Genomic DNA, 72089 nt, shown 5'->3' with positions numbered 1-72089 from the left:
CCTCTCTACGAACTAATTAAACCTGATTTTAAACAAATCAATTGGACTCAAAAACACACAGAAAGTTTGAGATCACTGCAAACAGACATGTTAGCAAAAACAAAATTAGATACACGTGACAACACGATCGATCTTGTAATCCGAGTCATCCCAGGAAGATGCGGATTCACGTACCTGACCTCTAATGAGGGAGAAAAGGTACCAATTTCAATTAAATCTCACTTGTACACACAAGCAGAAAAAACATTCAGTCCCACAGAAAGAACTGTGAAAGCAGTGCAAATCGCATTAGCAAATGAACGAGAACTAGCACACGGCAAACGGATTAATATCCTTACAGCGGAATCCGCCTTCGAAGCGCTATTCAGCCCAGTAAACCTGCCTACAGTGTCACTGGATCCGAAATGGATACAGTGTGTAGATTCTCTAGGAGCGGAAGATGTGAAATACTATTTCGCCCCGCAATTTGAAGAACTGAATGATTTAGAGTATGAAGAAGAATATCCTCTGCCAATCGAAATTCTGCCTCTCCCACAATACGCCTGAATAATCTATACAGATAGCTTTGTACAGCATTTCAACATAGAGAGAAAATCCTACGATGCAGCATGTGCGATCAATAAAGGTTGTTGGCTGTGCGGTAAATTCAGACCGAAAGTAACAAAAACTGAATCTGTAAGAAACTGTTCGGTTCAAAGAACTGAAATCAGATGTTTAAAGATGGCGCTCGAAAATGCAGAACGTGAATTCCCGACACTTATCGTGTGTGATTCTCATTTTTGAGTCAACTCTTACAACAATAAACTGCAGAGGTGGATTGAAAACGACTACAAAGATGACACAGGTGCCACAATAAAGCATAAATTGCTCTGGAAACAGGTAGCTCTTTTACACAAAGAACTACAAAAGACTCACGTGATTCACGCACAGAGTCTTCAACGTGATGGCGTTCACGTTGCAGGGAATTCATTGGCTAATACAGCCACAGCGGAAGCAACTAAACCGGCTTCCGTAGCCACAAAAAAGCGTACAGATAAATACATAGACGGGGAAACCATGCTGGCAGTAAAAACGACCGTAAAAGGCGACTGTGCAGCACTACCCGTAAACTATCCACTCAATTATGCATACGTAATAGATGCAAGCTCCGTTCCTTTTGCTCGAATCCCTGGAGTGGGGGACAGAGTAATTCCAAACAGGAGCAGGAGGGGCTTCCTCTTACTGGAAGCACACATGGGGTTGGGTCTGAGACACCAAACAATTAAGGTTTCTCTGAAAGAATTACAATCAGAGTACTGGTGGCCAGGAATGAGCATAGTTATTCAATGTTTTGCTCAAAATTGTGAAAACTGCAACAGAGATCGCAGTAATGAACAGGCCAGTGTAGTTTCAGGATCCCTGCTAGACAGCATAAGGCGGTCTATCTGCGCAATCAAAGAAGAGAAGCGCGTCCCATTGTACACAGTTAAGGCTAAACACACTTAAAAAATGAGGCCTCGAGCGCTCGGCTGACGCTAGAACGGTTATAAAAGATTTGCGAGTCTTTATTCGCACATACGCAATTACCACGTTCCATTCTGACCAGGGTCCTGCTTTCAGCTCTCGAGCTTATAAGGAGGCCATGGCCAGCATGGGAATTGGGTTGCGGTATTCTTGTCCGTCGCACCCCGAAGGGAATAGTGTGGTAGAAAGAAAAACCGGGACATAAAGCGATCTATAACAGCGAAGGTATTAGGTTCAGGCGCTGGGTGGGTCAAACATTTAATAAGTGTCCAGACTAGTCTTAATAATTTGCCAAGAAATTCTCTAAAAGGTTTCAGCCCATACGAACTATTGTTCGGAATTAGAATGCGTATTCAGGACCTCGATAGTCAGATGTCAGTGGTACAAGAAGAAACAACGTACTTTGATGTAAAGGATCGTTTGGCTGTTTTACAGGAACTGAATGAAACCAGAAAATCCTTAAGCAACATAAAGTTAAAGCAACAGCCAACTACCACTGACGAGGCACCACAAGCAACAGCCCCAGCAAGGCCTGTCTGGATTCCAAAGATTGGGGATCTAGTCAGAGAAAAGATCACGGTGAAGAAGGAATTTGGGCCTTCTTACAGAAAAGCAGTACCTGTCTTGGCAGTCACCGGAACAAGATAAGTTGTGCTACCGCCCCTTGCTGGTAAAAAGGAGAACAGAGTCGTGTCCATCGACCTGGTAAAACCACACGCATGTGGCCTATAATCAACAGTAGGCCCAGTGGACTCCCAAGAAACAACAGAATACCCAAACTTGCAACAATCCAAGAGGTTCAAACTGAAAGACTAATCACATTCGATCAGCCTGCAGTGCACAATGAAGGACTATGCAATAATGCCATGGAACTCGTGCCTCTTGAAACACAGATTGAAACAGTTCATCAAGAAACAACACCAGTCTCCAATGATGTGGCATCAGAAAGTGCTACCGACAGACAGATTGAAAGAACAATCCCATCAATTGACAGAACTGCCTCTGGTTATTTCATCAACTTCGACAACTTCTCTGAAGATCAAAACGACCCCGAAGTGATGCCAGAAACAAAAAAGACTTTTAAAGAAAAAGCAACGGAACTCTTTCATCAACTGAAGGAAATCTACCTTATTTCCCCTTGGTTAGAGTTCTGGTTCGGTCTAGGTGTGTTTTTCCTCCTGCTTTGGCTCATCATGGTACTTTGTTTGGGAAAATTCATTGAGGGAAAATATATTACAATGGACACAGCAAGTCAGAACATCAACCTAGTCCTGAAACCACACAGATCATCCCATGTGAAGAAAAGAGAACTGTCAACAGTAAATGTCACAGCAATTCCAATACCTGGTGGGGTAGTATGGGAGAAAACTGACTATGAGATATATGGTCCGGTCGAAATCCTGAAGTATCCTCATCAACTGAAGGTTTCCTTAAGTGACTTTGTAAAACCTAGTACATTCTCTGATGATTGGGACTTTAACAGTATTAATGACATGATGTCTGATTTAGTAATGTCAGCTAGATTCACAGATCATGATTATTTACAAGGTTCATCTAGTTATGAGCAGTTATTCTGTTACACACACTATGGTGATCATTACTTGCATAAATCTGCACAGCCTAGAAATGTTTTTATGTATAATCAATGGGAACATTGTGCTACACCACCTAAAAGCAGTTCTAAAGCTTTTTTTGAGAAATTCTAATACTTTTCAGGGTTTAACACCAGTGATGCAGAAACGTTTTATTACAAACTGTTAGATAAAACAGGAATGAAAACAATGCTGACAAATTCTAAATTGATATATTCAGAAGCATTTTATGACAAAATGATGACATTTGGTTTTGATTATTGGAAAAATAACATTGAAACGAAAACAATTTGGGGTACAAAAGATTGACAGGTACAGGGCATTGAAGCACTATTCAGAACCTGCATGATACCAGAACAAATGTTGTTTTTAAATGACACAATACACCAAACATCCTGTCTTGGCCTAGCTAAGATCAAAGACCTTAAAACACCGTCTATACCAAAGCCAATACCGGAGAATACAACTACAGATATTGAGTTAGACGTGTCACAAATTTTACATTTTAACAGATCACATCCTGATTGGAAAAAGTGGTTAATCTGGCCTACTGACACAAACAGCTGTCAAGATAGATTCCTGAATATAACACAGGGGTTAAAAATGACCAGATTAGACCCTAGATACTCCCAGAGACAACATCCAGGGATAATAACAACATACAGTGTAGGGAAACTCTGCCTTGAATGGCTAACATCATCCACACTGGCTGAAATTAAGCAACACTTGTCTTTACTAAAAGATGGTGCTGATTTGCGCGATTTCATTCTTGGACCACGCAAACAGCGTCAAAAGCGTTTCATAGCGACTAGTATCTATGCTGCGTACAACGAGGCTTGGAAAGTCAAACAAATTGAAACAGCTGAAAAAATACGAGAAATTGATCGTATTAATTTGGAGAAATCACTTTCTGTAGTAGACAATGGGTTATTGACTCTGTCTTCCAGAATATATTCGTTGGACAATATTGTATCCTCTGCCTTTGATGTGATAGATAGAGACTTGCTAATGTTACAACATGGCCAATCTCAATTACGTTCTATTATAGAATTAGGCTGGACGCTGCAAAATCTTCGTTCAGGCTATGTGCCTTGGCGTTTAATGAACACAACGTCATTATTTTCCATTTTTAACCTTACTGATAAACAGATCAGTTTGGCACAGAAAGGAGCAGACTATACAATCCTGAGCATCGAAAAACTTGAGAGATTACCATTGACAATGTCAGAGAGTCCTGTCATTGAATGGATAATACACAGAATTATCACTATTCTGATAACAACTTTCCGATTTAAAAAGTGCCTTGAGTACATACCTACTGGCCAGTATGAACAATTGGGTAAAGGATATGTAAAATCTGAATGGAAATTACCATACACACATTCTTGCTATAGTGACAGCGACAAAAATGTATTTCTTAGTGGTGAAAATTGTAAACATTCACTAAGCGGTATACTTTTGTGTCAGGGTATTAATTTACACGGAGCATGTGATGGAAATTCTAACAACCTTTCATGCCACCAGCTAGTCACACCTGCAACTCAGATAGAGCCCTTCTTTATGCAACTTGCAAACGGGAGTTACATTCTTAGAACGGATCACAGATGTTGTGGCCTTGTGCCAGGGAAAAGTTATCTAGTAAGCGTAACATCCATGGTCAAATGCTGTATGCAAGCATTGTTCCCGAGTGGGCCTGCATGCACAGTGACTCCCATCTGGCCTCGTCTGAATCTCTATTCTATACGAATTGATACTTTAAGCAAAATGAAATCTGTACTTTTACAGACAACAGTGCCTATAACGTCATCAAAAGAGACGTATGATCTTCTAGTTGCAAGGACAGCTACTGAAGTTCATGAACTTTTATCAACAAATTGCCCCGTGCATTTCTTAAAAAATGCTCAGCCAACTCCTTAACATGTCTAGTGCCACAAGCATCCCAGGCATATTTAAGACAGTCTTTACGGGACTGCTAACACCTTTTCAGGCAATTTTGGGAATCGTTCCTAATTTTGTACACTCTGTTTTTGGCGGAATACCATTATTTTTGGGACTTGTAGCAGGGATTTTATTTTTGACCCTCCTGCTTCGTTATGGCAAGCCAAAACTCAGACATAGCTCCCATGGGAATGGAAGAGACAATCCTAGCAATGCGCTACCGGGACAGGATAACTAACGTCCTTGGATTAGCCAGGCTGAGAGATCTAAACATGACCTGGTTCCTTTCATTCAGACCTATATGGCAGAACTGTATCTTACCGGTACTAAGATGTATGCTTTGCGGCGATGAATGCGTGTTGGACATCTGTCTTTCACTTCCATCAGCAGTACCAATGGACGTCGATACTTTGCTCAGTGTAATAACGGCTCACGCATTGTGTTGTCCCCAGTGGCTACCAATCCTGATGACGGCATTCGTGGAGACACCTGTACTACGACTAGGTGGTAACAGTGGAGCGAGTGACAAAAGCAACATCACCCAGGTACGACCTTCTGTGAGCATTGCTGCTCCTGACTACGATGACAGCAATCATTCTCACACCTGCCAAGTTACAGCGCTATCTAATTTGGTTGAACTGTCACCTGATTTTGTAGACCAATTCTTTGAGAGCCTGTCTGATACGATGTTCTCACCCGTACAGAAACAATAACTTTGGAGAAGCTTTCCGACACACAGCGTTCCTATGAACTCTGAATTCGGCCTTCAGTTTTGATCAACAAAAACTGCTAAATGCGTTGGAACTCTATTTCCCCGTTCAAGCATTAATTCTTTTGAATTGGACATTTTTAATATTGACCTTTTTTTGGCACGAACAATTCTTTGCTTAAGGTAAAAACTATTCTTAGAGAACAGAAGCTTCACACTTCTATTTCTAAACACATCTAGAGACATAACAAACTTACATCAGCCTCTAGCACATTTATTGCAATGCATTTATATGTGATGATTTATCTCGCCCTTCTTCTGTCAGAGATACTTCATGTGTAATTCTTTTTGCATAATCGTTCATTGATTTCATATGCAATAATTTTTGAATGATTTCTATGCTTCAAAAACGTACAGTACCTAAATTTCACGTATTACAATATACGCCTATTTCGAATGCATTTATGTATTTTGGGGTGGGCAATGTTACACATGCATCCAATTGCTCTAGTTTTAGTAATTTGATGGACATGAAAACATGGAGTGGGTGTTGCGTGTTTATCTAGGTTCCTGATCGATACTGCGACCTTATGCCCCTATTCGGCTATAAATCCATTTATTCCCTATATTGGCATAACCGTTCAAGTGCGATATTCAGAAAGTCATCTCTGGCCTCACACGAACAGAGCCACATTCCAGCATAGTTCTCTGCCACTTCCTTTGCAACCAATTAGTGCAATGACAGAGCAGAAGTCACTATCTGATATTCCTAGATTAACACTCCGAGTTCTTCAACAAGATAAAAACTCAGCAAACCTGGAAATCCCCGCTTGCTGTGTGTTGATTAGTAATGGAACTCTAATGAGCAACTGATAGCTATCACTTCCTAGTGACATCTTTAATTGACGTCTTATGTCCAGCAAACTTGCGTCAAACCCGGCACCTGTCAGGTATAAATACTACCAACGTTGCCTTAAGCAATTGCTGTCGTGCACCCTGTTGTGCATCCCATTGCTGTTGTATGCTGCATGCAGTACGCTGCTGCTGCTGTCCCCTTGGTGGTGAAGCTACTGATACCATTATCGCTGCTAAAGCACGAACGATGGTGTGGTAAGCTTAGGAGCTGAACAGCCGTCCCTCTGCGAAGAGCCCAGCAGATTCCAGCTGCCGCGGACGCTGTCCCCCTCCTCCTCCTCCCGACGCGCTGAGAAGAGAGCCGCTGCCTTTCTCCTGCAGAGAAATCCAGCTCCAGCATTTCCGGTCTGCCCTCGCGGGTGACTGGGATATTGAGTGCCCCCTGAAGGAAATACCAGACTTCCATCATTCTATTCAGAGGTATGGTGTTGACTAAACCCTTAGACGAGAATTCTTGAAGCAAACCTTGGCAAAACCAACTTAACTTAAAGCTACTTACTTACTCCCCTTCCACGTGTTAGGCTTAGGTCAGGCACACTGGGGTAGGCGTAGTTAGAAGCACCAGTTGAGTATTTTAGCCTAATGTATATATGACTGTATATATATGTTTTATTACTTTTAACCATTGTATGGCTAAGAAACCATATCAATGCTTTTACAGTATTATTTCGCAATACTTATCTTACTGTACGTACTTTTTATAATAACAAGTCTTGCAATTGTGGCAATACATTTCTCTTGTACGAGAAGAAAGACTGTTCAATAAATGTTAACCCTTTATTGACAAACGCCCGTCTCTCTATTCTCTACATCTCGTGAAAGTAAACTGCACTAACCTGACTGAGTGAAATACATGTCTATTGTTTCACACGACCCTAGAGATTGACTCTTGATCTGAGGAGCAAAGTTGTCATGTTGCACGGTTGTTGGAAAGCTGAATCCCTTCTTGTCTGTGCCAGGGAAGCTGATCACTTCCCATGCAGAGAAGAAAGTTTCCAGTGACCTCTGAGCTAGTTGGTAACAAACCCAATTAAGTTTAGCATAGTCAGTGGAGGCCTGGAATATGCGCAGTTCCACGTCGATACTACTGTTTATGTTATTCCAATGCGCAGGGCCTAGTGGGAAACTAGGAACTACACTACAAGAATATTTGATTTTTTTTTTTGTAATGTTATATATATTTTTTTATTATAGGTTGTGTTTATCGATACTAAAAATACTGCATGATGCCAACAAAGGACCAAAAGAGAAAGCAATGAAATAAAAGTATGTATTTGAACAGAACTCACCACGAAGATTTACATGAAGAGAGATGTCTTAACAAACAAAAAGAAAGTCCTGGTAAGAGCAGGAGCACTTTTTTAAGAAAAATACTAAAGACTAAGGGGCATATGCATCAAAGCTTTTTGCGAATGCAAACGGTGCGAATCGCAGAAAAACGGCTGTTTGGTATCGCAAAATCAGCTTTGGTATGCATGAAGGGTGAAGGCCCTCACAATTTGAGAATTCGCAAATATTTGCGAATTCTCAAATTGCGATTGCATTTAAGGAATCGCATTTTGCGATTTCTTAAATGCAATGCATGAAACTTTAAAAAATAGCGACTTCGCACTTAGGGGGAGCAAATTAACATGAGATTGAACGTCATGATAATTTGCGAAAACTTTGAAAATGCACTTTTGTGCATTTTTCAAAGTTTCATGTTGTGCACACACATGCCCATAGGGCATGTGTGTGCACAACATATGTGCACAGATTGATTGCAGGGGCGCAACAGGGTGTCCTTTGGACACCCCTGCACCCTTGAAATCACATTCTCAATTTGCGATTCGAGAATTGCTAATCGCAAATTGAGAATGTCTTCCTATTCATCCCTATGGGCCTTTAGGCCCATAGGAATGAATGGGGAGGTATTACTTAATTCCGATTCACAATTTGCGAGTCCCAATTAAGGAATTTTAAGAAATCACTAATTTTTCAGCGATTTCTTCATGCATAGGCTTTTGCGAATTTTTGATTGCGATTCCTTAAAAATCACAATTAAGAAATCGCAAAAGCCAATAATGATGCATGTGCTTGTAAGAGTAGTGTTCAGAAACAGAAAAATGTCTTTAGTGTATCAGCAACAAAAAAAAAACTACTAATAAAGAAAAGAATAATGCAAAATCAAGTGTAGACAAAACTGTGTATAGTACAAGGAGAAAAAAGTAATTCATGGAAATTAAGAAAAAAATGTTTTATAATAGATTGGTATCAAATTTAATGAAAGAAATTAAGGTATATAAGAAAAAAACAGTATTTTATAAGAAGAGGAAAGCTATAAAAAATGTAGTTGAGAAAGCTTTGGAAATAAAAAGAAAATTCTTTATTTTAATAATCAATAGAGTTAGATCTCTAGATAAGCGAATCCATTTAATGAAGACCAATTGACAGAAGTAATTTTTGTGAGTTTTTTTGGGTGAATGGAAACATAGTTCAGGTTCTGAGCCTTTTTTTAATGAAGAAACTTATCTTCAGAGTAATGATGTGTTGCATGCAATTGACACCAGTGGTCATGCTTTTGAGGTTAAAAATGGTTGTCCTATTGAGAAAGAAAAAATTGTTCCTAGAAATGCAGAAGAGGTGTTAGCTGATGAAGTTTTAGGAAGACGTCCTAAAGCTCCAGTGGACGCTTGGAATTGTAGTAGTATTTGCAATGTGCGGGAAGAATCTATTGATTTTTTGCGCAATTTCTTACGTAATTATACCAAGAAAAGTGTTAAACAAAAGATTAAGATGTTACAAGGACTAGACCATTGCAGAGTGGGAGAAAATACTGGTTTGCAAGGTCATCCTCTGCCTTGTGTTTCTAAAAAAGTATGTCGAAGTGTTTTCCACCATTTCAGGAAATTAGCAGTCCATCATACTCAGATGAGGAAATTAGTCAGAACATTGTATTACGCGAAAAGTCCAGCACTAATGTTAAAAAAGTTGAACATCGCTCTTTTGCGTGGATCTGTATCAGATGTAAAAAATGTTTGTGATGAAATTGAGATTAGTTACTTTGGTCCTCAGGAAGACAGTGCAGAAATTGAGAGATTATTAGAAGAAAATGTGGAAGAGAATGTAGGACAGTGCAGTGTAGAAAATTTTGAGCAAGAAATTATACAGTTTAAGGTGATTTCAGGTGAAAGGCCACATTATTTTTGTATCTGTTGTCGACGAATTCATTATAAAAATCAGACCAGGAGTGTTGATCTGTACTTAAAAAGTGAAAAGGAAAATAATAATGAGTGGAAGGATTTTGCAACTTATTTGTTGGTAGCGAATTGTTTTGATTTGGGTTCTGATCAGCGTATTTGTAAATATTGTTATAACAAATTAGAAGAGAACAAAATGCCTGCTAGAGCTCTGCATAATAATCTTGAGTTGGTAAATATTCCTTCTGAAATGATGGATTTAAATACCTATGAGTCTATTCTTATTCAATGTGTGCATTCATTTCAGGCTATTGTTAGTATGGAGCCTAAGACAGGAAAATTGCCCCCTTCTGATTTACAAAGAGGATTAAAGGGAAGAGTTGTGTATTTGCCTCTAGATTTAAAGAAAAAAATTGAAAATATTGGTGTAGAAAATGTAGAGGATGAACCTTTAGTTATTCTTTTTAATGGCGTTCCTACTAAGAGTAAGAAAATGTGGCAAGAATTGGTGGCTGTTAGGAAAGTGAAAAAGGCAACATTGTATCTGGTAAAAAAAAATCAATATTACAAAAATGTGTATGTGAGAGAAGAAGAAATAACTGTGCAAGAAGATACTGACTTGCCATCTGGACAAATTGAAAAAGTGGGTGTGTCCAGAACAGAAGAAATCTACGAACATTACAGTGTTCATCCATTGTATTCCAAAGAAATGATGGGGAATACTATAGAGTTTTTTCAAATGAAAGAAGCAAAAGGAAGTCCCATTAGTGTATGGGAAAAAAGCTTGCAAGCTTGTTGTTTCCCTCAGTTGTTTCCTACAGGAAAAGGAGGACGATATGATGAACGACCTGTGCAGATTCCTGCATCTGAATACCGGACATCAAGATTATATGCAGAAGATGCAAGATTTCGACAATGTATTCCATATTTGTTTCATCTTTTGCTTGAGAGTGATTTGTGTGGACTTTGTTATGCAGTAAACCACATATTGAAAACAGGTGTACATCTGCAAAATGTTTCGGCAAAGGAATTTATAGATAAAGTACAGCAGAAAGATAATGTTTTAGAAACTCAGCTGATTAATCTGATGGCATTTCAGCGTGGTACTAATGAGTACTGGTACCGTCGTCATGGAGAACTTAAATTTATGCTAAGGAACTTAGGAACTCCTACATGGTTCCTTACTCTAAGCTGTGCTGAATATGTTTGGGATTATTTACTTCAATTTCTTCAAGAGGCAAATCCAAATATACCAAATATTGAATACAAGACACCTGGAGAATTGTGCTCTGTGGATCCTGTTAATGTATGCAGGTATTTCAATCATAGATTCGAAGCTATGATGTCTTTTATCACCAATAAAAAAAATCCTCCTCTTGGAGAGGTACTGGATTTCTTTTGGAGAAAGGAGTATCTAGGGTGAGGTGCTCCTCACATACATATGCTATTATGGATCAAAGATGCTCCCACATTTGGAACAGACTCAGATGATACTGTGTTGTCTTTTATTGAAGAATATGCTACATGTGAAGTACCCAAAAGTACATAATATAAGGACTTAAAACAACAAGTCTTACGATTCCAAAGCCATTGTTGTGGCAAATACTGTCGTCAAAAGTACAAATCTAAGGACAAATTCTACAGCAAATGCCGTTTTGCATTTCCTCGACCTGTAATATCGAAAGGAAGAGTGAACAGTTTTATGTCATCTTTGCGACATAATATCACAAGAAAGTCTCTAAAAAATACCTATAACTTAAGAAGAAATGAAGAGGCAAAATACATAAATGACTACAACCCAGTCATTTTGTCCATGTGGAATGCTAATATGGATAATCAATATGTTGCAGTCAATTCCATTGCTGTTGCTCGATATGTGATATTGTATATAACAAAGTCACAAAAGATGGAATTGAAGGAAATGTTGGAAGAGATTTCCCATGAGAAGAGAAAGCTATCCGTACTGCCCGTGCAGCCTTCTATGCTGATAAAATCAGCTCCAATCCTAATCCAGCTAAAATAATCTTCAAACTAGTCAAAGAGCTTCAGAGCCCTAGGTCGCCCTCTCCCAAAATTGCATCCACTGAACAATGTGAACAGCTTGCTACATATTTTGTAGAGAAAGTCCAGAATATCTACAAAACATTCTCCCAGCACCCTCTTCACCCCATTGAACCCACCAATCTCACCTCCAATCTAATCCCTCTCACCCAAATCCCTGATATTTCTGCCGTTGATCTAATCAAACTATGCAAAAAAGTGAAATCTGGCTCCCCTGCGGATCCTATGAGCCCTTCCCACTTCATGGACTCACTTGACTTCTTCCTACCCCCCATGATCGAAATACTTAATCTCTCCTTCTCATCCGCCACTGTTCCGGCAGCCTGGAAACAGGCATGGGTATCGCCCATTATCAAAAAACCCTCCCTGGATCCATCGAAACCGGAAAACTTCCGACCAATATCCTTACTCCCCTGGCTGCCTAAAATAGCAGAGGCCCACGTCAACGGCATCCTCTCCAAACATGTGGACCTTAGTGGCATCCTGGACCCATCCCAAAATGGTTTCAGACCGGGCCACAGCACGGAGTCTGCTCTATTGGCCACCACCGAATATCTCCAGACGATTTTAGACTCCGGTCAGAGTGCTGCGCTGATCCTTCTCGATCTCAGCGCAGCCTTTGATACGGTATCCCACGACATTCTTCTTAAACGTCTGGAGATGACCGGTGTGTCGGGCGCTGCTTTAGCCTGGTTCCGCTCCTTCCTCAAGGACAGATCCTTCCGGGTGTCAGCCCCCGCCTTTCTCTCCAAACCCCATCTCATAGCACAGGGAGTTCCTCAGGGATCAGCGTTGAGCCCTTCCCTCTTCAACCTATATGTGCAGCCTCTTGCGGAAGTGGCCAAAGAGTGGGGGCTGATGCTGGTATCGTATGCCGACGACACCCAGTTGGTCATCACCCTCACTGAAAGCCCCTCCATCGCGGCCTCCAGGTTCAGAAATGGCCTGGCAGCAGTGGCACAATGGATGACGGACAATTACCTACAACTGAACGCCGGGAAAACCGAGGTGCTCCTCCTTGGCAGAAACACCAGCCTTTGGAACGAGCACTGTTGGCCGTCATCCCTTGGTACCACCCCACTCCCTAAATCCAGTGTTAAAAACCTGGGAGTCTGGATGGACGCCACACTCAGCTTCCAGACACATACCAAAAAGGTGGCCGCCACCTGCATAGGTCTTTTGAGAAATCTCAGTTCCATACTTGGCTTTTTCGACCCAAAGGTCCGCCAGCTGATTGTCCAAGCGACTATCTTATCTCGCCTGGACTACACGAATGTCCTCCTCCTAGGCGCAAACAAAGCAGAAACGGCTAGATTTCAACGCGTGCAAAATGCGGCGGCAAGAACGCTGGTCGGCCTTCCCCGCAGATGCTCAGCCAGAGCCACCATCCGCAAACTGGATTTCTTTTGGAGAAAGGAGTATCTAGGGTGAGGTGCTCCTCACATACATATGCTATTATGGATCAAAGATGCTCCCACATTTGGAACAGACTCAGATGATACTGTGTTGTCTTTTATTGAAGAATATGCTACATGTGAAGTACCCAAAAGTACATAATATAAGGACTTAAAACAACAAGTCTTACGATTCCAAGCCATCGTTGTGGCAAATACTGTCGTCAAAAGTACAAATCTAAGGACAAATTCTACAGCAAATGCCGTTTTGCATTTCCTCGACCTGTAATATCGAAAGGAAGAGTGAACAGTTTTATGTCATCTTTGCGACATTATATCACAAGAAAGTCTCTAAAAAATACCTATAACTTAAAAAGAAATGAAGAGGCAAAATACATAAATGACTACAACCCAGTCATTTTGTCCATGTGGATTGCTAATATGGATAATCAATATGTTGCAGTCAATTCCATTGCTGTTGCTCGATATGTGATATTGTATATAACAAAGTCACAAAAGATTGAATTGAAGGAAATGTTGGAAGAGATTTCCCATGAGAAGAGTCTAAGTAAGAAATTATACAGTTACAGTTTGAAGATGTTATCTCATCGAGAAATTGGAGCGTATGAATGCTCGGATCGCTTATCATCTGCAAGTCTATACTCCAAATCTACAAGAATCATTTGGGTGAGTTTAGGTCTTGCTGCAAAAAGAAACCGAGTTCTTAAATCTGTACAAGAAATGTAATATTTAGCTGAAAAGAGCCAGAAAGTACTGATATTGTGAAAACAAATATGTTGGATACATATTATCCCAATAGAAGTCATCATCTTGTGAACATTTGTCTCTATGAAGTGCTGCAAAACTATATTTTTAAAGAGAATATTACCGAAAACATTAATATTGGTATATATGTCGTTATTGGTTCTGAAGGATGTCTGGTGAAACAAAGAAAAAGACATTTGATTAATCCCCGTAAACTGAGTTGCGAAACACCTGACAAAAGGGAATTTTACTATTTAGCTCTTTTGCAACTTTTCAAGCCATGGCCTTCAGAATTGGAATTACTTGGAGATTTTGACAGCTATGAAGATTCCTTCAATGCAACTAAAGGTGCTATAGAATGTCCTGTTTTTGCTAATTATGTCAAAATGTTGAATGACGAAATTGAGCAAGAAGCTAGAATTGCAGCTGAGATTGCTAGAGACAGTTCTCAAAACAGTCAAACTTGTGCTCCGTTGAGTCAGGACCCACTGGGAGAACCAATTGTTCTAAATGAAGCAGCAACTGCTATGGAAGAGGTAGAAACAGTAATGCATCAAGGTCAAGAGCATCTAACAAACTTAGGAAACGTGGAACAACAACTAAATCTTGAGCAGAAAGAAATATATGAGCAAGTGAGAGAACAGATTAACCATGGATTTCTTCATGAGAAGAAAGAGTGCTCTTGCTCATCATTTGAACCTATCCATATGTATGTGAGTGGACAAGCTGGAGCAGGAAAACGTTTTTTAATTAAAGTAATCACACGTTTTCTACAGAAAAGAACTGACTCGCATTTGTCTTGTGTTGTCACTGCTCCAACTGGGTTGGCGGCACACAATATTAAAGGAATTACTTTACATTGTTTATTAATGCTACCAGTAGAGCATGATAACAAGATACAATACCACAAGCTGTCTGGAGAAGCTTCTTATGAAGTTTCAAGATTGTTGAAGAAAATGAAGCTTCTCATTATTGATGAGGTAAGCAGGGTCTCAAACTTAATGGTTACCTTTGTGCATTTAAGAAAGCAGCAAATTCTTAAAACAGAGTATGACGTATTATTTGGAGGAATACAGGTCATAGTTTTTGGAGATCTTCTACAACTTACTCCTGTAAAAGGACAGCCAGTCTTTAAAACACTGGTACATGAAGATACTAGAAAGTTTTTGGGGAGTATTGGCATTGTAAACATTTGGTCATATTTTCAGTATAAGGAACTTAATACAAATATGCGACAAGCAAATGATGTTGATTATGGAACTATTCTTCAAGATATAAGAATTGGAAAAGTGACCGAACATGGCAAACAAGCTTTAAAGACAAATCTGTAATCTGCTTAATGCCAACACTGGGCGAATGTTCTATATTCAATGAAGAAATGTTAAAGTTGGAAAATGAAGAAATTATAAAATTGGAAGCAATTGATAAAATAGAACATGAAGGAATCAGTATTATTTTCATTGAAAACTTAAAGAGGAAATTGGATTCTTTAGAGAAATCGATAAGTAAAACTGCTGGTTTAGAAAAGAATTTGTATGCATGTGTAAATTGTAGGGTAATTTTGCGAAATAATTTGAATGTGCAAAAAGGTTTAGTAAATGGAGCAATGGGTTAAATTGTTGATTTTGTTAATTATGTTAGCAGAGCTGGCATTGAATTTTTCTAATTCAAATTTGATGAAATTGCTGAAGTACAACAAGTTAGTCATTGTACAGCTCGTTTTTTGATTGTAAAAGATTTGTATGTCTGCAGAAAACAGTTTCCTGTTTGTTTGGCATATGCGGTGACCATTCATAAATCTCAAGGTTTAAGTTTAGATTGTGCTTTAGTAAATATTGGAAGTACCGTGTTTAAAGAAGGTATGTCATATGTTGCTTTGTCTCGAGTCAAAACTTTATCTGGATTGTACTTGATTGATTTTGATGAAACAAAAGTTGCTGCAGATACAAACTGTGTGAAAGAGTATAACATCCTCCCAGGCTCCCACCCACCTAGCCGGACATACCCTAGACCCGGTCTTTACCAACATCCAAGAGGCAGTTACACAGGCGCCCACACCTATGGGATGGACGGACCATTACCTCATCAAACTGACCATCCTAGTCCCTGGACGTCTGCACAAAATCGAATCCAATCGCCGCCTTAAAAGACCATGACACAAACTATCCACCCCTGTTTTCCATGATACCCTAGGAGAATTCCATCGGGAAGCCAACCAAGACATTGATATGACCTACAACGCCTTTAATGACTGGATCACGGGTGGACTTGACACTCTTGTTCCAGCCAAACTGACCAAAGGACGTTCCGCACCTTCTAACCCTTGGTACAATGACACTCTTAAAACCTTGCGCAAGGAATGCAAAAGAGCCGAGCGTCATTGGAGAAAAGACTTTGACTGTCAGGATAAAATCAACTATTTGGCTAAACTTAAAACCTATCAAAAAGCTATCCGTACTGCCCGTGCAGCCTTCTATGCTGATAAAATCAGCTCCAATCCTAATCCAGCTAAAATAATCTTCAAACTAGTCAAAGAGCTTCAGAGCCCTAGGTCGCCCTCTCCCAAAATTGCATCCACTGAACAATGTGAACAGCTTGCTACATATTTTGTAGAGAAAGTCCAGAATATCTACAAAACTTTCACCCAGCACCCTCTTCACCCCATCGAACCCAGCAATCTCACCTCCAATCTAATCCCTCTCACCCAAATCCCTGATATTTCTGCTGTTGATCTAATCAAACTATGCAAAAAAGTGAAATCTGGCTCCCCTGCGGATCCTATGAGCCCTTCCCACTTCATGGACTCACTTGACTTCTTCCTACCCCCATGATCGAAATACTTAATCTCTCCTTCTCATCTGCCACCGTTCCGGCAGCCTGGAAACAGGCATGGGTATCGCCCATTATCAAAAAACCCTCCCTGGATCCATCGAAACCGGAAAACTTCCGACCAATATCCTTACTCCCCTGGCTGTCTAAAATAGCAGAGGCCCACATCAACGGCATCCTCTCCAAACATGTGGACCTTAGTGGCATCCTGGACCCATCCCAAAATGGTTTCAGACCGGGCCACAGCACGGAGTCTGCTCTTTTGGCCACCAACGAATATCTCCGGACGATTTTAGACTCCGGTCAGAGTGCTGCGCTGATCCTTCTCGATCTCAGCGCAGCCTTTGATATGGTATCCCACGACATTCTTCTTAAACGTCTGGAGATGACCGGTGTGTCGGGCGCTGCTTTAGCCTGGTTCCGCTCCTTCCTCAAGGATAGATCCTTCCGGGTGTCAGCCCCCGCCTTTCTCTCCAAACCCCATCTCATAGCACAGGGAGTTCCTCAGGGATCAGCGTTGAGCCCTTCCCTCTTCAACCTATATGTGCAGCCTCTTGCGGAAGTGGCCAAAGAGTGGGGGCTGACGCTGGTATCGTATGCCGGCGACACCCAGTTGGTCATCACCCTCACTGAAAGCCCCTCCATCGCGGCCTCCAGGTTCAGAAATGGCCTGGCAGCAGTGGCACAATGGATGACGGACAATTACCTACAACTGAACACCGGGAAAACCGAGGTGCTCCTCCTTGGCAGAAACACCAGCCTTTGGAACGAGCACTGTTGGCCGTCATCCCTTGGTACCACCCCACTCCCTAAATCCAGTGTCAAAAACCTGGGAGTCTGGATGGACACCACACTCAGCTTCCAGACACATACCAAAAAGGTGTCCGCCACCTGCATAGGTCTTTTGAGAAATCTCAGTTCCATACTTGGCTTTTTCGACCCAAAGGTCCGCCAGCTGATTGTCCAAGCGACTATCTAATCTCGCCTGGACTACGCGAATGTCCTCCTCCTAGGCGCAAACAAAGCAGAAACGGCTAGATTTCAACGCGTGCAAAATGCGGCGGCAAGAACGCTGGTCGGCCTTCCCCGCAGATGCTCAGCCAGAGCCACCATCCGCAAACTTCACTGGTTGCCCGTAGAATCCAGAGTCAAATTTAAAGCCCTCATTACGATCTTGAACATTTTCAAACCGGGAAGCCCCACTCTTCTACAAAACCTCATCAGCCCCTACGTACCTAGCCGTGAGCTGCGCTCCTCCAACCAACTCCTCTTGAGTGTACCTCGTGCAAAGCTTTACCGCACTGGAGGTCGCTCCTTCAGGGTCCTGGGACCCAAGCTGTGGAATGCTCTACCCCTTCACATCCGCTCCCTAGACAGCCTTTCTACCTTCCGAAAAGCAATCAAGACCCTCCTATTTCCATCCGGCTAGTTCTGTTCTTCTCTCCCCCCCTTCCCCTTCCTGGTAGGTTCTGTGACTTCTTTAGCGCCGGGACGCCCCATTGCTGGGGCAGCTGTCGCGCTTTACCAAACCCAGAATAGAATAGAATAGAATAGGTTAAGAAGAGAATATGCACCCAATTTAGGTCAATATCCAGTGATTGAAAAGCGTGTGAAAGGTAGAAAAAGAAGACTTGAGAGTGTCTGTTCTGAAACTGTAGAGAAAGAAATAAAACAAGATGAAGTTGCGCCTCCAAGCAAAAAGACAAAGGACATTGTTGAAGAGAATGTTGGTTATCGGTTTGAAAATACTTCTGGTGTCAACTGCTATGCTAATGTGGTTGTTAATGTTGTTTTTTTTCTTCAAAGTTTCCAACAGCAAATTGTAGAAAATCGGGACAAAAGATTCTGTTCATTGTTGAATTCTGTTTATGAGAAACAATAAAAGTAAAATACTAAGTGTTTCCGATATTCGAAACGTTTTGGACATATGTTCTGGTTCTAGTCAATTTACACAGAATATTCAGCAAGATTGCCAGGAATTTTTAATGTTTATGCTTGGTATACAGGAAGATGAAGGTATAGATGTTGAAAACCTTTTTGGCCTTTCTTATAAATGGCATCATGACTGTCGAAATTGTTTGTTTACATGTAGCACTGACATAGACACTGAGAGATTCAAATATTTGACTTTACCTAACTGTGAATCAGTGTCTTTGAACAATCTAATTAGAGGAGCAAGTCAAAACATGGAGTGTAGCCAATGTAAATCAGAAATGTCATCAACATTATTTATACATAGATATGGACAGTATGTTATTTTAATGCTGCAATGTTGTAGAACTGATGGAACAAAATTTAAAACTTTAATTAAAATTTTTGTAGCTGGTCAATGTTCAATATCAGGAAGAACTTTTAAAGCTGTTGCTATTAATTTTCAGTATGGACCTTCTACCACATCTGGACATTACATTGTTTATTTAAAATGTCTGAAAGGTTGGATACAGTGTAATGTTACCAAATTCTTACCTAATATTTTTAAAAGCAACATTGTAAGATCAAAACTATTTGCCCTTTAGGATTACTGCTGTTAAGGTACATTAGTCTGGTGTTTTAGAGTATTTTGTAAGTGAGGCTTAGGAGCTTGAAGATGATCCTTTTGTTGATACTGAGGCAGTGTAGGTGTATCAGGTGGTGAGTGATGTGGATGCAGCCAGGGACATTGATGACCAGTCACATAGTGGTCTTTTGGATTTGTTGTAGGTGTTTGGCTAGAATTCATGTGAAGAGAGTTTTACCACAATGTAGTCTGCTGCTGATGAGGGCCTGTGTCACTGTTCTCCTTCTTTTGGTTATGATCCACTTGTAAATGTGGTGGAGCATGTGGAGGGTGTTATAGCAGTACAAGGACATGGTGTAGACTTGCTTACACATGGAGAAAGAGCAGTTGAGGTTGAATCCAATGTTGTGCACATGGTTGGTAGGTGTTGGTGCTCTTTACACTGTATTAAGGTAGCAGGAGTTGTCTGAGGCTGATGGAGTGGGTCTGAGGATGAGTACCTTCATCTTCTTCCAGTTTGTATTTACAGTGCTGCTCTTTATGTACATAGTGACGTCCTTCATTGTGTCGTGGAGGTTGCTTTTGGTGGCATGTGGCTTCTTGGTAAGGAAGAGAATGAGCTGGGTGTTCTTTGTGTAGGAGATGTTGTTGAAGTTGTGATGGTGGCTACTTGTGTTAGGGTGGCATGTAGATGTTGAACAGCGTCGGACTGATGGATGAGTCCTGGGGGACCGGTAGATGATGTTGGAGGTTTTGGATCAGAAGGCTGGGATAGCGGACGCTCAGGATTACTATGAAACAACTTCCAAACAAAGGACTTGATGCATACCATTAAGGACTTTTTGCTGTGTATTTTGTCAGCATCTATTTGTAAGTAACATTATTTACAGTGTAAGAAAATGAATCAGAATGTATTGTTATTTTATGATTATTTGTGGTATGTTATATTTACGTAAGAAATTGCTTTTAGGAAACAACATTTAAGATATGTATTATTTCTATTTTTATATTGTTATTGAGAATGTTGACTGGGTTTTTTTAAGATATCCTTATGGATTGTCTTTTTTTTGCCTGCTGTTATGTGATGAGTACTATTGAACTCACTGTTTGTAGTGAAATTCAATATATTCTGAGAACGGCAAAAAAGGCAAATGAAATGTTTTACAAATTATTTTATGTTGTAAAATATATCTAGTAACTGTGTTTTTTTGTATCTTACACAGGTGACAATTTTATAATATATACTTTTTTTAATTTATTATCCTTAAGGTAAGTACAAGTAACTGACTCAGCCACGGCCTGTGGAGGGAGTTGTAGTGAGGTAGGCAAGTAGGTCGGGCAAGGGACAGGATGGGGGGTTATAAACAGCGGAATGTGGGTGATTGCAGGTAAGTAAACAATTACATTTATAAAATGAATTTCGTATCCTGCACCCTGCATCGTAACATGCGATGCAGGGCATGAAACAAAGTGACATATTATCAACAAAAGGCGATACATTATCACTGCTTTTATCGGCAGGAAAAACTCTGATAAAACGGCGATAATGGGCTTGATAATAGGGCCTTGGAAATTCCCATAGTAGGTACACGTGTGACCAAGTCTGATAACATCAGAGTTTAAGGACAAACACCGTGGTGTCTCTGCCTCGAAATCTCGTTGATCACAAAGAAAATAGGAGGACGATAAAATGAAAGTAACAGATATAATAAAAACAACAGTGAAAAACTACTGAAATGGCGGTCGACGGAGTACCTCATCAACTTTTGGCGCCTCGACACTACGTTCCAAATAAATGTAGATAAAATTCGATTATTAATATATTACAAAAGTACAACAGAGGATGACACACACGACCCGGGAAAACAAAGCATCAAATTTATTACCTGAAATAAAGAAAGCTTTGTTTGTTGAACTTGAAGAAAAAGAAAAAAACGTCAGTTTTGAAACGAATCTGTGCATGCATAGAGAGTACAACTGCTACACAAAAAAAAGGAAAGTTTTACATCTTATCATAGAAATTAAGGGGCATATTATCAACAAAAGGCGATCCATTACCACAACTTTTATCGCCAGTAACTGCCGATAAAGCGGTGATAATGGGCTTCATAATAGGCCCTTGTAAATTCCCATAGCAGCTCAGGTTCTACTATTACCATGGGCTGCTATGGCAATTCACAATGACATATTATAAAGACCATTATCACTGCTTTCTCAGCAGTCTCCTGCTAATAAAAGCGGCAATAATGTTTCGCCTTATCTTGTTGATAATATAGCCAGAAATGTGTTTTATTAATTTAATTGTTTACTTGCCTACACTCATCCAGTTTCCGTTCCTTATCACCCCCCACCCGGCCCTTCCCCCACTCCGCCTGTCCCACCGCAACTCCCTCCAGGGGCCGCATCTGGGCTTGATAATACGCCCTTGTTAATTCCCAAATAAGCCCATGTTAACGCCAGAACATGGGCTTCTATGGGAATTAACAAGGGCGTATTATCAAGACCATTTTCGCCGTTTTATCGGCACTTTCCTACACATGAAACAACGATCATTTTAACACCGGTCCTTGATAATATGCCCGTCAGTGCCATACCATCAGTAAAGGGCAATACATTATTGCTGCTTTTATCGGCAGAAAACTGCTGCCAAAGCGCCGATAATGGGCTTGATAATAGGCCCTTGTAAATTCCCATAGCAGCCCAAGTTCTAGTGTCAACATGAGCTTCTATGGCAATTCACAAGGATATATTATCAAGCCCATTATCGCCGCTTTATCAACAGTTTCCTGCCGATAAAAACAGCGATAATGTATTACCTTTTCTTGATAATATGGCCCATTGCTCTCTTTTTTTGACCAGTAAACTTAGGTGCATATTATCAAGGACCGGTGTTAAAATTATCACCACTTTATTGACAGGAAACTGCTGATAAAATGGTGATAATGAGCTTGATAATACGGCCTTGTTATTTCCTATAGAAGTTCATGTTAACACCAGAACATAGGCTTCTATGGCAATTTACAAGGACGTATTATCAAGCCCACCCTCCCAACAGTAATAAAAAACTCCAGACAATGCAGGTACCCAGAGCTTTTAACATATCACTGCCCCAGAAATGTAGCGTTCCCTGCGACGTGTACGGGGAAAGAGAAAGAGAGAGCTCAAAACATATATTTTTTTAAAAAGACCCGAGGGGTTGTTGAGAATGCACCCTTATCTTCTGGCTCCCTGTGGGCCCTTGTTACATTCATAATACATACATCTTTCATCTATTCAGGTGTCATCGATTACTTCCCACAACAGGGGTGCAGCTCACCGAGACTGCAGGGAGTAGGACCGTAACACCCCTGCATACTTCAAAATAAAACCAGAGGAGTACCGTTCCCCAGTTCTCGGGGCACCTTACAAGCCTCCATTATGCCCCTGTAATTCCCCCCCCTCCCCCCGGGGCCTGATGAATAAAACAAACTTCTACTTTTTTTTTTACCTTTTCCAACGCGTACAAGTACTGCATGAGTACCCCACTATTTTTTATTTGAAATAAAATACAAATTGAGCCTAAAGACCCATATACCACCCCCTGACCAAGACTATAGGGTCAGAATGTTTCTACCCTGCCCCCTTCCCTTATTTCTAAACTTTCTTTTATTGTTTTCTTGTGACTCTGCTCTCCCGACAAACAAGATGGCTGCCAACATTTCCTGGTTTGGAAGATTGACAGCCAATCAGCATCCAGCTCCTAATTCTACATATTTCCATACGCGTAGGCTGCGATTTTTCCATAAAAAATGAAAAATAAAAAATAGAGCCTAAACATCGATATACGACCCCCTGAGCAAGCCTAGAGGGTCAGAATGTCGCTAGTCTACCCCTTTCCCTTATTTCTCAACTTTGTTTTACTGTTTTCCTGTGACTCGGTTCTAGCGAGCCACAAGATGGCCTCCAACACTTCCTGGTTTTGAGTGTTGACAGACAGTTCATAGCCAATCAGCATGCAGCTCGCGCTCGTAATTGAACAGATTTCCGTACGCGTGCTGAACTCAGTCTCTAGATATCGCTATGATTTTACTTGCAATTTTCTCAGAAACTACTTAACGGATTTACACCATTTAATAAAAAGCACAATCTGCGAACAAAACTCTACCTCTCTGCCAAATTTCATGTAATTCCGTTCAGCCGTTACTAAAGGTCCCTATGAAAAATTGCATGGGGAAAACATGTTTTGAGACCCCCTTTTTTTTCTCGCCCCCCGCTTGACGAATCACCCTCAAACTTTTAGGGAAGGAGCGGAACCGAGCAGGCCATTTTCTTGGAGAAATTCACGAAGATTCATCCACCGGCGCCAAAGTTGATGTGTTTGCTGAAGCTGTAATGAAAGATCTAAAGAAATTGCAGAACAGCAGTCAGACCACCCAGCCAATGATTAGGGATAATAGGCTAATTTAGTGCAAACATCTTATGCAGAAAATAAGCCAGAGAAAAGATATTGTGGTGAGATGAGCAAATAAGGGTGGAAATATTATGCTTAGGCCTTTGGCCATGTATATGTAGCAGGCAAAGGCACAATTGGGGAATGCACTCTGCTATGAGAAGATAGCCAAAAGTGAAGCTTCAAGAATTAGGAACAAGTATGATATTGAACTCCCTAGATGAAAGTCTTTCGGTCTAATCATGCAAAATTAATTTCACTTCTTAAAAACAGACAAACCTGTGTTACCCATTTTTTATTTGATACGCAAAGTGCATAAAAATCTAAGTACACCTCCAGGCAGAGCAATAATTTCAGCTATCAGCAGCCTTTTGAAGAATACATCTAAATATGTTGATTTTTTCTTCAGGAGTCAGTTTAAAACTTGTCATCATATATAAAAGACACCGGGGACTTTCTGAGAAAGATATATGACATCAGTTGGGAGGATGACTATTTTTTTATGACATTGGACGTAACATCGTTATACACAAGCATCTCCCATGAGGATAGTATAAGTGCTGTGAAGTATATTTTAAGCTCAGGGACCCTCACTCTGTATAAGCTTACTGAGATGATACTTGATATGACTTACTGGTGCCTTCCCAATTTATTTTATTTGGGTCAGGTCTCTTTCGTCAATTGAGAGGGACAGCGATGGGCACCCGCTTCCCCCCTAGGTTTGCGAAATTGAATGTGGGCTGGTTAGAGGAGCAGGTGCTAACAGCGACATGTACAGAGAAACTACCAGAGAATGTTGTGTTGTAGTTACGCTTCATTTATTACTGTCTGGCAGGGTTAATTAGATTCAGCCAAAGAAATAGTGAGAAAAATCAACAAAATGCACATAATATACATTTTACCTCGCACATCAGTGAGAAATCAGTTGAGTTTCTAGATCTTACTGTATTTATTGAGCAAGGGAGATTAAATACAAAGATTTTTAGGAAGAGTACAGCAGGTAGTGCAATTTTACATGCCCAGAGTTTTCACCTCAATAATATGAAATTCAATATTCCATACGCTGAGAATCTGCAGACACTGAGAAATTGTAATGAAACAATACAATTAGAGCATGCACAACACAAGCTACAGCTAAGATTCTCAACACGTGGTTACAATGACAAAGTTTTAGAGGAAGCTAATACCAAGGCGAACCAGATTGAAAGAGACAAGCTACTGTTTCCAGAAAGGTTGCAGGGTGAGACTAAACAGGAATTACGCTTCATCACAGGATATAACACCCAACATGTAGAAGTGAGAAGAATATTCTAAAAACACTGTCCTCTGCTGTGTAGTGATCCAGTTATTGGCTCAAAGTTGCATATGAATCCCCTGATGGTATTTCGAAGGGCGAGGTCAATGAGGGATGATCTCGTAGTAAGTTGCCCAGAGATAAGAGTGGGTGGCACTTCACTTACTGTCAGAGGGGGCTTTACTAAATGCCACAGATGTAAGGCATGTAAATATGGGGTGACATCATGCAATAGCCAATACCATTAACAGATCAATCATGGAAGATCGAACAATTGTTGCATTGTAAAAGTGATCATGTGATGTATGTTCTAAGATGCAGTTGCAGTAAAATTTATATAGGAAGTACTGTCTTGAGTGTACACCTGGGAATAGCACAACACAAAAGAGCAATTGTAAATAAATATCCAGCATATCCAGTGTCTAGGGAATATGAAGTAGCTCATGGTAGCAATTTGAATAACTTGCAATACTTTGGAAGAGATCAAGTGCTCTTTCGAAGCACAGCAGGTGACAAGGAACTATATTTGTGACAGGTGGAGTCAAATCATATTCTGAGGGTTAACAAGAAGGTTCCAACAGGTCCGAATATTGAAGAGGACCTTCATGTTCACTTGTAAATAGAATCTGAATAAAATTAATACTTACAAGTTAGAGACAGAAATATTCCCTTATATGAACACATTGGAAATCTTTAGGGATTTTTTTTGGAAGCCCTCACTCACCACCCTGGTTGGTGATATGCTTCATCATCGGGCCCACCAGGAGAAGCCGAATGCCTCCCTGGGGTTGACATGTTTCTGCCCGTTTATGTGTGTAATTTACTGGGCATTCTTCAGGACCATTTTTAACTGTACCTCGGCGGTATGGACGCGCTAAGACCCACCCTAACCTGAGGACGTGAAAGTTAAAATTAAAATTCAAGTGTAAAAACTAAGTGCAAGAAAACAAACCAACAAGTTGTGGGATTTACCTCTGATGTGGGGAACCTGTGTAATTTGTAGGTTAAAAGATCCACGCCCCATATGTCTCGGGAGGGGGTGGAGGCGACAATGGCACACCGCCCCCAACGCCTAGCACCCGCTCGGCACCTAGCTTCTCCAGTAACTGGACCTCGTGGAGGAAGATCTAGGTGCCGAGCGGGTGCTAGGCATTGCGGGCGGTGTGCATTGTCGCCTCCACCCCCTCCCATATCGTGCCGGGTACGCCATTTCCTAATTTTCTTTTTATGTCTCAAAACTATATCTAAATAACTTTATAGTGTATATGAGAGCAAGCGATAATCTAAAATATGTTAAACATTTATATATTTCTAACTGTAATAAACTTATATTATGATAAATATATTTTCTCAAAAATACGTCGGGTGCGGCCTCCTTGCACGCTTGGTGCACGATTGCCGTGTGACCTAAAAAAAGCATTTGATTAGTTCATAACATTTCCCATTGTAACAGTTGGAGAACCCCACCCAATTTAGTCATTCTCTCTACAGCATTTGATGAGACACACCCCTTCTGCTTAGAGAGCTTTTTTGAAAAGTTTTTTTGCTGTGTACACATATCTTATACTACACACAGCATGCAACGATCATCTTGATCAATATTCATGGTCTGTACATTAGCCTTTCACGTGTGATGGCATGCATCTGGAACGTTACATCAAAAAACAAATAAGTGTTACGCAATGCCCCTGTTGTGTGTGTGTGCACATTATTGTCCTGCCTTTTGGCCTGGGTATTGGTGCTCGAAGGGGTATCATCAGCCATGGGCAGAAGGCATATCCTAGATCACATGTGACAAACAGTAAAGAGTAAAGTGTACATTTGTGTTGCTGTATGCTCTGTTGTCATGATTAACCAGTATAGTAGTGTGTCATATGTGAGACTTTCAGATTCACATTTGACATGCATTGCTTTAATGTAATGAGCGTTATCACTATGTATGATGTAGCCTCACTGCTGATCCTCCATCCGAGCACATTCACATGTGTGCGGTTCGCGATAGCAACACTTTCAAAATTACCGCACACCATTTACATGCATGTCTGCGCATATCCACAAGCTTGACAACGTCGTGTGAGGTTGTCCATTCAATGTTTTTGAACAGCATCTCTACAGCGATAGTTGACGCCCTCCCCGTACATGCTACATTAATGTAAATTGTTCATTCTGCGACGTCAAAACTGCGACAGAAACACACATAAGTGCACTTCCTGACCAGGCAGGAACTGAAAAACGCCCAGGTGCCCGGAACATTTATTCACACCCATAAGCTGACCTGGGGTACGCAAACCCAGCCCACTTTGTGTACGTAGAAATAGGATAACGACTGCGCCACATGTCCCAGTTATTCCACACTGCCCCAGGAGATATGGCCGCATCCACCTTGCATATCACAATGCGCAATAAAAAATAAGGGATCCATGAGGTGTACACCATCCTGGCAATTAACACTGGACATGAAATGTGAACCCTACTGGACGTCGTGTTTCGAAAGGGATCCATGAGGTGTACACCATCCTGCAATCAACACTGCACATGAATTGTGAACACTGATGCCCGTTGTGTTTGGACACACAACAATGACAGCAGGTTCGCACTGGGGCCTGGGTGCACAGGGGATGCAATTGAGCGCCCTGCTGTGGAAGGGGGTGGGGTGCATCAGCCTATGTGCGCAGGCGCGAACAATCAATGTTGCCGTATGTAATGATGTGATCTCTGACCTCATTCAGTCACATGTCTGTCTTATTTTAAGGACCTGCTAGACCGTACTCTAGGCCTGAGCCAGTGGGCAGCGCTGCCCTACAGACACTCGGCGTTGGCTTTTTGGGCAATGTAGTGAGCTGATTACTAAGTGTACATGCACACAGGCTTGCGCCACTACATTACACGCGCACATTATGCTTCTAGCATGCGCTCTGTTCCTTTGTATGTGAACATTGGAATAACATATTATTATTTAACCTTGTGTATTCTTGTGCACTCCAACTCCTCTTTCAACCACGATTACCACTAACAGTTGGTAGATCGTACTTCAAGAAGGAAGGATGCACTCATCTGGTGTTCTCCATTAAGCTTGAAATAAACCTTCATTTACCTCCAGACGTTTCCACCATTATTTTATTTCTCCCTTTGAAGACACTGAATTTGTTGCGCCAATAGGGGCAGAGCGGGTGCTCACCCCATGATGATGCCCTGGGCATTCTGACGCCTTCCATCGTGGTATCAAGACACCGTCCTGACAGGAGACCTGCTTTCCTACCCTAGTGAGGGACCCCAGAGTCGGAGCTTGCACGGCACATCGTTGGACACACCGGTGGTGGCAGGTGAGCAGTGAAGCCTCGTTGCCCAGGAGCTGCAATTGAGCATAGTGTGAGGGAAGGGGCTGGGGTGCAGCAGCCTGGGTGCACAGATGCAGGCAAGCAATGTTGATGTAGATAATAATGTAATTTCTGGCCTCCTTCATATCAGTTTCATTTTAAGGACTTGCTGTGCCGCACTCTTTCTCGCGGACCCTAGCGTCCTAGACACACGGGTGATGGGAGGTAAACAGTGAGGGCTGGGTGCAGAAGGCTGACGCTCTGTCTCCTCCTTCCTCTGTTCTTTTGACTCTCCCTCCCCTTCTCCCTTCCACCCACTCCCTCTCTGTCCCATTCTCACTATCTTCCTTTCATTCTCACTACCTTTCTTTTTCTCTTGGATGTGGCACACATATTTATGTTTCTTTTTTGTCTTGCAGGTTTTGTACGCTCCTTCCGGAAGAGTCCCACCCACTTATTTCATGTTATACTGTTGTTTGTTCTAATAAACTTGCGTTTCCATTTATTTGTGTTGTTTAAATAAAGGTTATTTTTTTTACCAATAAATAAGTGTGTATAGTTCTTCTTTTTCTGACAACACTTGTGCCGCTTGCAGCAGGACTTTGGAGCTTGTAAATTTCTCTGGTGCTGGATTAACCCTGTGCTGCTCTCTCGCCGTGACTGCCAGAAGGCTGCTATTCCGTGGAGGACCCCGAACAATAGGACCCACAGCGGGAGCCCGGGACTGCGAGGACCAGCATTCCTGCTACATCCACAGCTGGTGCCTCTTCCCGGGCGTGCCCCACCTCCCTTCACCGGCTATTTACTGCTTGCGGTCCGCTCGCAATTGGACTTTGGAGTTTGTAAATTTCTCTGGTGCTGGATTAACCCCGTGCTGCTCCCTCGCCGTGAATGTCAGAAGGCTGCTATTCCGTGGAGGACCCTAACCAATAGGACCCACAGCGGGAGCCCGGGACTGCGATGACCAGCATTCCTGCTACATCCACAGCTGGTGCCTCTTCCTGGGCGTGCCCCGCCTTCATTTGGGTATTTAACTGACATTTTTACCGCGCATCGCGGGACGCGTGCGGGAGATAGCCCGGTGCTAAGCCCGGGCAAAGGGCGGGCAGTCTTAGGCCGTCCGAGGTCGGTTGAGGTTGGGTTGGGCCACCCCCTTTGTTCTGCCGATCCTGTACTTTACTATTTTTGCAGGGAGGTATTGTCATCCACCCTTGAAATTTTTTATATTATATTTAACTTGTGGCCCTTCTTATCATTTTGAATCATGCCTTTACGTTCGGGGAAAGAACGATCAGTGCAATTGCAGACTTCTAGCGGGGTGGTAACTGGTCCCCTGGACGCCTTTTTAATCAAGGCGACCGGTATATTGGAAAAAGAGATAGCCTTTGCTGAGAAACGGCTATCGCTTGACCTTATTATGGGGAAACGCTCCTCTATAGGTCGCATTGCTTCTGTGGTTAGCCCCCACGCATCCACCATGAGTTCTAATCAGGTTTTGGACCCTGTGGTGGTAGATGTCCACCCCGAGGTCGAGGGATCTTTTTTGTAATCTTCTGATGGTGGCTCGCAATCTGGTGTTTCTATCTGTAGTGGGGGTGGGGACAGTGTGTTAATCGCTAGTCCGACACAACTAGACTCTACTAATGGAGAGCCCCAAAGGAATATACCCCGCAAGAGAAAGAGAAGGAAGGACCCTCAGAAGGGGGGTACTTCCAAGCTTCCTAAAAGAAATAGCTTACCCCAGCCCATTGCCCCAGAAATAACTTTCTGCCCCCAGCCCCCACTGGTCACAAGCACCTCCCCACCTTCCATCCAAGTACCATACAGGAGCTTGGTTGCTAGCCCAGAGTGTAATAGCAAAGATGATGCTCTGCTAAGCAAAATGGAAATACTAGTAAAAACACTTATGCTTCACCTATTGGAACGTACTAGAATTATGCACTCGAAACTGGATCTTTTAGAGAATCTTGTCAATGCTAATACTGGCATATTAAATAAGCTAATAAATGCTCAAGTTACACCCTCTATTCCATCTAGTATATTAAAACCCCTGGGAGTTGTTGTTACATCTAAGCAGCCCCCTCAGGCTTCTGACACACAAACCAATACTCGGCCTGCCAAACATAATTCTGTAGGTGTAACACCTAGGGGAGGGAGCGCGAAAGATGTCACAAAACATAGCACCAAGTCTGCCACTATGGCCCAAGCTTTGAACCCCGCGAAGGATAGTTCCAAAACGATCCCACAGACCAAGCCAAACAGCAGAGCATCAGGGAGTCAAGACAAAAATTCCATCGCCCTAGCTCGGAAGGTTAATAAACAGAGCCCCCCTTGCACCAACTTACCTCCTGAGGCTACTCCTTATACGATTGTCCTAACAGGTGTCTCAACCATCAGGGAAGATATATCAGAATCCTATGGGGATCTTAAAAATAAAGTTGTTTTTTGGTTAAACAAAAATAGACCCCTCCCACCCTCCTCTGCCAAGGAAATACTGAGTGTCAGAAGAGTAAACTGGGTGGGACACTGTCCGAAGGGTCTGGAGGGGCACTGTATTATAGTCAATTTTAGGGATCCTTGGGTGGTGGACTTTATACGCAGGGAAGCTAGACTTGGGAGGATGGGTGATGTGCAGTCATTGGATCTCAGTTATTTTTATCCCAAAAGAATTAATGTGCCCTTTGCTAATCCCCAAATGTTGAGAAGAATGTATGGGAGATTTCCAGCTGACATGGCCCCATACACCCCATTCATTCCCCAATTGTTCAATCGCTTTGAATCACTCTCTGGTTTGGAGGATATTGACTGACTCCATCAAGTATCAGGCGGAGAGAGTCTTTCTGACAACCTTGTAAATGGGGAAGTTGGATTATCCAGTTTGGCTTGTTTAGCCAGTCAGGAGGGGGGACAACGAAAGGTGGTTGAGGCCTCTGGGAGTGTTACAGATGGTAGCCCCCTGGTTGACTGTCCGCCTACTGAGGGTGGGGTTTCAGGACGAGAATTGAGGGCTTCGAGTCGAGAAGCTTCTTTTATTCAGGATACGGTACTGCAAATAGCTTCATGGAATATTGCGGGGTTAAAGGGGCGAATAGGGCAGATTTCGTAGATACTTTTGATATTTTAATATTTCAAGAGAGCTGGGCTCCCGAACCAATCTTTCGCGCAGGCTTTCTTAATTTCTATAAACCAGCAGTCCAGGGAACCAAGGGTAGAGCGTCAGGGGGTTTAGTAATCTGGGTTAGGCAGTCCATTGGCTACAGACCGATAGAAATTGCAGTGAACAATCCCGATATCTTGGGAATCAAGCTCTGTAGGGAAAATCACGAGTCCCCAAACAAAATGGACAAAGTAAGGGTATGTCCAATTTTAATGAGTATTACTTGGGGTGAACCTATTATCTAAAAAACAGCATGCCATCAATTGGGCGGGAAAGGCAAAGGTACAAGGCGGTGTGTTCAACTTATAACAATATATTCAAACTGGGCAAAAATGAGTTATCATAAAATACTACTGTGTTTGATAATTACAAAATTAAAAAAGAGAGATGATCCCCACACGATATGTTTGGTAAAACTCTGTTTAGATTTATTCTGATACAAAAATTCCTTCATTATTCATTATCACAATTTTAAAAACACATGTTATACATTTTATTAAAAATACATTTAAAAACACAAAGAATCGAAAAGGTCGACGCGGCGTTTCGGTATTCTGCTAGTACACCTTCTTCAGGACTGATTCTGAATGAATTTGAAAAAACACAGAGTTACCATTCATTTTTTGATGCAGTTTGAGAGTACATCTCATTCTATCCAGCATCATATCATCATAGGAATTAGCCCCCTAAGTTTTGATCTCTTATTCTTAGGACACCTTCTTCAAACAGTAGTTCCTCTTTTTACATTATTATTGAACACCAACAGTATGATATTCCAATTCCTCTAGGATCTTATGTACATTTCATCTCTCCACCAGACATATTAATCATTGTCACTATACATTTCTACACTTATAACAAAACTAAAATTGTTTACCTTTCCCTTGGAATTGTTATCCAATGCTGTTAACCCCTCGCTTAGACATATTGAGAACGTATTAATGATATTCTCATCAGGACGCATACCTTGTTCCAGATGGAGTTTTTATCTCTACTGGACAATGCTGTTTGTAATAAAGATCCTATGGGCTTCGGAATGATAGACCCGTCCCAGGATACTGTGCTCAATTTGCAAGTTGTGATGTCACTTGGTGGAATAAACAACTCTTAATTCTTTATTTATTCTTAGAACCTTTAAAGATATTTTTATTTATCTAAAAAAGATTTTTAGGCAGGAACTAGCTTCTTTGCATACCTACCTAAGTAGAGAAATATTACCAACGTTCCTTTATGTTGTCATATGTCTATATTTCTCATTCCCATCAAGTATCTCTAAGGAATAAGAAACAAAATGAATGGAGTCCTTAGTACTTTAGGTTACATATCACTTGTTGCCTTATTTATTTAGAATGTTTTATTAAATTCTGTACCTGTCTTTATGGCATAGATTTGCTGGATATTTGACTGCCAGGAGGAGCCACCGTTTTATTAGTCGTAGTTGCCGTTAATTTACCTAGAGGATTACAATTATATGTTTTAATATCATTTCTAGGCCTTCGCTGTTCAAAACCTTATTTAGTATTGGGTAATCACTCACCATTCAATCTAGGTAAAGAATATAATTTCTTAGACACTCGCTTCCTCAGCGGTCCGTTTTCAATTGGGTCCGTTCTAAATTTAGTGCCAAGAGACAAAAAAGGGGGGGTGACCTCATCAATTTGTGATTTGTTCCCATTCATAGTATGTTCTACGATTTTTATTCAAATCACCTTATTCCCATTTACTTTTAAGGCATTCTCAAGGTTTTATAATTATTACACCTCGTTCGTTCTTTAATTATTGCGAGTGAAACGCTTTTAGCCAAACCCATGTTGCATTATAGCTTCGAGACTACTTCTTTAACTATAGCGGACCCTAGCTCTGATTTTCACTTACCAGCGGTCTTTACATCGGCCTCCCTGCTCCTTTCATCCCGGCAGTCCGTCCGTAATTCCTTCGATCGGTGTGTTTCGGAATGAAATGAACACTGACTACTGTTTTTCCGGGTTTTTAAGCATCCCCTTTTCTAATTGGACGCCTGTATCCTGTTCTCTCATTGGTTGAACGATGGCCAATCACTGCGGCGTTGCTATGGTGAACGGACGCATTTCACCATTTCTCTGTGCTATCTTACTATTTTCTAGTGAAATTTAGTCTGCTTGACCTCATTGGTGTTTTAGTCAAAGCGCGTTGCCATGGTATTTCGATGCCGTTTCCACAGCGCTATTCATAGATAATTCTATGTAGACAGAGTCGCGCATTTATGTGGCATCTCCGTGGTCCTGTCTCGGAACTACTTGAATGGGCTTAGTATGGGCTCCAGAATTTTTTGGCGGCTAAAATGTTAATAAATGGTTTGCTTATTTACCACTTCCGTTTTTCTAATGAAGATAAGTCACATGTTCATAGCTATGTTAGTGAGGGGAGTTTGTATTGTAGTGCACCAGTTGGTTCTACCCTTTATTATTTAACCATCTGCACGCTCCCATGACTTCATGTTCCCCTTATGACCAGCTTGCTTGTGTTTCTGGCGATTCATTCTTTAGCCACCACGGTTTGGTACTCTCCTAAACCCCAGTTCTACTGCATTTATAACACTAGCTGAGGTTCTGCACTATTCCAAAACGCTCAGTTTTATATTAAACCTGCACCCGGTTCTGCTCAGCTCTTGGGTGTATTTTAATATCTGTACTGTGCTGGCGGATATTAAAGAATTTAAAACCTATTTAGCCCTATTTGATAATTTTTTCCCAATCTTCTCTTGAATTAAAACCACATCTAACACTATTAAGGGTCGACATATAAAATTGCTCCCTTCTTTTCCTTTTGTTGTCTTGATTGCCCCCTCTTGTGCTGCCAGTTATTTTTTCTAAACCACACCATTTTAAATCATCGATCATATGGCCAGCTAACCTCCAATGTTCAGTGAGGGGTGCTCCTGTTTTGTTTGTTCTTAGTGCTGATCGGTGCTCATTCAAACGTAGCCTGATTTCCCTAGATGTCTCCCCTACGTAAGATTTTTTGCAGGGGCATTGGATCAGATAGATTGCATTCTTTGTCCTACAGTTGATGAAACTTTTAATGTATATTGTTTTATCATTTACTGTAATTTTATCACCTTTAATAATACTGGAACAGTTTACACAGCCCGTACAGGGATGTGTCCCCGTTGGTAAGGGTTTGCCATCTATAGTTGTCTGAAGGTTCTTGGGCATCTCTCTATATGTATGCACTAGAGAGTTTTTGATTGTCCTATTTCTCCTATATGAAAACATAGGTTTTGGGATTGGAACTTGTGTTTTGTCCGAAATCAAATGCCAATTCCTATTTATAATATTCTTGACTTTGTAACTCACTTGTGAGAAATTTGTTACAAACATAATTGGCTGTGGGCTGTTATGACTCTCATTCTTTGGATTAAAAAAACTTTCTCTATTAAAATATTTCGCCCGTTTGTAGGCGTGCCTTATCATTCTTTTTGGGTAGCCTCTCTCTAAGAATTTGTTTTTTAGGTTTGTAGCAAGGGACTCATAATCCTGCATTGAGGTACAATTCCTTCTAAGACGAAGAAATTGTCCGAATGGGATGTTATTCTTTTGTGATGCCGGATGGTTGCTGTCATAGTGTAGCATGCTATTTCTATCCGACGGTTTCGTATATAATTCCACCGTTAGATGGCCATCTATGTGCTTAATGATAATGTCAAGGAATTCCACATAGCGTTTGCTAATGTGTGATGTGAATTTCAAATTTACATCTCCCAGATTCAGCCAGAGGAGGAACTCATTCAGGGTGTCTATTTCTCCTGTCCATATAAAAAATATATCATCTATATAACGTCCCCTCGCTTAGACATATTGAGAACGTATTAATGATATTCTCATCAGGACGCATACCTTGTTCCAGATGGAGTTCATATCTCTACTGGACAATGCTGTTTGTAATAAAGATCCTATGGGCTTCGGAATGATAGACCCGTCCCAGGATACTGTGCTCAATTTGCAAGTTGTGATGTCACTGGGTGGAATAAACAACTCTTAATTCTTTATTTATTCTTAGAACCTTTAAAGATATTTTTATTTATCTAAAAAAGATTTTTAGGCAGGAACTAGCTTCTTTGCATACCTACCTAAGTAGAGAAATATTACCAACGTTCCTTTATGTTGTCATATGTCTATATTTCTCATTCCCATCAAGTATCTCTAAGGTATAAGAAACAAAATGAAGGGAGCCCTTAGTATTTTAGGTTACATATCACTTGTTGCCTTATTTATTTAGAATTTTTTATTAAATTCTGTACCTGATCCTTAAAAATAATATTTTCTTATATAGGGACAACCTTTTTAGACAGATCAAGGGGACCAGCATGGGGGCCACATTTGCCCCCAGTCTGGCATGTTTATATGTGTCTAGATTTGAGGATAAACACATCTACAATACAACTGCCCCATTCTATGAAAACATCTCGGAATGGGGACGTTATATAGATGATATATTTTTTATATGGACAGGAGAAATAGACACCCTGAATGAGTTCCTCCTCTGGCTGAATCTGGGAGATGTAAATTTGAAATTCACATCACACATTAGCAAACACTATGTGGAATTCCTTGACATTATCATTAAGCACATAGATGGCCATCTAACGGTGGAATTATATACGAAACCGTCAGATAGAAATAGCATGCTACACTATGACAGCAACCATCCGGCATCACAAAAGAATAACATCCCATTCGGACAATTTCTTCGTCTTAGAAGGAATTGTACCTCAATGCAGGATTATGAGACCCATGCTACAAACCTAAAAACCAAATTCTTAGAGAGAGGCTACCCAAAAAGAATGATAAGGCACGCCTACAAACGGGCGAAATATTTTAATAGAGAAAGTTTTTTTAATCCAAAGAATGAGAGTCATAACAGCCCACAGCCAATTATGTTTGTAACAAATTTCTCACAAGTGAGTTACAAAGTCAAGAATATTATAAATAGGAATTGGCATTTGATTTCGGACAAAAGACAAGTTCCAATCCCAATACCTATGTTTTCATATAGGAGAAATAGGACAATCAAAAACTCTCTAGTGCATACATATAGAGAGATGCCCAGGAACATTCTGACAACTATAGATGGCAACCCCTTACCAACGAGGATACATCCCTGTACGGGCTGTGTAAACTGTTCCAGTATTATTAAAGGTGATAAAATTACAGTAAATGACAAAACAATATACATTAAAAGTTTCATCAACTGTAGGACAAAGAATGCAATCTATCTGATCCAATGCCCCTGCAAAAAATCTTACGTAGGGGAGACATCTAGGGAAATCAGGCTACGTTTGAATGAGCACCGATCAGCACTAAGAACAAACAAAACAGGAGCACCCCTCACTGAACATTGGAGGTTAGCTGGCCATGTGATCGATGATTTAAAATGGTGTGGTTTAGAAAAAATAACTGGCAGCACAATAGGGAGCAATCAAGACAACAAAAGGAAAAGAAGGGAGCAATTTTATATGTCGACCCTTAATAGTGTTAGATGTGGTTTTAATTCAAGAGAAGATTGGGAAAAAATTATCAAATAGGGCTAAATAGGTTTTAAATTCATTAATATCCGCCAGCACAGTACAGATATTAAAATACACCCAAGAGCTGAGCAGAACCGGGTGCAGGTTTAATATAAAACTAAGTTAGCGTTTTGGAATAGTGCAGAACCTCAGCTAGTGTTATAAATGCAATAGAACTGGGGTTTAGGAGAGTACTAAACCAAGGTGGCTAATGATTGAATCGCCAGAAACACAAGCAAGCCAGTCATAAGGGGAACATGAAGTCATGGGAGCGTGCAGATGGTTAAATAATAAAGGGTATAACCAACTGGTGCACTACAATACAAACTCCCCTCACTAACATAGCTATGAACATGTGACTTTTCTCATTAGAAAAATGGAAGTGATAAATAAGCAAGCCATTTATTAACATTTTAGCCACCAAAAAATTCTGGAGCCCATACTAAGCCCATTCAAGTAGTTCCGAGACAGGACCACGGAGATGCCACATAAATGCGCAACTCCGTCTACATAGAATTATCTATGAATAGCGCTGTGGAAACGGCATCGAAATACCATGGCAACGCGCTTTGACTAAAACACCAATGAGGTCAAGCAGACTAAATTTCACTAGCAAATAGTAAGATAGCACAGAGAAATGGTGAAATGCGTCCGTTCACCATAGCAACGCAGCGGTGATTGGCCATCCTTCAACCAATGAGAGAACAGGATACGGGCGTCCAATTAGAAAAGGGGATGCTTAAAAACCCGGAAAAACAGTAGTCAGTGTTCATTTCATTCCGAAACACACCGATCAAAGGAATTACGGACGGACTGCCGGGAAGAAAGGAGCAGGGAGGCCGATGTAAAGACCGCTGGTAATTGAAAATCAGAGCTAGGGTCCGCTATAGTTAAAGAAGTAGTCTCGAAGCTATAATGCAACATCGGTTTGGCTAACAGCGTTTCACTCGCAATAATTAAAGAACGAACGAGGTGTAATAATTTAAAAACCTTGAGAATGCCTTAAAAGTAAATGGGAATAAGGTGATTTAAATACAAATCGTAGAACATACTATGAATGGGAACAAATCACAAATTGATGAGGTCACCCCCCCTTTTTTTGTCTCTTGGCGCTAAATTTAGAACCGACCCAATTGAAAACAGACCGCTGAGGAAGCGAGTGTCTAAGAAATTATATTCTTTACCTAGATTGAATGGCGAGTGATTACCCAATACTAAATAAGGTTTTGAACAGCGAAGGCCTAGAAATGATATTAAAACATATAATTTTAATTCTCTAGGTAAATTAACGGCAACTACGACTAATAAAACGGTGGCTCCTCCTGGCAGTCAAATATCCAGCAAATCTATGCCATAAAGACAGGTACAGAATTTAATAAAACATTCTAAATAAATAAGGCAACAAGTGATATGTAATCTAAAATACTAAGGACTCCATTCATTTTGTTTCTTATACCTTAGAGATACTTGATGGGAATGAGAAATATAGACATATGACAACATAAAGGAACGTTGGTAATATTTCTCTACTTAGGTAGGTATGCAAAGAAGCTAGTTCCTGCCTAAAAATCTTTTTTAGATAAATAAAAATATCTTTAAAGGTTCTAAGAATAAATAAAGAATTAAGAGTTGTTTATTCCACCAAGTGACATCACAACTTGCAAATTGAGCACAGTATCCTGGGACGGGTCTATCATTCCGAAGCCCATAGGATCTTTTTTACAAACAGCATTGTCCAGTAGAGATATGAACTCCATCTGGAACAAGGTATGCGTCCTGATGAGAATATCATTAAATCGTTCTCAATATGTCTAAGCGAGGGGTTAACAGTATTGGATAACAATTCCAAGGGAAAGGTAAACAATTTTAGTTTTGTTGTAAGTGTAGAAATGTATAGTGACAATGATTAATATGTCTGGTGGAGAGATGAAATGTACATAAGATCCTAGAGGAATTGGAATATCATACTGTTGGTGTTCGATAATAATGTAAAAAGAGGAACTACTGTTTGAAGAAGGTGTCCTAAGAATAAGAGATCAAAAATAAGGGGGATAATTCCTATGATGATATGATGTTGGATAGAATGAGATGTACTCTCAAACTGCACCAGAAAATGAATGGTAACTCTGTGTTTTTTCAAATTCATTCAGAATCAGTCCTGAAGAAGGTGTACTAGCAGAATACCAAAACGCCGCGTCAACCTTTTTGATTCTTTGTGTTTTTAAATGTATTTTTAATAAAATGTATAACATGTGTTTTTAAAATTGTGATAATGAATAATGAAGGAATTTTTGTATCAGAATAAATCTAAACAGAGTTTTACCAAACATATCGTGTGGGGATCATCTCTCTTTTTTAATTTTGTAATTATCAAACACAGTAGTATTTTATGATAACTCATTATCGTCCAGTTTGAATATATTGTGATAAGTTGAACACACCGCCTTGCACCTTTGCCTTTCCTGCCCAATTGATGGCATGCTGTTTTTTAGATAATAGGTTCACCCCAAGTAATACTCATTAAAATTGGACATACCCTTACTTTGTCCATTTTTTTGGGGACTTCTTTTTTTAAAAAACAATTTTTCCCCCCAGTCCCCTATAAGTCTGCGTGGGGTCCTCCTTTCACTTTATAACGTTATACTCGGCTTGTTAGCTGAGGAGGTCTTTGAGCCCTATTGCAAATTAGCAAAGAGGTAAAATTTCAAAAAATACCTTAATATTAAATAAGAACGAAAAATATAAAATTTCATAAATGGAAGGTATAAAAACATATAGTTTTTCTGAAGATCAATTCAACAAACTTATTAATGGTAGATCTTGTAATACCACCACAGTAAGATTAGATAAAACAGACGAGGAACAATGGGAGAAACTTTAGAATTTAAAGAAGAAAGTGATAAGAGCGGAACTACATGCGGAGTTTCTAGTGAAATATTGTAAAAATGGGATTATTCCCAAAGGCCTGCAGGTGACTAATGAACCGGGCATTTTTATAACAGATAAGAAATTTATAGACAAATGGACACTTGTGGCAAACCGGTGCAGTAGGGATTGGATCCTGCTAATTATAGAAACAGCAAATGAATTTATAATCATTGAAAAGAAAGAAATAGAGGATTTGGAGAGCCAGTTAAGGGACAGCACAGCATTGGAAGATGCTAAAGCTAAGCTAGAATAAATTCAAAATGACGTAGCAGGATACAATGAATATATGATTAAGAAGAAAAGTAACAAATTGAAAAAAGACATAGAAAATTATAACCCCGAATTTGTTTACCCCTACCTACAGAAAGACTTTTATGAACGCCCCAAGGAACAATTCCAACCCCGCAGGCAGTGGCAAAATCAACCTAGAAACCAACCTAAGAGAAGGGTGAGGTTTTTTGATTCCTCATATACGAGTACAGACTCAGAGGGGGAATCAATAAATGATAAACACCAAAAAAATGGGGATTCTAACAAACAGCAACAAACAACCTTGAAAGAAGGTCTTGCTTTTTTAGACAAACGCAATCAAATGTTCGGCCAACAACGAGGGAGAGGGAGAGGTTGAAACAACTACAACCATCAGACACAATATACACAAGCCCAAAACCCTCAACGTCCTCGAACCAGGAGCCAGAAACAGTGGGACTAAACAATACTAAAAAAGCAGCTGTTATTAATTTATCAGACCACCAGTTAACTCCAATAGAGACTAAATTATTTGAAAAGGGCCTAGGATATGCGATATGTTCGCCTGTGGATCGATATGCCCTAGAGAGAGATTTGCAGAATTTCTTTAGAAAAGTGAGACTCCAAATTTTCTTTGATGGGAAAGAGAAACCCCCTAGACAAAACAAGTCAGGTTTAAAAAATAAATCCACATGGACCCCCCCATTGAACATTGTACACAAGGATGTAGAAGCCTTTGAAAGATCTGTTGATAAAAGCGTAGATAATCTTTTGAAACAAAAAAACTGGGCACCATTCAACCTGACCAAGGAAGAGAAAAAAGCACTAGAACTCCTTGAGCATAACAATGCCTTGACAGTAAAGCCGGCAGACAAGGGGGGCAGCGTAGTATTAATGGACAGCCAAGATTATGATAATAGAATGTTCAAACTTCTAAACAATAGCGAACATTACAAAAAATCGAATAGGGAAGAATGGCATACCTTAAAAGGCGAAATAGAGAAAATGTTAAGACTGGCTAAAGATGACGATATTATATGTGAGGAAGAATTTGCATTTATGCTCAATACAGATCCTTTAATCCCGGCATTGTATGGTTTACCAAAGGTGCATAAGGACATCCTTGACCCCCCAATGAGGCCCATAGTATCTTGCATAGGGTCCCTCACGGAACCATTAAGTAAATATGTGGAGGTGTTCTTACAACCCCAGGTACAACAACAAAAAGCCTATGTAAAAGACACAACATCTATGATTAAAAAAGTAGAGGGTTTAAGTTTCAATCCAGAGACACAGGTGTTAGTGACTTTGGACATCGAAGCACTGTACACCAATATCCCCCAGGACAACACCATTGAGATTATGGAAGAGATTCTTAGAGATAATCAACAAGACCTAACAGACCATCAGACATTCATTATCGATTGTATCACCCTGATCCTTAAAAATAATATTTTCTTATATAGGGACAACCTTTTTAGACAGATCAAGGGGACCAGCATGGGGGCCACATGTGCCCCCAGTCCGGCATGTTTATATGTGTCCAGATTTGAGGATAAACGCATCTACAATACAACTGCCCCATTCTATGAAAACATCTCGGAATGGGGACGTTATATAGATGATATATTTTTATATGGACAGGAGAAATAGACACCCTGAATGAGTTCCTCCTCTGGCTGAATCTGGGAGATGTATATTTGAAATTCACATCACACATTAGCAAACGCTATGTGGAATTCCTTGACATTATCATTAAGCACATAGATGGCCATCTAACGGTGGAATTATATATGAAACCGTCGGATAGAAATAGCATGCTACACTATGACAGCAACCATCCGGCATCACAAAAGAATAACATCCCATTCGGACAATTTCTTCGTCTTAGAAGGAATTGTACCTCAATGCAGGATTATGAGACCCATGCTACAAACCTAAAAACCAAATTCTTAGAGAGAGGCTACCCAAAAAGAATGATAAGGCACTCCTACAAACGGGCGAAATATTTTAATAGAGAAAGTTTTTTTAATCCAAAGAATGAGAGTCATAACAGCCCACAGCCAATTATGTTTGTAACAAATTTCTCACAAGTGAGTTACAAAGTCAAGAATATTATAAATAGGAATTGGCATTTGATTTCGGACAAAACACAAGTTCCAATCCCAAAACCTATGTTGTCATATAGGAGAAATAGGACAATCAAAAACTCTCTAGTGCATACATATAGAGAGATGCCCAAGAACCTTCAGACAACTATAGATGGCAACCCCTTACCAACGGGGACACATCCCTGTACGGGCTGTGTAAACTGTTCCAGTAATATTAAAGGTGATAAAATGACAGTAAATGACAAAACAATATACATTAAAAGTTTCATCAACTGTAGCACAAAGAATGCAATCTATCTGATCCAATGCCCCTGCAAAAAATCTTACGTAGGGGAGACATCTAGGGAAATCAGGCTACGTTTGAATGAGCACCGATCAGCACTAAGAACAAACAAAACAGGAGCACCCCTCACTGAACATTGGAGGTTAGCTGTCCATATGATCGATGATTTAAAATGGTGTGGTTTAGAAAAAATAACTGGCAGCACAAGAGGGGGCAATCAAGACAACAAAAGGAAAAGAAGGGAGCAATTTTATATGTCGACCCTTAATAGTGTTAGATGTGATTTGAATTCAAGGGAAGATTGGGAAAAAATTATCAAATAGGGCTAAATAGGTTTTAAATTCATTAATATCCGCCAGCACAGTACAGATATTAAAATACACCCAAGAGCTGAGCAGAACCGGGTGCAGGTTAAATATAAAATTAAGTGAGCGTTTTGGAATAGTGCAGAACCTCAGCTAGTGTTATAAATGCAATAGAACTGGGGTTTAGGAGAGTACTAAACCGTGGTGGCTAAAGAATGAATCGCCAGAAACACAAGCAAGCCGGTCATAAGGGGAACATGAAGTCATGGGAGCGTGCAGATAGTTAAATAATAAAGGGTATAACCAACTGGTGCACTACAATACAAACTCCCCTCACTAACATAGCTATGAACATGTGACTTATCTTCATTAGAAAAACGGAAGTGGTAAATAAGCAAACCATTTATTAACATTTTAGCCGCCAAAAAATTCTGGAGCCCATACTGAGCCCATTCAAGTAGTTCCGAGACAGGACCACGGAGATTCCACATAAATGCCGGACTCCGTCTACATAGAATTATCTATGAATAGCGCTGTGGAAACTGCATCGAAATACCATGGCAACGCGCTTTGACTAAAACACCAATGAGGTCAAGCAGACTAAATTTCACTAGCAAATAGTAAGATAGCACAGAGAAATGGTGAAATGCGTCCGTTCACCATAGCAACGCCGTGTGATTGGCCATCCTTCAACCAATGAGAGAACAGGATACGGGCGTCCAATTAGAAAAGGGGATGCTTAGAAACCCGGAAAAACAGTAGTCAGTGTTCATTTCATTCGGAAACACACCGATCGAAGGAATTACGGACGGACTGCCGGGAAGAAAGGAGCAGGGAGGCCGATGTAAAGACCGCTGGTAAGTGAAAATCAGAGCTAGGGTCCGCTATAGTTAAAGAAGTAGTCTCGAAGCTATAATGCAACATGGGTTTGGCTAACAGCGGTTCACTCGCAATAATTAAAGAACAAACGAGGTGTAATAATTTAAAAACCTTGAGAATGCCTTAAAAGTAAATGGGAATAAGGTGATTTGAATAAAAATCGTAGAACATACTATGAATGGGAACAAATCACAAATTGATGAGGTCACCCCCCCTTTTTTTGTCTCTTGGCGCTAAATTTAGAACGGACCCAATTGAAAACGGACCGGTGAGGAAGCGAGTGTCTAAGAAATTATATTCTTTACCTAGATTGAATGGTGAGTGATTACCCAATACTAAATAAGGTTTTGAAAAGCGAAGGCCTAGAAATGATATTAAAACATATAATTGTAATCCTCTAGGTAAATTAACGGCAACTACGACTAATAAAACGGTGGCTCCTCCTGGCAGTCAAATATCCAGCAAATCTATGCCATAAAGACAGGTACAGAATTTAATAAAACATTCTAAATAAATAAGGCAACAAGTGATATGTAACCTAAAATACTAAGGACTCCATTCATTTTGTTTCTTATACCTTAGAGATACTTGATGGGAATGAGAAATATAGACATATGACAACATAAAGGAACGTTGGTAATATTTCTCTACTTAGGTAGGTATGCAAAGAAGCTAGTTCCTGCCTAAAAATCTTTTTTAGATAAATAAAAATATCTTTAAAGGTTCTAAGAATAAATAAAGAATTAAGAGTTGTTTATTCCACCCAGTGACATCACAACTTGCAAATTGAGCACAGTATCCTGGGACGGGTCTATCATTCCGAAGCCCATAGGATCTTTATTACAAACAGCATTGTCCAGTAGAGATATGAACTCCATCTGGAACAAGGTATGCGTCCTGATGAGAATATCATTAATACGTTCTCAATATGTCTAAGCGAGGGGTTAACAGTATTGGATAACAATTCCAAGGCAAAGGTAAACAATTTTAGTTTTGTTATAAGTGTAGAAATGTATAGTGACAATGATTAAAATGTCTGGTGGAGAGATGAAATGTACATAAGATCCTAGAGGAATTGGAATATCATACTGTTGGTGTTCAATAATAATGTAAAAAGAGGAACTACTGTTTGAAGAAGGTGTCCTAAGAATAAGAGATCAAAAATAAGGGGGCTAATTCCTATGATGATATGATGTTGGATAGAATGAGATGTACTCTCAAACTGCACCAAAAAATGAATGGTAACTCTGTGTTTTTTCAAATTCATTCAGAATCAGTCCTGAAGAAGGTGTACTAGCAGAATACCGAAACGCCGCGTCAACCTTTTTGATTCTTTGTGTTTTTAAATGTATTTTTAATAAAATGTATAACATGTGCTTTTAAAATTGTGATAATGAATAATGAAGGAATTTTTGTATCAGAATAAATCTAAACAGAGTTTTACCAAACATATTGTGTGGGGATCATCTCTCTTTTTTAATTTTGTAATTATCAAACACAGTAGTATTTTATAATAACTCATTATTGTCCAGTTTGAATATATTGTTATAAGTTGAACACACCGCCTTGTACCTTTGCCTTTCCCGCCCAATTGATGGCATGCTGTTTTTTAGATAATAGGTTCACCCCAAGTAATACTCATTAAAATTGGACATACCCTTACTTTGTCCATTTTTTTGGGGACTTCTTTTCTTTTAAAACAATTTTTCCCCCCAGTCCCCTATAAGTCTGCGTGGGGTCCTCCTTTCACTTTATAACGGGAAAATCACGAGGACATTTTTATTATTAATATATATGCCCCTGGTCTTTCAGGGGGGCGAAGCCCGCTAATTATAGATGAGTTGGACTCCTACCTTGAATTAATTGGAAGAGATAACCTAATTGGTGGAAGATGCTGTGTGGAACATCCTAAATCTGTCACTGAACCTTATCAAAAAGACCACAGAGGCTGCCTTGCACTGGTTAGGGCTGTGCTTAAAGTGGGGTTTGAGAGCGGCCAATGGTCGAACGATTTCTGATAAAGCTGGTCATCCCACCTTTGACAATGGGGTTAGCAAAAGTAGGATTGATTTCATTTTGGTTAAAATGGAGTATTGGACCCTCCTGGAAGACATGGCAGTCGTGGCCCGTCCTGAGAGTGACCACAACCCGTTGTCCTTAAGCTTGAAATTCTCTGATGGTCTTGGCAGGACTCCTGTAGCTTCATGTATTACTGCTGAGGCTATCATAACTAACGATAGAAGGAGGGTCAATTGGTGTAGGGTCATGTTGGATCCCGCTCTGTTGGATGGTATATCTTTGGAAGTTTCCTTTACTCTGATTGCCATTTATGATCTATCCTTCAATATGGAATCAGTCCACCAGATCAGTGACCTACACGAGCAGTGTTTTAATAAACTGAAGGCCCTCCTTACCCTACCTCTAAAGCACGAGAAAGAGAAAATAATTGCCACTAGGAAGAAATGGTACAACAAAAAATGCAGGGAGGCGAATAGTGGGCTAATACAAGCTATTAAATCCAGGGTATCCCTTGACATTAAATTGGCTCGGCAAAAGTACAAGAAGGTTCAGTGGGAGGCGAAGAGAGAGTGGAACGAGTATTATTGGTCTGACCTCTATGAGGCCTGCCTATCATCTAATCAGATTAAGTTCTGGGAAGTTGTGAAATGGGGCAGAAACCCAGACTCGCAGACTCCAGTAAATCACATCTCTGCGGAAGCTTCGTGGACTTTTTTTCGTCCCAATTTAAAGACCCAGAGTATGAACTCCTTGATGCCCCAGTGACCTGGGCACCATCGCCTCTATCTTCTTGTCATTTCTTGGAGCTCACGAACCAAGACACTGAGTGTGCTCTCTATATGGTCCAAGCAGGGAAAGCCCCTGGGATAGACTGTATCCCGGCAGACTTATTTAAAACTAATCTCCAACTTTGCGTTCCTTATATCACACAGATTGCTAATGCTATTGCCAAGGGAGCAAGAATCCCAGAGTCATGGAATGGTGCGGAAATCCTTCCCATCTTTAAAAAGGGGGATCGATCGGTCCCTGAAAACTATCGTCCGATTAGTCTCATAGATTCTATGCAGAAAATCGTCGCAAGAATGGTTCTTGCTAAAGTCCAAGGGTGGATTGAGATGGAGAGTATTCTCTCACCGCTGCAGGCTGGCTTTAGATCAGGCACCAGCACCATCGACCAGGTTTTCAGATTTACTCTGATATACTGGAAGGTGGTGCTGTTGGGTGGAGGGCCCATTTATGCTGCCTTTGTGGGCCTTAAGTCCGCATTCGACCTTGTGCCTAGGGTAAAGTTATGGGCTGTCCTAGGTAAGTTAGGTTTGCCACCCGAACTCCTTGGACTTTTGGTAAGACTGCACAAAAGAAATTTCGCTAAGGTTAGGTGGGGGAGACAGGGGCAGGTGACGGACAGCTTTCCGCCAGGGGTGCGTTTTGGCACCTACTCTTTTTCTACTATTTATTAACCAGGTGGTGAAGCTTTCTGCAGACACCCCTACTGATGCACCCACATTGGGCGGGACTAAGTTCCCCCTGCTCATCTTTGCAGATGATACATTAATCCTCTCTAAGACACGTAGGGGTCTTCAAATGGCGATTAATAAATTTGAGGATTTTTACAAACTAAATGATCTGCAAATAAATGTGAGCAAGACAAAATTCATGGTTTTAACTAAAAATCGCCCTATTAAAAGTCATGTCAGTATGAATGGAGTCGTTTTGAACTGGTGGATGTCATGACTTACCTTGGAGTGACCTTACATTATCGCTTACGCTGGAAGCCCCAAGTTGATGCTCTTTACTTAAGATTTGCTCGCCTTACTGGATGCTTAATCAAGGAGCAAAGAATGTCTCTAACCAAAAGGGTATCACCCGCACTAAAGATTTATGAAGTAAAAATTAGCTCTGCCATTCTGTACGGGGCTGACTTGTGGGGCTTTATGGACCTAATTCCTTCAGTAAGAATCCAAAATAAATTTCTGCGTAAACTGGTAGGACTACCCCAATCCACACCAATTAAACCCCTTTTGCTGGATATGGGTTGTTAGCTGATAAATGAAATGGCACGGTTCCAGTTTGTAGCATTGTGGAGACGGATTTGGACGTCGCCTGATCTAAGCCTCTTTGCCAATGAACTCGCGTAAGTGAGATCAATCTTGGGTTCTGGTAACATCCCATGGCTCCGAGTGGTGAAATCTATTTTGGAAAGTATGGGTCTTTGTCAATTGTGGACTAACCCGGGGTCTACCTTTTTTCCTTCCAAACAAGAATTCAAAATGCTATACTGGGCATCTGTTAGACATCAATCTGTTGTGCTATCAGATGCCACCACCCTAACGGGTAGATTCTTAGTGCTCAAACTGGATCCCCTATTGGAGAATTATTGGGATGTTATTACCAGGAGTTTGGACAAAAAATGATATCACCAGTTTAGAGTAGGTTCCCTGCCTGTAAGGTCCTTTTCTAAGAAATGGCATGGTCAATCAAATGAGTATTGCTCCTGGTGTAATGACCAAAAGGAGAGCGTGGGTCATTTTCTCTTTGCTTGCCCCGCCTATTCAGCCCCAAGGGACAAATGGATTAGGCAAATATGTTGTCAGCTGAATATTGGTGGGAGTGCAGAGGCACTGTGGTACTTAAGAACGAATACCTCAGAGTTTGTGGTTATAGGAGTAGCAAAGTACCTAGGCTGGGCCTGGGTTATCAGAGCTAGACACCTACATGTTTCTTGATTACCAATTTTAATTATGGGTATTTCTTATTCTGCGATTTAAAATTATTGTTTGTTTAATCTGTTTTTAAATTGATGAATTTTTGTAAAGAAATATGGTGTTTTAATTTTAATCGGTTTTACTGTTTTTATGTAGTTTGTATTTTATGATGTAAAAATCGAAATAAAGACATATGAAACTGACAACACTTGTCTGTAGTTTATTGTGAAAATTGGCTGATTATAGGAGGTTATGAGGGAAAACATTTGTAATTTTGTGGTGCACCTACCAAATATAAACCAACAGACTATTACATAAATGAAGCCAGCATAATTTTACAACTGCAAGGTTTATATGCATGTATCACTTTATAACACCATGAGTACTGCCTGTGTGATTACAGCACCAATAAGGCACTGCCTAGGGCCACCGAGGTTTCAGGGACTGGCAAGGCCCAACCTGCATATTTAGGTAAAGCCCTGGAGGGTGGCGATCCCCAGACTTCAGTTGGCCTTGAAGCCCCCTTAACGATTAGTAAACAATACCCGGGGACGTGGCGATCCCCTAGGCTGCGAAACGTCTCTGTGCCCTCCTGCGGCTAATTTACATGTGAGATTAAGGTTCCCAGTGCTGTAGAGACCCCGCAATATAATAATAGAATCGGCCCCGGAACATTACCCACCGGGGTGGTCATTTAAATGAACGGGTAAGACCCCGCTTAATTTTTTTTCCTCCATTTTTACCATCCGGATCCGTTCTATTAAAGCAATACTAGGTTTTCCTCCTCTCGCTTCAATGAGGCAAACAAGGATTTGCTATCACAGGGTGGAAGCCATGCACTGCCCATAATAGCAAACATAAATGTCCCGTGGCTGCTCACCCCGGGACATTGTATGAGCTGCGCCTAGGAAGTGGCGCTCCTTAGGACCATTATGCATTGGTTACTGCATAACTACAGAATTTGCATAAACGCCTACTAACACTACTTGCACACGTGTAATACAGCGACCAGAGTGTACTGAAAAGGCAGAGGAAGCCCAAAATATAAAAATATAAATCCTACCAGAGTTCGGATGACATAGTTCAATGAGCCAACGACCCTGGGACGAGTAGAAACAGCTTCACAAAGAACACAGGTCTTCAGCACAATGCAAGCAAGCTCGAAATATTGGTGAGTGCTGCCTTCTTTTTACCTTCTCCTGCTCGTCGCCAACTTTATGTACTGAAGAGGCAGACAGCAGTGGATACTATAAGTAGATGTAATGCAAGAAAACAAGACAGCTTAAACAGCCACCAACAGGAGCAGACAGCAAGGCAACGGTCTTCTCCAGCACCATGTACAAACTCCCCAAGTTTCCCCTCATGACAGCATTACATTCTAATATTACATACTATGTACTAACATTCTACTGTGACTTACATTAGAATACTACACAGAGCACATGACTTTACAGCAATGAGCTCATGGTTTTATCCACGAGTCATGAGACCGGTAGGGGTGAGTAGTTTGCTTCCCACTCCCTGCATTGTATAAATGCAAACTAACACTACTTCCACAGGTATGCTACAGTGCCCAGAGCACATCACTTTACGGTAATGAGCTCACGATTTAGGCACAAGGTTTAATCCCGGAGTCTTCAGACCAGTAGGGGTAAGTAGTTCGCTTCCTACTCCCTGTATTGTATAAACGCATACTAATACTACTTACACAGATATACTACAGCAGCCAGTATGCTATGCAGCACTTTCACAACAGAACGGAGGACACAACTGGTGCTGCTTGTGTGCAGAAAATGACCATTTGCATTTGGCATAGCAGGAAACTGTGAGATGACAATGTGCAAGTACAACCTCACATTTGTGATGGTGTAGAAATGTCAACTGTCCCGCATCAAATAGGCATCTCCTCATAAACAGTCACAATGTCCATTGTCATGCACTCTGTTAGTAAACTAGTACAATGCGTGAACATATATGTGAACACAATGTCAATCTGCATCTCCCCTTCACATTGCAGAGGGAGAATCAACACATCCTGCAGAGCAGACCCAACAACACATCACTGATAATGAAGAGGACCTCCCCAACATCGACACCTACACCCTCCACCAGCTCATGGACAGCTCCTGCACCCCACCTCCAGGAGCAGGGCAGCCAACCTGCATTGAGGAGACCCCACCCCCTACACAGACCACACAGAATGAAGCACCCATCACCACAGCTGTCTCCCAACACCCCCACGACCAACAAATGGCATTCCAACACTGTGTGCTAGGGTGCCAGGAGCAGATGGCTAATCAGCTGCGGGTGAGGTTCGACCGTATAACAGCCAAACTAGATGCCATACGTGGTTGTCTAAGTCCCATCAGGGACTACTTACAGTCCCTAAGGGACACCCACTACCCCCTCCATGCTCTCCAACAGTCCATGGCAGACATGGCTGGAGTCATGACTCTGAGCTAAGAACAAATGTCTATTCAGAGTGGCTCCAGCTAAGTCAGCCGGGAGTTGGGACTCATAAGGAGATTGATTGAGAGCTTGGAGTGGATGTAGGTAGAAAGAATGTTTGCCATGGCTGCACACCATGGGGATGTAGCTGTAATCTTCTGTGCCCTGCAGATCCTCTTCATGGCATTGCCATCACAAGGCCTGGCACGGATGAATGCTGCTGCTACCACTCCATCCACATCTTCAGCCCCTGATGTGTCACTGCCACAGAGTGATGCAGACAAAACACACATCCACATGTGAGGCACCTGACACATCAGAGGATGAAGATGATGATGAATCTGGCTTTGTGGTAAGAATGAAGTGGTTGCATTCATCTCATCATATGGCCGGTTTCAGAATGGTTCTGCTCTCTGCATCATGCCCTGGAATAACACCTCCCACTGTACCCCGATACACTCAGCGACACTCACCTTGTCCCTCGACATGGACAGCCATATTTTGTCTGGTTACCAATGACACAGCAATCACACTGCAGACTGAAGTCTTCCACTTCCGATGAACTTGTCAATCCCGAAAGGACTCTGGCTGGCCCTCCACGGGGCAACAATGTAAAGTGGGGTTTGCCGGGCCTGTACTGGTCCAGCTTCAACACTCCACTGAATGAGAATAAAACATTCTAATTCACACAGATTTGCCATGGCTATGATCAATCAAATATGTAAGTATGGATGAATGTAGGAACAGTGACTCAACAAAAAGGTACTCCATGCTTAAAGCTATCAATGCGCATATATGGCAGTGACCCAGATAGGCAAAGAGACACATTGTCATTCAAATAAACACTCTTCACAGTTGAATACAAGTGAAGGTGCATAGATTTTATTAGCATATGCGTGTCAGTACGGGCAAGATAAGTGCCACAACATGCTGCCAATGCAGCAGTATGTCAGAATGAGGAAGTTTGCCAAGCGCCGCTGTCCACTCCGGGGGAGTGCCTCACCTTTCACAGGTGTGTGTTAACCTGTGTTGCTGTCTGCTCATGTATTCGGAGTCCAGGCAAATGTAGCCATGTCCACTGCTGTCGTGGGATGTGTGACCAGATCTCCAAGATGCAACAAGGTGTTGGGACATGTGTAATGGGATCCAATCAGTTGTGGCTGTAAGTACGTAGTTACTCGTCCATGAAAGCAATTGAGGCTTCGTAGGCCATCATTTATTTACAACATGAAGTTGTTGTCGACTTCATCAAACAGGACAGCGAGTCAATCCATTAACAGGTTCGGACAGATATGCTTGGTCCACCCCCTTTCACCACTTAGCACTACAGACCAATTGGTGAGTGGTTCAATGTGGTCACTACACACAAGGATTTGTGCAATCTCCCAGGTCCAGCTGCCAGCATGTATGCCAAATACCAAGGCTTCCCATAAACCGGTATCACGGTGACACTCCTGGTTGTTTGCCAACGGGTGGCGCACACACATGTCAAAATCCAGTTCATCTGCCATTCTGTTGGATAGGCAGACATCCATGGACCACTCACATATGCACGATCAAAAATGCAACACAGGCTGAACGCAGGTAATGTTGGCAAGGCGGAAGCTTAGCTGGTAACTGATCTGCAGCACTGCCAATGGCAGTGCTCCCAGTAAATGCAGCATACGTGCACGGTACAGTTCCACATGAAAGGGGTTGTGAATGTGTCCGGGATTGTACCGCCATTGCGTCAATGGCTCTGGTTGAAGAAGCAGTGTTCTGACCTGCGCCAGTTCTGTGGATGAGATGCCACAACTCGGATCGATTAGTTTTTTAGTGTGCAACGGTTGTACTCCTGTCAAGGTGTGGGAGTAAATGGGAAGGCCATTCCATGCATGAGCAAGGGCTTTTGTGTGGTGTGGGTATACGTTGGTCTGCCATCAGGCTGTGCGTAGTGTGGAAGACAACATCAGCTGCTATAGTATCCATCAGTGGGTGCCGAGCACATGCAATTTGGAGGTCGGAGGTGCAGATGTGCTTCCGCCTGACAGTTAAGACAAAGGAGCTCTCATCCCTAATGTTAGTTTGTCATCTGCTTGCATTCAGGAAATGTGAGGTGGCTTGTTGGGGTGGGATGGGGTGGGATGTGTGCGACTTTGGGATTCATGTTTGACATGTCTTGCATGTGGTGAATATGCGGCATCCCTGTGTGTTACATTGCCTCACAGCTGGTTTTTCCTTCCCCCTTAGCCTATCTACTTGTGTGCGCTGCGCGGTTGCATCACTTTCACTCCTACGGCACACAATTGTCATGCCTGTCTGTGCATGTCCACAAGCCCGACAACGACACAGTGATGTTGGCCGTTGAAGGTGGGCGGGCACGTGAGTGTAGGCCTATGGTAAGGATAGAGAGGACACAGATGTAGAGTTCATGCCTGGCTGAACTCGCGCTGCGAGGAGAGGATAGGCATTTGGCTCATGCTGCAGTAATACAGATACACACACACTTGGCATGTATGAGCCAAGAACCGAGCGGTCTTGCGCTCCTTCATTTCTTCGTCTGTGCAAGCCCGCCCTCTGGCGTGGATGCTACATTGCAACATTGTCGATTGCGGGCCGGGTGGTGCAGACACAACAACAGAGACAAACTCAGTTACTTCCTAGTCCATGCCATAACAGAACAACGTCCAAAGCCCCAGGCAAATTCTTCACACCCCTACACTGGACTGGCATACTCCGGCCCAGCCCACTCCCACAAAGCTATATGTTCAAGGTCTTAGCCACTGCCTGAGGTGAATTGGTTGTGTCCACTGTCCACAGCACAATGTAATGTGGAAGGGCCCGGGCCCATTATGCATACATAATGACCACACAGACACACTTAGATGGATAGTGAAACTGGCCATGGGCACGTGCACCCGGTCCCTTTTTATTACCAGAGTCACATGTCCAGTGACGCCTGTGCTGGTTGGTTGTGGAGTGAGTGTAAGCCAGCCCTCAGGGAGTGGTTGGTGCTGGCAACAACTACAACAGTGATCATCAGATCACACACACAGATTCAATCATAAAGGGTCCATGACTTGCGGTGCACTGAGGTAGGGGCACCAGATCTGGAATCACACACAAAAGATTCAATCATAAAGGGTCCATAACTTGAGCTGCATGTGAAGAAATTGTTAATGAATGTGTCACTTCCGGATACTCGTGCTGCCGCTGCAGTGGGGTGTGGTACACCTGCCTCATCTTCATAATCATTGTCCCAGGTCTTCCTCACTGCCTGAGGTGACATGGTTGCATCCGCTGTCCACAGCACGAAACTCACTCATAAAGGGTCCATGAGTTGTGGTGCTTAGTGTTAGTGGTACCTGAAGAGCTCAGCGTGTGCACAGCCGGCGATGATGGCGAGTCCATACAGGTCATGATTGGATTTGATGTGTCAGCCCTGCTGACTGCAGTGTAGGCCAGAGGCAGCAGTCAGCAAAGGCTCACAGCCACCTGGCATTAACTTGAGCTGCACAGAGTTAGTGGCACCAGATGAGCTCAGCGTGACCATAGCCAGTGATGATGGTGTGTCCTTGCAGGTCATGATTGGATTTGATATGTGTGAGCCCTTCTGACAGTAGTGTAGGCCGGAGGCATCGGTCAGCAAGGGCCCAGAGCCACGTGGTGTTGCCTTATGCTGCACAGAGTTGGTGGCTGTAGCGCTCAGCCTGCAGTGATGCATAACCTGGGCGGCCCGCACTGGAAGCAATGTCTGATACTGGACTTTGCCATAAATAAATCAAGACACAATTTGAATTGGGGGACCTGCTCACCGCAGTGTAGGCCGAAGGCAGTAGTCAGCCCATACATATCTCTGCGGTGCTGCGCCACTGGGTGCGCTGGGGGCCTGTGTCGCGGATGCCAGCGATCAGCTGAGGAGGATGGCGGTCGCGGCGATGGACTCATGGCAGGATGAGGGGCGCCACCCTGGCAGACGCGTTGACCATCCTGGAAGTGAACGATGCCCAGAGCCCCGGCCTATTTATTCATACTCATACACTGGACTGGAGTACGCCGGACCAGCCCACTCTGCTTACGCTTACGGGGGGACAAAGTTACATGATCGAGGTCTTCCCCACTGCATGAGGTAACATGGTTGCGTCCACTGTCCACAACACTACAAACACCAGCAGTAAATGTCCACATGGACATATCTGTGCTCTGTATACTGAAGTCTGTCCAGCACATCACTGCCACACTTGGCATTGTATACATTCTTATTCATGGGTGACTTGCCTCCTTCACACACTTGGCTCCCACCTCTCTCCACATTCTGCAATTGTGTGGCTTGGGGCCATACCGTTTTCAGAAGGTCAGCTATCTTGTTCTGCGCTGCCTCTCTGGTAATCCAGGGGGGTCCAGGGGGGTCCTGGGTGTGGTGGCGGTGGGTGTTGTGGCCCTCTTGGGTCTCCGAGCTGCATGATCAGTTGCTCCATGACATGTGTTGGTCTTCTGATGTGGCTTTGGGCTGGGCTTCCTTTCATACTGCAGGTTGTCATCCTGTTTAACACCAGTAAAAGACAGGTGCTAAATCCCTGCTGCTAACGCGCCTTAATGCCTGATTTTGAATCGCATCTCAGATCTGGCTGGTCATTGAGAATGTTGAGAAGTGGTGTTTCCATGTGTTTTTGCACGGGAACGCCTACTCTGAATATCCTTAGCGTTAGTTGTCACTCTTATCTGTGGCAATGTTTTTTTGCGGCAGCTATCGCTGGAAAACTGGTGATGTCAGCAGTTTGCACCAGTTTGTAAATAGGGTGATAAATCTATCAGCGATAGGTTCTTGAGAATATGCCCCAATGTGCCTAGACCTGTGCATTGTAGAGTGAGAGAAAAATGACTTGAGGGACTCCTCAGAAGGCGTGGATTCGGGGGTAATCAAGGCATGATAATAATAGGGCTGGGCATAGTTCGGGAAGTAGCACTACGCCTAGTTACGCAAAGTGCACTTCGCACTAAGCGAGTTACGCGTAGCACTGCGCGAACTGCGTAGTACCCTCTTCGCACTGTGCAAGGTGCCATTTTCAATGATTGCACAGTGCGGACAAGCATCCGGCACTGTGCCATATTTGAAAACGGCATCTTGCACAGTGCGAGCTGTGGTTTCCTGCCGCTCGAGTATATTTTCACTCGAATGGCAGCTTTCTCAACGAGGACTGGTAGTTTCTCATTGCGAGCAGTCGCGAGCATACACGACCACTCACAATGAGAAACCTGACCTCCCCGCGTTGAGAATCTCGCCGGGAGGTTTATTTTCCACACTTGCGATCGGCAACTTGAAGTTGCTGATCGCGAACAAGGAAAAAGTCTCGCCGGGATATCATTTTGCTTGCTCGCGATCGCCAACTTGACGTTGAGGCCCGCGAGCAAGCAGAAAATGACCGCTGCACTACGCTACGCGTGTTGACACTGTGCTACGTGCAGTTCGCGTTGTGCGAAGTATGGAAAACTTCGCAAACTACGGAAGCGTTACGTAGTGCTTTGCCCAGGGTTAGATGATAATCAGTGAAGCCCTTGGCAGTGTCTGAATCACAAAATCGGTTAGTGCCACATTGATTGGTGATTAATTTAATGGAGGATTTTTCTTTCCTACATTTCAATTAATTATATAACAAACTACCAGTTTTGTTTCTAGCCCCATAATATCTAGCTTTGATCTTTAGGATTGTACCACATACTTTTTCTGCAGATGATTTATTAAATTGAATCTTAGATCCAACCAGTGGACCAAATCAGCATTATTTTAAACATAAAGCATTTGTGTTTTAATAATTTGACAGCAGTTAAAATGGAAGTGTGTTCATTTTCCATAGATTTCAGTTTATTGGAAACATAGCTAATAATGAAACCTCTGGAGGCAATTTTAAAGGCATTCAGAGCAAATTGAAAAGAGGTTGCTCCTGTGTCGTTGATCTCAAAATAATAAAAATTAAGGACAGCCTTGTCAGATACATTATTGAACTTCCGAGGACTAGATGGGGTATCTCAAAGAATATCTAGAGCAGTACATATAGAGGCATAGCCTGAGATACAAATTGAACTAATCTCTAAATGAACTAGGTGCTGGGTTAGATTTCTACTAAGAAACACATAGTCAATGCTGGGTTGAGAACTGTGAGGGGCAGAGTAAAAATACAATTCTTGAAGAGTTGGGTGGACTAGTCTCCAAGAGTCAGATAAGGCATTGTGCATAAAAGTGTGCTTGTAAGCGTTGTGGGCTTCATGGGGAAGGAATTTCACAGTGGAGTGCCAGTCGAGGAAAGGATCAATGATTTTATTGCAGTCACCACCCAGAATTAAATTTTCAATGGAGTATTGTGCAACCTTTTGAGAGATATTTCTCCATTAAGTTGAGTCGGGTGTGTAAGACCAGGGACATTCATAAGAATAAAAGTGATATCATCAATTTTAAGTTGAAACAATACCCATCTTCCCTCCTGGTCATTCTCCCGGGTGACAAGTGATATATTTTGACACAGTATTGCTGTGAAATTTGTATGTAGCACAGAGGGGGAGAAGTAAAGTTCACCCACCCATTGGTTTTTCAACTTGATAATGTCTTCTTCAGTAAGGTATGTTTCCTGAAGTAATGCAAATTAGCATTTTATTCTAGATGGGTGGGACAGAACACATTGGCATTTAATGGGGGTTTTCCACCCTCTAACATTTCAAGTTTTTATTCTGAGCTGCATTCGGGAATAAGTCATCAATAAGCATCAAAGGAATACATAAGCACCATAGTTGTGAACAGAGGAACTCTCCACTTGGAGAGAAAGGTAAGACAGACATAAAAGAAAAAGATGAAGAAGTAAAAGGGTACGAAACCCATGAAAATCGAGGCAAACACATAGGCAGCACAGAAAGAAAGATCCTTGGTTGCAGTAATATTGTTACTGCCAAAAAAGAACATCCTGAAGAATGAAGAGGGTATGGAACCCCTAAAGAAGATGGAATCAAACTTGGCCCTGGCGAACATGGGAGGAAGACAGTTAGCAAAGAGAAAAAATATAAATTGCTACTAGATAGGGACATGGGGGGACTGGAGTGAACATCACAGTATAAAACAGTTACTAGGGAGGTAAAATCGGGAGGTTAAGTAGCGTTACAGAAAACTTACCACTTACTACAAGTGGTAGGAGTTGGTAGGAGCAGTACACAACAACATTAGGGCAGGGAGGACTAAGACAGGTGAAATACTCCATATAACAGTCTGGTGCTGAAATACATATGGAAAGAAACAAAGAATTTAAATGGGAAGTTAATCTCGAGGAAAGACAACACCTAAATAAGTAAGGCCAATAGGTGAATCATATAAACAGGCAGAAATAACAATTATGTTTTGGCAGGAGCACCAATCTCCGTATCCTCATGATGATGTTGTCGAAGGAAGTCTCATAGAGCCGGATCCTCAAAAGTCTAAGAGTTCTTCTTGTAAATAATTTTGAAAAAGCAAGGGTGGACAAAACTGTATCTAATGTTCATGAACTTTAATTATGAATGAACTTTAAGAAGGCATTTCCTTTTGGCAGCTGTTGCATTAGAGACATCCTGTGAGAAATAAAGATTGTGTCCAGACCATTGCAGGGATCCCCACTTGTTTGGCTGCATAGAGGATGTGCAAGAAAACAATAATAATGCCTGTAGGCCTAGAATGTGAAGTTGTAGCAGATGGCTGGGTGTCCAAGTATTGATCTCTTTGGATATTAAGCAGGCTGTACTTTTTTAGATGGACAATGAAGGGGATTGCCTTTTGCAAAAAGGAAATCATGTTATGACCTTCTGAATTCTCTGAAATTCCATAAAGCCATACATTATTACTCTGATTCCTATTTTCCAAATCTTTAATAGTCCTTTTGAGGATTTCAATTTCTTTTGTCAGCTGAGTTACATTTTGGATAGAGACTTCCACATCACCAATCCGCTGCTGAAAAACTGTGATACGTTGGTCCTGAGTGGATCACTTCTGCTTAGAAGGGAAACATTAGTTTCCACGATGAAAGGTTTTAAGGTTCTTGTTTCTTCCATCATATCCTCTAAGGTAAGAGGAGGCAGCAATATGGAAGGAGAATCTAGTTCTTTCTTAGGTATTTTGACTGAAGCAGAGTTTATTTTTTTACAGGAATCCAGAAGCTGACGAAGAACTCTCCATCCCAAAGTCAATTGTTGCCCTCCATAAGGACTGAGATGCTCACAGGGACGGGGTCCCATTGGTGACTTTTTTGACATATGAGGAGCTTGTTGGAGACAGGAGAGGTGTGGCCTTTGCCTTCTGCTTCAGAGACCTACCCAAAAGGAAGGTGGAATCGGCAATTAAGACATGTGAACATAGCAAAAAAGTTGAAGTTTTTTATTATTGAACCCTTGAAAAGACATTGTGAGGCCAAAATCAGCATGACCAGATGGCTAGGAAGACGTCATATTTAGTGATCAAGAGAGTAAAAGCAGTTTCCATGTGGCAGCAAAGTACAATCAACATCACAAAGCTTAGTGTTAAGAAAATGCAGAAAGACACTATTGTGGAGTCAAAACTCTAATATTTGTTTTTTTTTAAAAGACACTATTGTGGAGAAAGAAACATCTGCAGGAGAAATCCAGCAAAAGCTAAATATTCCAAGAGAATAGCAAATAATCCCCTTACTATGTCCAAATCAATGTTGTAGTACTGCCCAGGATAAGAAAAAAGGTGTCTCTAGCTTCATTGTTATAGCATTCAATTCACCTCAGTCAAACATGAGGGCCTAAAATGGCAGTGTCTGCTGAAGCATGTAGCATGAGAAATAAAATGCTAATGGTGCGAGCAAAAGTAAATATTGAATTAAAAGGTGGCTCCAATGTTCCGATCATGAAATCCATTCAAGAGAGGAGAAGTTGAAGTTAAGAAATGCCATCTCCCCGTGAGTTCAGCGGAACCACTCGAGAGGATTAGAGTGAGGTGGGCACTTGTGCAGCGCTCGCATCACGCCTCAAAACCTACTCTTCTACTCATATCCATTTCATTTCTCAATGTTGGGCCTGTCAGGGGTTTGGTACAGGTAAATGCTGTCTGTATTTGGGTCAATACTTATTTTAAAGGGCTTGAGTCTCTGGAAGAACTTGGTTGTCCTTGAACAGTTGTAAACAGATTGAACACTGTGTGTAGGATAGGTTATTCATTCATCTGTGGTTAACAGTAAACATGAACTCAGCTACCCATAAAGTGTATAGTATAGGGTTAATGTTGCAAATAACACAAGCTTTCTTTACCTATGGTGGCTGCATGTATGATAGCATTGAAGATGCTTCATATTCTTCTGAGGAATTTCCACTTACTTTCATTGCTCTAATGGTATATCCATTTAGTGAGAAATCTGTGCAAAAGACGCTTGGATGACTACAATCATTTAGAAGCCAACAGGTCAGCAGAAAAAAAAACCAGGACTAATAAATGGATACTGAGTTGGCAGCGCTGGACACTCAAGATGTCTGCCAGCAGAGGGAGCGTGGAAAACATGGCGGCCGACTAGCTAGCAGGTCGCGGATGTCAGTAGCGGCGGCGGTGCCCGTTTAGGGGTGTTTTCAGTAGCGGATGATATCGCGTGCAGATTAAAGAAAGCGCTTACTTTTGTGAGGATATGGGCTGTGGCTGGAAGTGTTCGTCGTAAGGACGCTAGGACGCTAGGACTCTGAGGCTGTTTTGTTTACCGGCACTTCTTAGCGTATGGCGGCGGCTGGGCTGGAGACCTCAGTGCAGTTGTGGGCGGAGAACGAATAGGAGGAGTCGCGTCTACCAGTAGGTCCGCGGAGCGGGTGCTGGGGAAGGGCAGCTGTGGAAATCGGTAGAGGACGCCGAATGATTGCAAGAATTGGAACCCGAACAGGTGGAGGTCGGGGGAGAGGAGAGGAGCCCTTGGCTAAGACTGTGGAGGTTAAAGGCGGTGAGGAGTTGGAGTGAGACACTCAGACACTATCTCCAGCTGACATTAGCCTGGAACAGGCGAGGAGTGAGGGAGGAACTAAAAAATTGGCGGCAGGGCGCCCAAGGTATTTATTAAGAAGCACTAGAGTAGATGTTAATGAACCTGGGCTGGGCAAGCTAAAAAAGCTACAAAAGAATCACAAGAAGTGCTTTATTAAGGAGGCCAAAAATACCAAGATAGGAGAGCACTCTTTAAAAAAAGATATAAAGAAAGGGAATCAAAAGGGACTTGAATACAAAGTAGCTACTACCCCATCACTTAATACATATTTCAAGCCAGTCCCTAACGTTCTTGTTTTGAAACCTCACCACACAATGTCAATTCAGGATACCGTCTCTGATAGAGGTGCAGAATCAACACAGTGTATATCTAGCGTCCCTGAGGGACAAGATTAGTCCGCGCATGAAACTCAAAATCCCTTCCAGGTTTTGGCAACTGAGTCAGAAGAAGAAGAGGGAGCAGTTAAGCAAATGACTGCCGAAATGACTGATGCAGAGACTTTACAACAGTCGAATATAACACCAGTACTTGATGATGTAGTAGGGGCAGTAGGAGGAGTAAGTGAGGAGGAGCTGGAAAGAGGGAAAGTGCCGATACCCCCAGTTATTTTGGAAAAGATGCAGATAGCCCTCCAGAAGAACAATTCAGATAATTCCGACCCCTCAGATCTGTCTGTGCTGGCATTTTTAAAGAAGTTGGAGAGGGATATCCATCTGGGCTTCGAAGCCTCAAAGAAAAATCAGGAGCGTATAAGTGCCACATGTAGCCTGTTAGAAGATAAACTGGATAAATTAAGTACTCGTTCAGTAGTGCTGGAGTCAGAGATGAAAATGATGCAGCGGAGACTTTTGGATAATCATAAAGAAATAGAAATTATAAAATTTAAAGAGCGAGAGAATGATGAGAGAGTTGAGAGATTGGAAAATATGCAAAGACGCAATAACTTGAAGATCCTAAAATTACCAGAAGGAAAGGAGGGGTCAGACATAAAAAGCTATGTAGTACAACTACTAAAAAAGGACTTACAGCTAGACAAGACAGAAGAAATGTTATTACGAGACATTCAGAGGATCCATCGTGATCCCTTCCGACTGAACCCAAGTCGCTCTAAACCTAGAAAGATACTAATTCATTTCTTAACGTATAATTTAAAAGAGAAGATTCTGACAGCAGCCCTCAAGAAAAAGAACATAACTGTGGACGGAACTACAGTAGATATCAGATCAGATTTATCACCTGCTACAGCAAGTAGACAATAGGAATTAGGAAAGCGAATGGCTCCACTTAGAGCATTGGGGGCGACGGTCCAACTGAAATTCCCTGCTTTTCTAAAAGTAATGTGGCAAAATAAAATGTATATGTTCCGTGCAGTGGAAGAGGTAGATGCCTTTTTGGACCAATGCCAAGGAGAATAGTACTCAGCTTAGGTAGAGAGCGCAAAAAGGAGAGGCACTGCTACTGCGGCATCCAATGGCCTAGGTCTAGGCAGTGGGAGTTTTGGTTGGGTTTTCCAGGGAGAGAAAAGGGGGGGTGAGGTGGGGGAGCATGGGGTTCTTGGGATAGGGTGGGAGGGGTGAGGGGAGTGGGACTAACAAAAAAAATCCTCAGGAGTATTCTAGCCATCATAAAAAGGGAAATGTGGGCTAGTTTTTATGAGTGGGGCTAAGACTAGGGAACTAAGGTTCCTCACATGGAATGTTAATGGTTTACGGGTAAAATCTAGGAGGCAATTAATATTGAAATATCTAGAAGATTCTCTCGCCCATGTGATAATCTTACAAGAAACGCATTTGACTGAAAGGGAGAGTAAGGAAATTTTCTCTGCTCAGAAATGGATAGCTAGTGTGTTCTTTACACCCCAAGAGATAGTCACGAAAGGGGTAGCAATTCTGATTAGGAAAGGGGTGGATATTGCCATGGAAGACAAGATAGCAGATAAGAGAGGAAGATGGGCGAATGTTAAAATAAGATTGACAGGGTAAGTATTGGTAGTAGCTGGTTATTACGGTCCGAATATAGACGATCCTTCAATTTTAGATAACTTAGCGGCAGAACTTCTGAACTTTTCGGGAAAAATAATTATGGTTGGAGATTTCAATACAGTCCTAGATTCTAAATTAGATAGGACAGGAAATAGTAGAACTGTGGTAAATGGCAAGATGTCTTCTAGGCTAAGGTTGATTATGGCACAGCAAGGGTTATGTGATATTTGGAGACTGAAAGCAGGCCAGCAGCCAGGATTTACTTTTCACAATAGAAAATATAATCATAGCTCACAAATAGATTTCTATTTAATTGATATTAGGCTAAAAGATCGGGTAACTAAAGTGATACATTTAGGAGCTCATATGTCGGATCATTCAGCTGTAGGATTAGATCTGGAACTAGGAACAGAAGGCTTGAATTCAATCTGGAGGCTGGACCATACAATCCTTCTAGATGAAGACTATTTAGGACTCCTAAGAGATGAGGTACAAGCCTTCCTAGATAATAATGTAGGATCAGCTAAACAAGATATAGTTTGGGACACATGTAAGGGATTCCTGAGAGGGAGATTGGGAGCCCAAGGTGCTAAAAAGAGGAGACTTTATTATAATAAGTCTCAGAGTTGGAGAAGGAAATACGATCTTGGGAGGGTAGAGGAATTAGACTTGGGGGGAACGCAATGGAGGAGGAAGTTAAAAATAAGCTCCTGGATCTAAAAATAGAACTTTCTGCAGTTTTATCACAAAGAGTCAAAGAAAGATGGGAAACTTGTCAGCTGGCTCACTTTTCATATGGAGAAGGATGTGGTAAACTGTTTGCGTGGAAATCCAAAAAAGACTTAATACGTAATCAAATTAAAGAAATTAAAAAGATGGATTCAGGAGAAGTTATAACAGACAGCAAAGGAATTGCAGATGCTTTTCATGATTACTTTGAAAAAGTCTACACGGAAGATCTCTGTCCAAGACAGACCGAAATGGACACTTGGTTACAATTTTTGAAACCTCTCTCTGGGGATCTAAAGGGAGCACTAAATAAAGAAATTTCGCAAGCTGAAGTGGTCAAGGTGATTAAAGACAGTAAAAGAGGGAAAGCACCTGGCCGGATGGTCTTCCGGCTGAAGTATATAAAACTTTAGTGGATTTGATAGCTCCCATAATGTGTCAACTGTTTAATCAAATCTTCAGAGGGGAGGTATCTATACCTAGCTCTTGGAATGAGGCAACAATCTCTCTAATACCAAAACTAGGAAAACCACTCAGCAGTCTAGACGCATATAGACCTATTTCACTTCTGAATTGTGATTATAAGTTTTTTTCAAAAATCCTAGCAGATAGACTCAGTAAGATCATTCATAAACTGATACACGAGGACCAAAAAGGCTTTATTAGAGGGAGATATCTGAAAGATCTAACTTTTACTTTGATTGGTATAATAGATATGGCTTCAACGCACGAGCTTCCCTTGGCGGTGATTGCTCTAGACGCCGCCAAGGCTTTTGATCGAGTTAACTTTGCTTATTAAAAAACACTCTTGCAGTACCTTAACCTAGGAAAGAATTTTACTGAATCCCTTTTTTCTCTTTATTGTTCTCCGACATCACGTGTTTTGTCAATGGGATACTTACTCAGTCTATTAAAGTAATGGGTGGAACTAGACAAGGGTGTCCTTTATCACCCTTGTTGTTTAATTTATATATTGAGCCTTTAGCCTGCAGAATTAGAGCCTCAGAGGAGATACCCCCCTTTATAGTCGGTGACTGGTCGAAAAAATTGGGCTTATATGCGGATGATATTAATATTTATTCATCTAATTTACATAATTCTTTAGAACAGTTGGTGAAAATAACGGAAGAATTTTGAATTGTGTCAGGCTATCAGATAAGTCAAGACAAGACTGAGATAATGGCTTGGAATCTAAACACTGAAAGGATAATCAGTAAATCAGAAATGAGGTATTTGGGGGTTAGGATAACTCAAAATGTTGGAGATCTGGCTAAAGTGAACTTTTTCAAGATTAAAAAAGAGGTTGTGGCCATTTTAAAAGGGTGGATGAATCTTCCTTTGTCGCTATATGGCCGGACTTATCTTGTGAAGATGGTGATTGTGAAAAAAGTTACGTTTTTATTTGAGACTATCCCCCTTGGATTTAGAAAAGAATGGAGAGCTAAATTACAGAGCGAGATAGCATCATTTATTTGGGCCTCAAAAGGATCACGATTATCGTGGAAAAAGTTAAGGAGGAGAATTAACAAAGGTGGTCTGGCGGCTCCAGATTTACAAATTTATGCTTGGGCTTTCTGTTTAAAGAATTGTAGGATGCTGCTCGGCACCCTAATTAACTCAACGATTGGAGAAATATTTGGTGTGATGTTGAAAAGCTGTGGATATAATGATTTCGGTTGTTTATATAAGTTTGCAGACCCTACATTTTTCAAAAAGGTGAGATTAAAGGTCTTACGAGATTTAGCGGAGATTTGGTATAAGATAAGAAGAAAACTGAAATTACCTTATTTCAGTTATATGGCCCCAATATGGGACTCTCCTGGAGCGCCACTTTGGACAAAAGATGCTTTGGATGTTCAGTTAAAAAAAGAGGATGGTATGCAGAGATGGAAAGACTTGTTCCAAGAAGGTGAATTATTTGTCAACAATTGTGGGGTCAGGTATTTTCGAGATATAAGTATGTACAGATCCAGAGTTGGGCAAATGATCCAAAAAATGTAATTGGGACTCAGAATGACTTTGAGATGAAGTTGGGCCTAGGGACTTTTAAGAAGGAAGTGGCTGCATGGTACTGGTCGATATTGGAAATGGAAGACTGACCTTTTCTACTTCTGGAGGTGCTGTGGAAAGAGTGCTTGCCGAAGATCGCGACAGAGAACCAATGGCAAGTAACAATGTCTATGATGTATAGTATTGTTAAACCCGCAAATTTAAGGCGAAACCTTCAGTTTACTATTCATAGGGCATATTGGTCCCCTCGTAGACTATCCAAATTCAAAAATGGCGGAGTTGTGGGGTGTCCGAAATGCAAAACTCCGAATGTGGATGATCTTCACATGTTCGTCTCTTGCCCAAATATAAGACAATTCTGGCTGGACGTAAGTAATTGCCTACCTGAAGTTCTGACTCTGCAAATAGAGGTAAGCCCTGAATTAATAATAACAGGAAGATTTGATTTAGAAAGTAAACGCATGAATGATAATGTAAGACTTACTATCTATGGTTGTCTATTAGCTCGTAGAGAAATATGTAAGTTATGGATCTCGCCACTCAGTCCCAGTTTAATGGACTGGATATTGGCTATGAGGTATACAGCTAAGCTTGATACTTTAGATCACACCAAGAGAAATCAGAGTTTTTGGGTGCCTTTTTTGTTATGTTTTGGTTAAATAATATTATTTGATACAATTTCCGATGATTAAGCCCCCGCCTATCTTGCTGGTATTTGTTATACGGGACTCCAGGTCGAAATGGAGTAAGGGGTGGACACACCTGGTGAGTCAAACGGCCCAGAAGGGATGATTGATTGGGGGCCGGATTCAAAATAGGTGGAGTTTAAGCCCCAATACTCTAACCAGCTTATGAGATAAAAAAAAAGATGTCTGCCAGCTTAACTCTCCCTGCAGTGCGCTAGTGATATTTTCTCCAACAGCGGTTGGAATGTGAAGTGTATTGTATTGTATTGTATATTGGATTTATATAGCGCTTATCACCCAGGGGTCTCTAAGCGCTTGCCTTGGGAACCCGTCCTGGCTTTTCCCTGTGAGATAGCCCCTACAGGGCATCCCCAAGGTGAAAGCCAGGCATCCCGCCGCGGGGGGCCGTTGTGGACATTAAGCAAGCTTAATGCCCAGAGTTGCAGAGTGTGAACCCACGAGTCCGTGGACATTTGAGCTCAAGACCCTGCCGCGTCGGGAATTGAACCCTGGTCCCGGATCTGACCTCTGCTTCAGGTTCTGCCTGCTCTAACCAGTGAGCCACACTTCTCCACTCTGACAAACGAATGTGCACTTCACCTGAGTAAGCTGAGAAGAAGGATCCCTTTGAAATTCCTCTTTCACAAAAGTCAGTTAGGGTAGAAGCGTTGAGGGCCATTACCTAGTTCTTCAGCAGCATCTCAGTAAGGAGTCTTTTTGTTGTAGTAGTAGTGTCTTGTCTTAGAAAGCTCCCCCCTGGTGGTGTAGCGACTTTCTTTCTGAGTCAGCTCATTCTCGCTCTTGTCATACCTCTGAATGAACTGAGTAGATGGGTACCTGAGACACTATCTTGAATAGTGTCTATGCAATTGAAATTTCACCTCGCACATAGAACGCTTTTCAATAATAAGCATTGGTAAAGGCAAATAACAAATAAAGAGGAAACTCCCTTTGTGCTGAGCTACTTACTTGAAGAAAGAAGTTGGTGAGAATATTCAGACAGTTAAGTTGTTAAAGAATAGAATATAATTGTGCATGCCTGTAGAAGCATTTCTCTCTTGCCTCAACTCTGACGGAACTCCTAGGACATGCAAGTACTTCCTCTTGCAGGACAAGACATTAAATATTACTATCTAAAACATTATTTGGTGTTCTAGTATAAATACCAACTGTAATCAGCTACTCAATGTATGCAAAGGAACAATAAGTGTTTAATAAGATGTTGCAGTTCTACTTAATAGAAAAGGGGCATTAGCCAAAGAGAGTTTCAATATGTTTCCCTAATATGAGTAAGAATAGTAATTAAAGTATAGACAGTTAGAGTAGAGTAAGGCACCCACCTAACTATTGCTGGGGCCATGGGGGAGCCCAAAGGCTCCCAGCACCCATTGCGATCTGGCATTGCTCCCTCCCTCTCGCAGGCAGCAGCTGCTAATCACTGTGTGCAGGGAAACAGATTTAAAGTCCCCTCCTAGCAGGGGGGGGAGCATTTTTGAAGCTGCCGCTCACTGAGAGCGGGTCATGGTGTTTGCTCTCGCTTGGCAATCAGAATCCCAATGAAGTAGAATACCCTTACTAGAATCCAACCCCATCCACCAAAATGGGACCAACTCCAATTTCTGCTTTCCATTCCTTTGACATTCTCCAAAATATCTAAAATGTGCTGGGTAACATTCTTTTCCATATTAGTGATCCCGACTACACACTGGCCTCCTACTACCGCGCACATACCACCGCTCTTAGCTAAGATGAAATCAACTGCATATCTAGTTTGCTCAGATTATATTTGCATACTTTCTAGCTGGGTAGGGATGTCACACAAAAAGCCGCTACTGTGGTGTTAGACAGTATCTGCAGCTTGTACCCAAAATATTCCCTAGCCCTTTCACCCCTGGCCATAGCGGTACCACCAAAGGTAATCATGGGGGGAATAATATACCCAAAGGTGATACTGTTGCTATAATTTTTGACCTCCAGATCCGTCACTCTGTCAAATAATTCCTTGGTCAAAGTCCTTTTAACCCATCTTGTATTTGGCTTACTATACTTGTAGGGCACACCAAGAGGAAGCACCATTCCTAAAGCAACGTCCTCAGTACCATTATAAACATTCAAATAAAGTACCATTAGACAAAAAGTGAAATCCTGGGTGTGCATATAGTGGACCTTGAGATATCTGGTGTTCATTTCTACTGCACTTTAGTCCTTCCTTTTCACTAAAGACATTGTATTTTTGAACAATATTATTCCAGAACAATTTACGTTTAGGAAAGCGTCTGTACTGTTTGCTATCGGACAACATGAAGGATAATATCCTGTCTTTCGGGTAACTGTCAAATCTTGATAATGCCAACCTAATAATAATAATAATAATCCACATTTGTAAAGCGCGAACCATCACCCTTAAGGGTCTCTAGACGCTGGGGGCCGTCAGGAAGATTAAGCAAGATATTGCCCAGAGTCACATGGTGCTGGGCTAATCTGCCGTCGGCACCGAGTATCAAACTGTGATCCCCAGATTCCAATGTCAGGGAGAGGTGTGGCCGCAGCACCACACCTCTCCCTACTAAAGTAATGTTACGTTCATCCATATACAAATTGTCACAATACATATTAATGTTGGAACTAGGTATCCCTTTCCTTGTGGCTTCCTATAATACAAAAAAGGACCGGGATATCCCATCCCGAATTCACCCTTTACCTCTACAAATTGGGGTATGCGAACATATGTATTATTAACCAGTGACAATGAGTAAGCAGTCCATATACTAATTTCAGATTCAGTAGGGTAACAAGCTGTTCATTCACCAAAGAATTTCTTATGTGTATCTAGAAATACATTGCCTGGGATTGTCCTTCTTGTACGAACTTGAGAAACAATCTTGTGTGTAGTACATGATGAAGCATCATAATCACACTCCAAAACCCAAGACGCCGGACCTAAAATAAACAACAGCAGTCACACAAGAACAGCACAGAGCAGTTTTTGCTCAGTAGGCCAATTTTTTTGTACGTGAACAAGGGGAATTGCTGGTTGTTCTGCATCAAAAACCATTCTGCCAAAGGGGTACATAGTAAGAAAGCTAGGGGGTAAATTTCCAGCAAGAGAAGTATACAAGTTCCCAGTGTTCGTCAGAGCCTCACTTGTACAGGCTCCTATTGTTCATCAAACGTTGGCACTCTTGAGCACCAGCGGAGGACTTTGCTCTGTCCTAAGCTATTGATGTATCCCACGCCGAACAGGATAATGTACCCCCCAAGGGAGCACTTTCATTCCATACGGTCCAATGTTCAGGCAGTGCACAAATCTGACATCACCCCAGACTAACTCCGTTTGTACTATAGCAATGTACACCCTAACTTGCACAGTCCATCCCAATCGAATATGGCTTCTCCTTTTGTGTATTATTCCTCAACTGAGCACAGATCGTCCCTGGTGAGTCTAGGCACATATGGATCAGTGAAAAGGGGTTACTGGATAGCTCATACCCCCGGTGGAACTACTGCATTCAGCACTTCATTATTTTCCTCATCCGTTTTTGATTAGGTTATCCTGGCATCACTGAAGGGAACAAACTGAGGCACACTCTCACACTCAGAATCTCCTACTAAATCCTGATTCCATTGGTCATAAGGCAAAGGCAGACGCACCCTTTTGCAATGAGTGCCACTCACCCAATTCTTTCGGCCATCGACCTTGATAGAGGTGCGTGTAGCACGAAGGACCTGTTCTGGTCTCTTCCAGTACGGCTCCAAACTCTTCTTCTGCTGGAAGTTTTGGATCAACACAAAATCTCCATGCCAAATGTTGTGTCAGGGTCCCTCTGGTGTAGTTGGCAGGGACTCACGAATCTGTTGGTGAATAGAAAACAAATTTTCAGTAAACTGGCACAGGTAATTAATTAACAAGGGGTATTCAATATCTGAAAAATGACACGGTCACGAGACACCCCAGACATTTGCCAGGCACCAAAATACAACCTCATACAGTGTCCAAGAATGTGCTGTTGTTCTTGTTAACAAAAGAGCTAATGGTAAAGCATCTGGCCACTGTAAACCTGTAGTTTCCTGAATCTTTGCCAATTTCAGTTTTAGAATACCATTGTACTTCCCAACCAAACCTGCTGACTGGTGGTGGTTTGCAGCATTAAACTTCTGTTTTATGTGCAAACCGTCACAAATTAATTGAATGTCCTTGGTATTAAAATGACTTCCATTATCACTCCAAATCAAATGGGGCAAACCGAAACGAGGAAAGAATTCCTTCAGGAGTAACTTTGCAGTCATAATGAATGTTTTATCTTTAGTAGGTTAAGCTTCAACCCATTTACTGAAAGCACAAACAACCACTAAAACATACTTCAAAGTATTGCACCTATTTAGTTCGATGTAATCCATCTGAAGGACCTCTAAAGAAAAAGTGGATGGTTTAAAATTGCCGGGTGGGGTACGAGTACTTTTTCCTGGATTGTGCATCATGCACATCATACAATACTTCACTAAATCTGAAACAGTCTTTGAAATATTATCATTCCGCCATACAGGATCTAATCACTTGCAAATACCCTTAGCACTAATGTGAGCTGGACTGTGTGCCATTGTAACCACAGGGAGAACATATGGATCTGGCAACATCCATCTTTGCTTCCCTGACTTATCAATCCAACATCCCTCATCATTCAATTGTGCTGTACTTTCTTGCCACACTGCTACCTCTTCTGTTTTGACCTCGCTTTAAATGTCCTTCAAATTATCAAGTGTGTCTTCGAACATAGTAACCTCAGGCACCCACCTACCATGACCTGCTACAAACAACCTTTTAATTTTAGTCCAGGCCGTTTCTTTAGCTGTCTGATCTTGAAAAGCATTTCCCCAACCTACATCATCAATAACTTTCCGGTGAGCACACACTTCACTATGGCCAATTTCCAAGGGAGTATCAAAGCAGACAGAATCCGCAATATGGTCCCTGTGCTGGATTTCTGTACCATGCAAAGTAAGAAACCCTCTCCCAGCCCAGAGTCACCCAAAGTTGTGCGCAACTCGGAATGTATTTTGGCTGTCAGTATAAATATTGAGAACCAGTCCCTCACTAAATTTGCCAGCTCGGATTGGGGCAACAAGCTAAGTAGCTTAGGCCGACTGATAGGGGATTCAGGATGTCTCATGATGTCTCAACTACTGTACGCGGTGTAGTAAAAGCATACGCAGAAGTTGTAGTTGCAGTTGTAGAGCCATCTGGTAATGTAAAATGAGAACCATCAACATATAGTTCTCCTTGTGGGTCAGATAAGGAAACATCAGTCAGGCCTACCCGTCCTTTCGTCTCTTCTTCCATCTGTAAGATACAGTCATGTTTATCAATCGCATCATTCTCAGAAGGGACGGGCAGTAACATGGCTGGGTTCAGCGTGGCTCATCTTAAACCCCCAACAGGATGGAGTGAGTATTTGGACAAACACTGCTTAGCATGTGCCACATCTGGACCCATTGCCGCATGGAAACCTTCTGGAGAACAATAAATGGTGGCATGCAATTGTTTTAACAAATCCAAACCTATCAAATTATCACCACCCTTAGATTTCAGTAAGAATGTCAAATCCACAGTAAAAGGACCAATAGTCAATGCAAGTGGTTTTGAAATGGGGCTTACA

Source organism: Lissotriton vulgaris, chromosome 6 (genome assembly GCF_964263255.1).
Source record: "Lissotriton vulgaris chromosome 6, aLisVul1.2, whole genome shotgun sequence".
NCBI lineage: Eukaryota > Metazoa > Chordata > Amphibia > Caudata > Salamandridae > Lissotriton > Lissotriton vulgaris.
This window is presented reverse-complemented; position numbering follows the sequence as displayed.